General features: G+C 37.7%; 3 protein-coding genes, 2 non-coding genes and 1 pseudogene across 6 annotated transcripts in view; 2 read left to right on the top strand and 4 right to left on the bottom strand.

Moving 5' to 3' along the window:
• The window catches only part of LOC127656835 (RNA-binding protein 4.1-like), a 4,613-nt gene extending 1,369 nt beyond the window's left edge, over positions 1-3,244 (bottom strand). Inside the window, exons 1-3 of the mRNA XM_052145325.1 lie at positions 3,220-3,244; positions 1,024-1,450; positions 273-916 (exon numbers count right to left, since the gene is read on the bottom strand). Coding sequence (XP_052001285.1) covers positions 300-916; positions 1,024-1,432 — 1,026 coding nt within the window. The 5' untranslated portion in view covers positions 1,433-1,450; positions 3,220-3,244 and the 3' untranslated portion in view covers positions 273-299. The remainder of the gene's footprint in view (positions 1-272; positions 917-1,023; positions 1,451-3,219) is intronic.
• Positions 3,245-3,603: 359 nt separating this feature from the next.
• On the top strand, positions 3,604-4,198 carry LOC127655073 (TRAF-interacting protein with FHA domain-containing protein A-like; annotated as a pseudogene).
• An 11,110-nt stretch (positions 4,199-15,308) lies between these two features.
• Positions 15,309-15,381, bottom strand: trnak-cuu (transfer RNA lysine (anticodon CUU)). Its single transcript has one exon. It is a non-coding gene; the product is annotated as a tRNA-Lys (tRNA).
• Positions 15,382-16,714: 1,333 nt separating this feature from the next.
• Positions 16,715-16,788, top strand: trnan-guu (transfer RNA asparagine (anticodon GUU)). Its single transcript has one exon. It is a non-coding gene; the product is annotated as a tRNA-Asn (tRNA).
• Positions 16,789-22,773: 5,985 nt separating this feature from the next.
• ponzr6 (plac8 onzin related protein 6) lies at positions 22,774-30,029 on the bottom strand. Its single transcript, XM_052145393.1, has 4 exons — positions 29,907-30,029; positions 26,677-26,806; positions 26,433-26,593; positions 22,774-23,416 (listed from the first exon to the last, which is right to left on the bottom strand). Exons 2-4 carry the CDS (start codon positions 26,789-26,791, stop codon positions 23,207-23,209), a joined length of 486 nt encoding a protein of 161 aa, XP_052001353.1. The 5' UTR covers positions 26,792-26,806; positions 29,907-30,029; the 3' UTR covers positions 22,774-23,206.
• A 3,242-nt stretch (positions 30,030-33,271) lies between these two features.
• Positions 33,272-62,867, bottom strand: LOC127656719 (RNA-binding protein FXR1-like). Of its 2 annotated transcripts, none has more exons than XM_052145198.1 (17): positions 62,265-62,867; positions 58,044-58,096; positions 55,926-56,019; positions 55,153-55,224; positions 51,800-51,948; positions 51,563-51,656; positions 51,127-51,243; positions 49,823-49,993; positions 49,057-49,135; positions 48,764-48,921; positions 48,434-48,520; positions 46,474-46,693; positions 37,764-37,943; positions 37,444-37,647; positions 36,044-36,142; positions 34,562-34,656; positions 33,272-34,197 (listed from the first exon to the last, which is right to left on the bottom strand). In XM_052145198.1, exons 1-17 carry the CDS (start codon positions 62,400-62,402, stop codon positions 34,090-34,092), a joined length of 2,118 nt encoding a protein of 705 aa, XP_052001158.1. In that variant the 5' UTR covers positions 62,403-62,867; the 3' UTR covers positions 33,272-34,089. The 2 variants fall into 2 exon arrangements, with proteins under 2 accessions (XP_052001158.1, XP_052001166.1); XM_052145206.1 differs by having other exon boundaries at positions 48,812-48,921.
• Positions 62,868-72,089: the final 9,222 nt, after the last annotated feature.

Genomic DNA, 72,089 nt, shown 5'->3' with positions numbered 1-72,089 from the left:
AAAAAATTTTTAGCTTACTGGACCACATGGTCACTTATTTACAATTAACACTTCGATACGAAGGTCAGTGTAGCTCAAAGTGCTTAAGACTATAAAAGGTCATTCAAATTACGACCCAGACACAATTTAAATTACAGCTAATGCTATTACGGATCACTTGCACTACACGCAGTACTGGAATGAACAGCGCAGTAATTCAATTCTGGGCCCTGTAATAAAAGGATGCTTCAGAGCTCATTTGGGGGTTTTGGGACCCGAGTCTATATTCTCACCTTGGGTTACAAAAGCGCAGGGGTTCGCTAATACGCGTAACGCGCAGGAGGTGGAGGCGGCGCCCTCTCGGCATAGGGGTCTCTGGGCCGAGGCATGCTGTACATCGGGTTCCGAGACATGGAGAGAGGGGAGAGACGTGAACGCTCGTATGGGTAACCATTCCCCGCGGGTGCTGGAGGGGCAGGAGGAGCACGTCTGATAGGACTGCGGTCACGGGCAAAGAATGAGGATGGCGGAAGGGGACGTCGCTCATAGGGGTCAAGGCCATTGCCAGCCATTCGCTCTCTCATAACAGCGGATGAGGGGGGCGGAGGGGGAGGGGGGACACCGCTCGGACGTCGGTCTTCATATGCGGAAGCGCCATAAGGGCGAGCACGATACTTCTCATAATAGTCGACCACACCATAGCCATCTCGATCGTATGCAGATACAGCACGCTCTGGGTATGGGGGGCGTCTGGGGGGCGGTGGTGGAGGTGGTGGGGGGCCAGGGGGGTAGCCAAAGCGACCTCTAGGAGGACCATGGGGCTCAGGACGACCACCAGGGAAACGGGGTGGCCAATATCCTCTGTCTGGGGGGCCATAGTCATCATCTTCCTCCCCTCTTGGTCGACTCTTTGAAATCTGCACATGAATTCTTTTGCCTGCAAAATTGTTGCAATATTAATAAAGGCCATAAACACAATCGACTGAAAATTAAGCGGATGACTATTAAAGATTGTGGAACACGTAATAGAGACTAGCTTCCTACCTTGGAATTCAGTGTTGTCCAAGCCCTTGATTGCATCCTTGGCCTCATCAGAGTTGCTCATGTGAACAAAGGCAAAGTTCTTGATGATTGCACATTCACTAACTGAACCATACTCTTCGAACATTGCTCGAAGCTCTTCATCAAAGCCTTTCTCCACATTGGCCACGTGAAGCTTCACCGGGCCCTGGTTCTTGCCCCGACTCGCCTCAACGTTGATGGGCGTTCCATGCAGCTTGTATAAATGCAGGTTTCGGATGGCTTTTGTTGCACTTTTGCGATCATTCATGTGAACGAACGCAAAATTTTTGATAATGGCGCACTCACTGACACTTCCATATTGCGTGAACAGAGACTTTATTTCTTCTACTTCGGCCTGCTGAGGCAGGTTTCCAACGAAGATCTTCACCATTTTGGTTGTTACAAGAGCCTAAAACGACAGTAGCAAACACTATTCAGTTGCCAGCAACACTAAACAAAAGGACAATGTGAAGTCTAATGGGATAGAAAGAGAAATTTAGGAATAGTCTGTGTTCAATGCAAGTTTAGCTCAATTGCCAGCATGTGGCATAATGTTATTACCACAATTTTGACTTCTCCCTTCAAAACAAATAAAAGGAAATTACAACGAGGCACTTACAATAGAAGTTAATGGGGCAAATTCGTAAAAAATTACTCCGTTACAAAAGTATAATCAAGATGCAAACAATGTGTGTTAACAGGAGTGTAGTGGAATAAAAAAAATACAAAAATAAAAATCACAAACTAAACTTTTCTGTATAACGTTAGACAATTTAACTCCGTTGCCATGACCATGTAACTTTAAAATTACTGTAAAAACGTCCATTTAAAAAAAGATGTATGTTCATAATACTTTTTACTCACGTAAAATAATTAAAGTGTTTTTATAAAATAAGCTTCACATCTCTTTTTAAACCATCCAAAAATTGGCCTCACTTCCATCGTAATTGAATCACTGCCATTTCGATATTGGCTGCGTCCTCCAGTCGCATTTGTCGACCGCATACGTCATCGAGGCTGTTTAGTTTCAGAAAAGCGTGTGGGGACACTTCGAATGCAGCCTTTAACGGGATTTCGGAGTTTGCATGAGGTGTATCCTTCGTGGGCACTCACAACCTACAATTCTTTACTTCAACGAAAAATAACGCCAATTTTCCCGTAATATATATACCGTTCAAACACAAGTAATATTAAATCCCAAGTTGAAATACCCAAGTAGATGAGTGCAGAGTAAATCATATGTAAAATCATTCATATACAATTAAAATAACTTATACAAAGTACACTTGTAAAATACATTTACATCATTATAACTCCTAAATGTTACCCCATACACTCCCTTCTAAAGAGACCGTTACCGTCTCACTCAAAGGGCTCGTTAAAGAGTGGCGTGCTGTCATAGCAACCATCTGACGTTCAGTTTCCGTTTGTCCTACGAAGCCAATCTCGTTTAAACGAGATTTGTTTAAAGTAGGACACTCGGTATACAGCAGCCTTCAAAGGACGCATCCTTCCAAACGAGACACAGCCAATGCCACAAACGCTGTCGATTGAGCTTAACTTGTACTGCCCCTTTGAGCTGATGTGAAATCGAAACCGATTCATTCTAATGGGGACACTCGCATTTCCTGTAAAGACAACTTAGTGGAAACAGTTTGTCACGCAAATCATCAACATGAATACCTTTCGGTAAAAAAAAGATTTCTTCATTATATACAAGATTATATATTATTCAAACAATACGATTTATTACTAACAACATCGAGGCGTTTCGTTCTTTACATGCAAACTTAATTCCACGGCCTCGTGTGATGAATGCTAGCTAACTAGCACGCATCGTCTATTATACAAAAGGCCTACTTCCAGCAAGTATTTTATATGTTCGTAGAAACAACACTGTTCGTTTTAGGAATAAAACCACACCCAGTCACCTTTTCATATTTACAGCGACTTAAATTATTACAATTTTTCTTAAACTAACAATGTTAGCTTAGTAGCCGAGCAGCCGTACGAGATATTCACGATGCACATTTTAAACGTAACAAAAAAAACGGTTTAAATGTATAAACAGCTACTATACACGCATAGCATATACAAAATATTTTAAGACAAAGCACATTTTTAAAATGACGCTACTCTAGAAGCATTACATGTCAAAGTACAGTACACCACACTCACCGCCTGCTTCTCAACGCAATGTGGAAGTGGGTGGGTCACATAATAAATATGATTCCTTAGTCCCGCCTATATAGTTGAGGAAACCAATGAAATATGAGAATGTTGCTGAAGTGGCACGTGACATCGAATAGAATTTTAAATTTTCGAACGTTCGGAATTTCGGATTTGTGGAATGGATGAAACGACAGTCAATCAAAAACGCCCGGTCTTAAGTAATTTTTCTTATCTGTAGAGATCGTAAAATTTGATATCCATTTACACTGAAGTACTTCCAGTATGATGGCTTTTATATTTAGTTCATTAGCTTAGCTCAAAGTGACCAATTGCATTACCTAAAGTTATAATGTACACAACCTAATTGTAAAGCCCGATTTATCACACATAATGAACAAAATTAGTAAACTTGAGACAGAGGAACTGCTCACATGTCTTCATATCCAACTTTTCCACCCTGATCAAGCCTGCCATCCTGTCTTCCAAAACATGCCCCTAAATCAACCATACAAAATGAATGCTGAAGATCACTTAAGGCTTGGCCATGATGGACAAGCCTGCACCTTCAAATGACATTTGTCTCCAGAAAACAGTTCTCCATACAGGCGTATAGGAAATCCGGCAACTCTTGTTTAAGCTTTATGATTCAGAACATGAGCCAGAAGAGTAAACTCACGGTCAGTGGGTCTGAGCTGAGACACCTTGAAAGAGCAGAGCTTGATGACAAGGCCCTTTTCCGGTTTGCGAGATATGAAATACTGATTTGGCAGGAGCAAGGAGAGTCTCAGAGTAAATTTGAGGTCCTGTTTAAAACCTGCAATAGGCCCATGCACTTCAAGAAATGGGCATAGATGTGCCATGCTATTAGGCTATTCTGGATACTAGAGTACGATGGAGAAACATTCTGAATGGAGGACCTCTCAGCCAAGAGCCACTGAAATCAGATGAGACAATACTTGTGAACCTCATTCACACTGGGCTCTGATCCTGAGATATTGGCAGGATCAATGCTAGGGAGCCTTCTGTGTGAACGCAAACCAGTGCCGAAATGCCTGAAAATTAGATCCCGGGAGCAGATCCTAGTAACATTGCTGGGATCAGTCCCAATACCATGAAGGGTGTAGTAGTGATGTTGTATTTATCATGCAAAGGAGCAAGTTTGTTTGCAGAATAGAGATTCAACAGATTCACTGTGTACCGCTTTTTAAAAACGTATGACTGTCATAAACCATTGTCATTTTTTTCCATTCACGGCATTGTGTACCTCAGGATATTTTCAGATATTTTTTTTTTTTTATATTCAAGTGAATTACTTAATGTTTCCATTGTAAATATTAGTTAAATTAAAAAACAATTGTCGACATTTACTGCTTCACCAACCTAACCTGATAAAATAAATTAATTTTTCATTCAGAGCACAGCAAACCAAATGTCAGAATTATTTTGTGTTTATGGCTGATGGGGAAAAAAGTACATGCTATATTCATAAAACAAGACCACATATACCGGACATGTGTAAAATGTATGTGAATAAAGAAAAATACTTTGAACACCAAGTGTATTTACACAAACTTAAGAAAACCAAAAAGTATTAGTTTAGGTTAGTAATTCGGTAGGTAGGCTAAAGACATCCTTACATAAGAAACACAACCAGTTTTGAAATGACTCAGTAGCTTTTTAGGTGACTAATTCGCCTACACACTCTCAAGGCAAAATCGTAAGGATTCATACAAATTTTGTAAATTTGGCTAATTCGTATGATAATGTATGACTGCACTTTGTTCGACTTTTACTACAGCCAATGACGTCGCTGGACATTGTTTCCATCTAATTACTTGATTCTGTAACACACAACAGCTTCCAAGCATGTTTACACACTCTACTGATCGGTTAGGTTTAGATAAGGGTTTGGTGAGCGCATAATATTAATAAGCATGCCCTTAACACCTCGTGCACGAAACTCACGTTACTTCCTCATTAGACATCCGGGCATATGCATGTGATTAAAACATACAAATTTATACAAACAAACTCACAAAATCATATGAAATAGCCAACTCGTAATATATGTAAGAATTTTCTTGAGACTGGGTTGAATTCACACAGTGCTTGCAAACTTATGACAGACCAACTGTTTGATAATACATTTATTTTCTTAACCCTATGAAGGGCAAGAACATAATGATACTGAAAGTTAAATTATTGCCATTTTCCAATACATTGGGTTCCCAAAGGTACATTTCTTTGTTTTCTCCAAAATTAGATTTTATTTTCAATTTTACAGCTTGTAGAAATCATGATCAAAAAGATTATATTTGCCTCGATGCTTCTCAATGCTTCGTCACAGCGCAACAGCCAGCATGTGTATATTACTAATATGTTTAATTTATATAAAACGTGCTTAAGGCATAGAGAATTTTTTTTGCAGTGCTAGTCCAAAATAAGAAATGAAAAAAAAAGGCAAATGAATAGTCATTAATGATTGTAATAAATGCTTATGTCTGAAGAAAAAAATTATAGTTTTATCTTGTTGGTGTATGCTAGGAAGGTATAGGCCAGTTGAGAATCAAAATAAATTACAAACGCACAACTTAAATGTTGCAGGGCAATATCATTGTAAGTTATTATTTATCTATTATTTAATATGAATAATATTGCAATGCACCTTCATAACATGGATTTTGTGTATTTGTTTTATTTCTTGACAGTTAACACTTCCACTTTCAATCTTTAGTTGGTAGACAGCAGCCAATAACACAAAACAATTAACATAGAACAAAATAAAAATTATCTTATGAGCTATTTAAAAAAGTAGGCCTAACTGGAAATTTATAAAATCAGTAAAATTAATGAATCTCATACAGGAAACCTGGAGATACTCACAATCTGCACAGATGATTAACTTAATTGTCAGTATACATAGTTTTACCGTATGCAATTTATTTGTTTACAAAATGATGATAGATATTTCTTCTTGAGAGAAAAAATATGGATATCAGTAAACTCAAGACGCTGTACATTAGACGTTACATCATGATGTCACTTTGGTCTTTACGATTGTCCTGGGATGTGTGTGAATGCGAGAAAGAAACAATGTGTAAAAGTTTTTTTTTGTTTTGTATAAGCAAAATGTAGAGTTGAAAATTAACCTCCCATTCCCTTGTTAAAACAGAGCTCAACATTCCAAAGCACAGAGGGTGTTGATAGTGATCTAACAGCCTATTAGGTGTTAGATGGTTGTATATGTGTCTGCAAATGGCCACGACTTAAGTGTAGTGGGGTTTAAAGGTTGTCTGTGAATTGGTCAGTTTAAATGTATGAGGTTTTGTTTGCTCACATGGTCAAAAAAAGTACTGTATCTGACCTCTTCCTCTTTTTCACTGCCTCACTCTTTTCTCTGGGCTCTGCTCTTGTGCAGACTCCAGCTTTCAATGATATCTGTATCCTTTCTCTTTCTTTCTATCTTTTGGTCTTCTTACATTTCTTCAGTCATTTCGGCATTCTAACAGCTGAAGCACTTTTGTATGTTTGTTTGCTTTCAAACATGCATTGAAATGTATTACTCTGATATAAGGTATGCATCTTTGAGCATTAGTTGTTTTGTTATGAGTATGTTTACATGGGCAGTTATAATCTAGCTATCGCTGGGTTTTTGCGTAGTCTTCATCTTTCTGTCCAAGTATACCATGAGTAATCGAATAGCTGAAGGAAGGACGTCAGCTAAGAAGCCGACAAAGACAGTTTCCGGTTAACCTTTTGCATCATAATAGTGCGTCAAAAAAGTTAGCTAACTGCTCCTCAACCACTAGATGCACACAACAGGCTCAACAACATTGAAAACTTTACAGCCATGTGCATTTATTACATTCTTTATGCTTTGATTTTGGTGCAGATCAGATGTACATTATCCGTTGTGCTTATGGGGATGTCCAAAGGTAGAAGATGACACAATTTGTTCCTAGATTATTAGAACTATACAAGCTCTACATTGCCTCACTTGTCACCTTCAATAAGGATATTATTCTTATAAACTCTGTCAAGCATAAAAATAACGTTTAGACTGAGGAGAGATGTCGTGAATAAATAGATGATTAAGAAAATATAGTTTGTCTATATTTTCCAAGCATTCACTAGTATTTTTATAGGCTTATTGTCTGTATACTTCAATAGTTCTGCATCTGTCACCTGTCATTTGCTTCAGGCTGCAATACATATCAAGCTTTCTACCTCATTCTATGAATGGAATTACCACTCTATGATAATTAAATAATTTTAATTTTTTTAATTTTTAAATTAAGATATATGCTGTAGATAAAGTGTAATTTGTAATGTTTACATTCTGCATTCATGGTGCTAATGCTGATCCTTGCATGCTAATCTTGGCCATAGTATGCACCTTTTACTCTCTTTTATTTCATTTTATGATGAAATTTGTGAAAATATTCCATGTAAGGTCATGAAAAAGCTTTTTCCTACTTTTTTAAAGAAATATATTTAATGCAAATGCAAAGATGGGTGTTGGGTCATATGGGTGTTACTATGGCAGACAGATGAAGTAAAAGGATTAGTCGAAAGGCAGAATAAAGTGAAAAGAACAATAATTAGAGGCACATCAATTCCATTCAGAAGTGATTATCCCTATGCCCTATTCTAGGGATGGGCGATACCTCTTATTTTCTTTTCGATCCGATACCAAGTACTATCAAGGCCAATATTATCGTTATGATGCCAATACAGATACCTCTATTAAATAGATTTTTGTGTGTGTGTGTAAATTCTTGGGATACAATTGGTAATTTTAAGTATAATTTTTTTCATCCATATTTACATTTAATGGTTAATGGTTAATATTCGTAAGGGTATCATTTAGCAACAATTACAGTTTTTTTTCTTTTTTGTGTTTAAACAAATTTTCATTTAAATAAACTCACAAAAAATGTATGCATCTTTTTCACTTTTAAGCTTATGATAATTTTCTTTGTAACCAAGTAATAATATATATATATATATAAAAATCAATATATTTATGTGAGGTTTAATATTCTCGATACAACATCAGTATCAGAAGTATCAATACTTTAGGATCCCTATTCTCTTCAAAGACTTTATCATCCACTGTGAGCGCCTCTGAGGGGTAAAAGGTTTGGGGCTATAAAAAGAACATTTATTCGTAGATTGCCTTTTACATTTACATTTATGCATTTGGCAGACGCTTTTATCCAAAGCGACTTACAGTGCACTTATTACAGGGACAACCCCCCCGGAGCAACCTGGAGTTAAGTGCCTTGCTCAAGGACACAATGGTGGTGGTGGCTGTGGGGCTCGAACCAGCGTCCTTCTGATTACCAGATATGTACTTTAGACCACTAGACCACCACCACTCCTTTTAAGTAATTTTACTGGAAATTTTATTTGAAGTTCGATTTCACAGCATGGCAATCATAATTGTTCTCCTTTCTAAGGCTGATTTAGCCTGTCCCGTTTGGAATGCTGGGACTGTTGTTTTGTTGTATTTGTTGCTCTTCTATTTCTCTGCTTTATGTTATGTTAGACTTCCGGGTTAAATACACGTTGTGCAGCACCTCTATTTTTCAGTGCATGTGCATAACACTGTCACGGGCGATAGTAAGGCAAACAGATCCAAGAGCAGAGGAACAGTTCAAATGATTTAACAGCAAGAATGAGCAGTCACTGGGGTTGAAGAACAGATTCATAGAATCCTCCGCTGAAGCTCAGTGAGGTGCAGAACACTGCCAAGCAGAGATGGGCGATCTTAATTTCCCACCCAAAAACCCAACCCGACAAGGTGACAGATCATGACAACACCGGAGAGCTCACGGCAGTAACTCGTGCACGGCGGTACCCGTGCACTCACACAAACACGAGACAGACAAGGGACGATAATGCCAGTGACAGCAAACCCCCACCACCCAAAAGTCCTGGCATCCAACATCAAACAAAAAACAAAACAAACACTTAACAAAGAACAGGAAACACAACAGAAAGGGAGGGAAACCAGGGAGGGAGTTTAAGTAAAAGGACATGGTCCAGAGGCCTGGGAGGAGGCCTGTCAGTACAGTGTGCAGTGCAGAGTGGACAGTGAACTGCGACATTGTGGATAACCCCCTAATCAAACACACCTGATTCAAATCATCAGCTCGTTGGTAGAGACTCCAAGTCCTGAATTGAGTGTGTCAGAAAAGGGAGATATAATGTGCAGTGTTGGGGGCCTCCAGGAACAGGGTTGGGTATCACTGGAGTAGACAATATATTTTTACATTTAATATAATATTATTTATTTGTTATGTATTATTTACTTACACCAGAAGCCCTCCTGCATGACATCATATCCTGGTTTGTTGTGTTGTCCGAAAAAAGTTATGTACTCAAAGCCCAGTGTGACCGCCCCTTTATTCTGAAATTTTGGCCTTAGTAGATTAGGTTACGTCCATGTTACCTCAAATCTGCAATCAGAGTTATTACATACTAAGTCCCTGCATTTGATTGGGCACATCAACTGGGATCTTAGCTGTATAATATTTGGCTTTAGTTACGTGCATAAACTGTAGTCTGGGTAAAAAAAAAACTTTTAGTTTAAAACAATGTTAATTGACCTGTCTAATTAGAAATAGCCATTCCTTCTGATTACTGATATTGTTACTGTAGTTAAGTGAGATAATTTTGGTCAGCCTATCGAAACAGTATTAGTAATTTACCTCTGACTGTTGAAACTGTTATTTTAAAGTGTATACAGATCAACAGGACTAAGCAAAAAAAAAAAAAAAAAAGCGGGAGTGACCTATCTAAATATTATTATTCACTTATCTCTAAACACATAAAGAAATTACACCTAAAAGCTGGCCTCTTTTTTATTTGGTAAAAAGTGGTAGTCTAGTTAAAGATGTGTATTGCCAACAATGGTTGGAAGGCTAATCACAGGTGACCCAGGAACTGAAACTCACCTGAGCTCACGGTCCTTCTTTATCAACATTTTGCTCTATATCTAAAATCTTTACCCACTTCCTGTCCCTGTTCTTGCATTAAAAGCACTGAGAATCATTAGCTGAATGGCAGGTAACCACCAGAGTAGATGATTTACAGTAAATTATTGTACAGCCATGCAGATTGAAACTGATATAGACAAAATAAGAAATCAGAAAACGTGTAGAGCAATTTGATAAGAATTTGGCAAAATGGCTGAAATTAATGAAGCATGAGTTAGCTAAACATCATCAAACTCCATTGGTATATTTTGGGAATGAATAATGAAACTCAAGTTTTAAGTTGGTCAGTGGTTGGCTGCTTGCTTTTTTACTTGATTGCATGTAGACTGTTTTCATTCGCTGACTTGTTGCAGATGGTCTGTTGATGGGAGATTTGGAGAGCACTACCAGTGGCATTGCCAGCTGTCTTGCCAGATTTAAAATAGAAATAATATGGCTTTAGAATGACATGAGGATAATTTAAATTTCTTGAATATGCAATATACCTCAAACATGAGGTATATTGTAGTTAACATATTGGAACCTTTTTTTTTTACATTTATGAATGCATTGGTGTGGAAATAAATTCCCATTGACTGAAAATTGTATTTTAAAGACACTTACTACTGTTATGAAGAACTAGGTGATAAGATAATGTAGCTGTTGGTGACTTTCTATTTTAAAACAAAATACATCCGAAATGTAATGGACAAACTGAGAAGTTTTTGTAAGACCTTAATGCAGAAATAGATATCTAGAGTGTATACAAATTCTCAAAATTCAATAATACTATAACTAATTAATTAGGAGGAACCACTTTTCAATGTGTGCCATGCATTTTAAAAGATCAATCACTATGATCAAGCACATTTGATTGTGTGAAAGTACTGTAGATTATTACGGAGTGGATTTACAAAACAAAAGAATTCAAACCATCATGGAGTACTTAACTTTAATCTTTGTGTTGCATGGCAGACATGACTTTACAATGCAAAAAAAAAAAAAAAAGAATATAAATCTTGTGCATTAGGCACAGGAAAATATACACCTACCACTTAGTTTAGAGCTCACCTGTACAACTAACAATTCAGAACGATTTTGGTTTGGACACTGATTTTAAAGACTTTATAATGGCTATGAAATTAAATTGCTTTGATGTTGCTCTTTGGCTTGGCAGCAGCCTTCTTCCCTTGGTTCTGTTGGCAAAGTTTACCTGGGTTCTCATCTTTGGTTTCTTGCATTGGTTACATAGGGCCTGTGGCTGCTGGTTGACCATTTGGGAGCTTTCACGTGACCTCAGCTCTCTTGCCATTTGACACCATAGTACACATAGAAGAGCACCTCATTGTAACGCAGTCATAGTCTATCGAATCCTTAAAGGAAAAATAAATAATACCAAAGATATAAAATGTTAAATGAAGAGAAAGAGAAACAACCATTTTCTTACCTTTACTCCCAAATTTGGAATGCCCAATTCCCAATGCGCTCTAGGTCCTTGTGGTGGTGTGGTGACTCGCCTCAATCCGGTTGGACTCGGCTTGGTGAGCACGTTACCGTGGAGACCTAGTGCGTGTTGAGGTTTCACGCTATTCTCTGCAGCATCCTCACACAACTCACCATGCGCCCCACCGAGAGCGAACCACATTATAGTGACCCTGAGGAGGTTACCCCATGTGACTCTACCCACCCTAGCAACTGGGACAATTTGGTTGCTTAGGGAACCTAGCTGGAGTCACTCAGCATGCACTGGATTCAAGCTCGCGACTCCAGGGGTGGTAGTCAGCATCTTTACTCGCTGAGCTACCAGGCGTCTTTTAAAAGTGGTGTGAGATGTATGATAATGATCAAAGTTGTTCGCCTAGTGCACGTTTATGTAGAAAAACATTTAAATCCAGACAGGCACATGAAGGTGTCCTGTGTAAGTCCACTTTGGATGACTGTCCCATAACAGGACAATCTCTCACCTCTTCACCTGTGTGCCTGACTGAGCACCAGTGGGAGGGGCCAAGGGTGCAACAATGGAAAAATAGTCGTTGCTTATGCAGATGTATTTGGTGACTTCACAAGTTCCACGAATTCCAAACGAGCCGTTATCACCTTATTATTACTATAACATTACTTCAACATGATTGCAAATTAACATTACATTGCAACAACTACAATTTTACAATTACTGTAGCATAAGGGTAACAAATAGGCATACATACATACAGTATAAGCATGCATTGCTCAGACCTTGAACACATTGACATGGACTAAAACAAAGAGACTCCTACAGCACAGATAAAACCTACTGAACATTTTGATGCTATTGCAATCAAATAGGCACTTATTTTTATATACTAAAAAAACTGAAATGCAATATTGATGCTGTATTAATTCCTGATTATGATATTTTCATTATACAATGTTATTCATTTAAACATATGTTGATATATTAATTGCACTGAAAGATGGCTACTTAATATATCATGTTGTTTAACATCACAGTTTCTGTCAGTCTTTACTCCAGTTATGTAACAGGCTGCAATACATTGATCTCCCCTTTTCTTCACATCATTTTAATCTCACTTAGTTAGGCCCTTTACAGCTGGCATCAGGGCCAGGACTAGGATGCGATCTTTGGTAGGGCACTGATATGTTTTAAAGGAATATTCCGGTTTCAATACAAGTTAAGCTCAATCGAAAACATTTGTGGCTTAATGTTGATTTCCACAATAAAATAAAATCAACTTTAATTTAGCCTCGTCCTTTCTTTTGTTTAATAAAAGCAAAAATAAAGGTCACAGTGAGGCACTTACATTTGGAAGTGAAGGGGGCCAATTTTTGGAAGGTTTAAAGTCAGAAATATGAATTTAATAATTTTATAAAAGCACTTACATTAATTTTTCTGTTAAAACTCATCATTATTTGAGTTGTAAAGTTGTTGGGGCTGGGTGCCCCTTTATAATTTTGCTGTGCATCAGGGCAGGGTCATCAAAAGTGGCAGGCTCCAGTTAAATGTAGGGGGGACGATGCCCCAGTAGCCACCCCTTAGACCCAGCAATGCCTGGCATTATTATGCAGATAATATCTGGAAATTCTGTAGCTAGATTGCATTTACGCCTTGATAGAAATATTAAGCAAATGATGCCTACAGGAATTAAGAGTTAAGAAAATAAAGTTCCAAACGCCCCAGTAACATTTGGCCTGGACAGAGGGTGTGGAAAATGTCTTCCCGTACTCAATCGTTCAATCAAATCAATCAGATCATTGATTGATATAAAACTTGTTCAATCCTACAAGTTGCCACACCCATCGACCTGCCAGTAGGCGAAGAGTGGGGTTTGCCAGTCAAATGCTTGATGATGTTGTCGATACAAATTACCTGTATCGTACTGTAATGCAAAATTGGGGAAATATAGATGAAAGAGTGAAGGAATGACACTGATCTCAAGTTTATTATTTTAATACCAGCGTATATCTGTGGAGTTTTTCAATTCAATTGACACTCGTGAAACCCAATTTTCACCTGAGAGACATTTAGAGATGCTGAAGGAGACATCTTCCTATTTGCTTTTCACAGGATCTTATTTTTGTTTATACAGTTTCACAAATGTCACTTCACGAATCGAAAACGACTTCACGAAATGGGGATTAGACACAGTTCCTCTCTCAGGCCTACATGTGGACATCAGCGGCTTTCCGTCCTCACAGACACTTGTTTTCGAGTTTGACTCTTTTATGTATTTGCAAATTCACCAAACCGTATAAAGCTGTACAATTAATTCAAGTTGGAATTTGGAATGGACATGTTCAACGTAAAAAAAAAAGGTAGGTAAGATACAATCGGCTATATATGGGCAATAACAAATGCATTATGTCATGTAACTCAGTGGTTCTCAACTGTTTTTTCAGGACAGATTTTACACTGGAAAGTGGCGACCCACCATAGAAAAATGTAACCTGTATTTAATGTGTCCTGGGTCGCATTTCCTTTTGTTGCATAGTTTTGTTAATTTTCAAGTACAAGGACATGCATCAAGTTACATTATTTTTGTTGTTGACGTCAACAACAAAAGCGACAGGAAGTTTTCTCTTCCCCCTTTTCTAAATTGAAGAGCATATTTACTTATTTGAGCCCATTATTATCCCGTTTTTTCATCATTTCAAAAATAATTCAAACACATACATATTACACAGGAGGAAAAGCTCCTCATTACCATGATATTACAATAATAAATAACAAATTATAATATTTATGAAAAAATAAATACTAGCTGAAACATCTTGAAACTTTAACTACAACTGCCACCGTTGATATAAAATTATGTCTAATAGATACCTTTAGATTATTTCATGTGAAACTATCACATTTTGTCAAAATATAACAGTTACTTTTATTCACGTGAAGCAATTTTGTAAAGGTGATGATGTATAATGAAAAAACATTAGCGCATAGTACAGTGTTGCTCTTTTCCTCCTCGGTGCTGTTTGGTATGTCAGGGCAGCCTATTGAGGGGTTCAACTTGACTTCCTCCGTAATGCTTTACACTAGAGAATTGAAATTGGCCACATCAGTTTTGAGGTCTGCGCTCTGCAATATCTCCAGAGAGAAGAGTAGATCATGATCGCAAGCTGGTTCCATTACACTCGTGTAAATGTGTAGATGAGAAACCTTTAGCTGATTGCGAGATAATCATTAAATCTGCCTCAGGAGTCCTAAATAGGCTATCACTTGGGCGGCTGATCAAAAATATCTTCATTGGGAAAACCATGGCATTGTTCTTTCCCTGCTGTCCTCGACCCATTCCGAATAGACCTGCGACCCACCAGTTGAGAAACACTGATGTAACATATATACTTTAATCTTTTGGCCTCAATGCAGCATATAGCATGTTACTTTTTCTTTGTACATGTGAGAATGAAAGTTGCCATTACTGTTACATGCTAATGGCTTGTTATGTTATATGTAGATGTACTTTCTGGGCAGATTTTGAACAACCATTTGGCTAATCTGGCTACACTGTGAGAGCAGAATACAGAAAGAAACACACAAGTGATTTGATCACAAATACATCTTGGATGCATGTATGTCTTTCTTTTAAGCAAAGTTTTAGGGCCAAAAGGTGCCGCCCAACGTGGGGCTCGAACCCACGACCCTGAGATTAAGAGTCTCATGCTCTACCGACTGAGCTAGCCGGGCTGTGAGTAATTGCGCCCTCTATTGGTTATTAGTCTATGAGGTTCTTACCTAAAAAAAAAAAAAGTAAATAAGTATTCTCAAACCGTAAGTAAGATGTGACTGTGTTGCTGCAATCATGTTAACAAATACCTTGTGGGATATAGTAGTAGGTGGAGCAAGGAAGGGCAGAAATAGAGTGGCGAGCAACTGTTATCTGTCATTGGCTCATACTGAATCTCACTAAATATCAGGGATAAAGTGTGACAAACTTTAAGATTTGTTAAGCTGGCTAAGTTGAAGTCCAACTAAATATGTTGAATACCGCCCAATTAATCCCTAACATACCGCCCAATTAATCCCTGATCATATTATTTATCAAGAAAATTCACATTGTATCATAATTTCTTTTTTCTAGTAAGACCTTTGATATTAGGCCAAAAATGTTATTCTTGCTAATAATTTTTACATTGTTTTCCTGTAAAATTATCTAAAAATCCTTAAAACAAGATCAGTTTGATTGATCTTGTTTTAGAAATAACACCACATAATATATTTAGGTTTTTCAGAGAATGTATTTTTAACATGTGTATTTTGTCTTACAGTTTTTATAGTCAAAACAAGTTAAAAAAAATCTACCAGGGCTAAAGAAGTAATCCAAAGTATTTACATTACTGACCTTTAGTAATCTAACGGAATACATTACAAATTACATTTTACAGCATGTATTCTGTAATATGTAGTGGAATACATTTTAAAAGTAACCCTCCCAACCATATACGTATATATATGAACATCAAGCAAGAAATAATGTAATACATTGGATTAGAAAAACTGATATACATTTGGCAAGAATACATTGAAGGTTGGAGGACATGTTTTGTGCTTGTTGATTGTAGATGGAACTTCACAGCAGATCACAGGTCTGGATCGTGTCAGGTCTTTGAAACTGTGTGCAGAGGCGGTCAGGCAGATCCTGTAACCTGTCAACATATAGAACATAATACAACTAAATGTCACATTAATAGACAGAAATAGATAAGCAAAGAGATAGAACGACAAACATGTAACTGACGAACAGGGCTCACACAACAGACAGATGGGACGATAGATAGACAGAAAGCGATAGAGATAGACGGCCAGAACGACAGACAGAAAGAACGATAGACAGAACAGAAAAGTCTGTACAAATGATCTGTACGAAGTTATCTACAACAGATCGTCTGATTCTTCCGTCCAGTCCGCCTTCGCCTATTCCTTCTTTCTCAGCCAATGATCGTCCCATGAATTCATAATTCCACCAAGCTTGAGTCCTCCTAATAATGGATTCCACCAATCGGAATGAATCTCGCATCCTGTCTCTGTGGCGCAATCGGTTAGCGCGTCCGGCTGTTAACCGAAAGGTTGGTGGTTCGAGTCCACCCAGGGACGGTTACATTTTTGATTTTTAGTATAAAGAATCCCTGAGCACTTGCACATCAAAGATTCACTTAATATTCAAAGTGCTTATGGGACCACCAACCACATAAACTCATACAACCATAACAAATGAGTGAAGACTTCTTCATGACTTTTACATTGCATTAAACCAGAAAGTAATTTTCTGATCATTTTGTGTCTTTTGATAGCCATATTGCCCAAAGGCAGATACACTACCTACATAATCATTTAATTGGCCAAGTTCTCTGGCCATCTAAAATTGAAGCCCATTGGATACCTCGACTTTACTCCATGTTCTGTGAGTGATTCATATGCGATATGTGATTTCTTGGCGATACATGAATGCCACCTAGTGGATAATTTAAAATATTGCAGTTCACCATAAAATAAATAAATAAATAAAAATATCTGTCTTCATTTACTCCCTCTCTTGTTTTTCAAAGCCTGTATAACTTTCTTTCTTCCATTGGACTGAAAAGGAAATCCTACGGAAGTCATAGGCGTTTGGAACGACATTAGTGTGATTCAATGAAGAGAGAATTTACATTTTTGGTGAACTATTCCTTCAAGTTTGCACTTAGATATTATCTTAAATATTAAATACATTCAACACCCATTAAATCAGGGCTTTACAACCTTTTCAGACCGAGGGACCCAATACAGACAAATGAGATTTTCTTTGCAGTAACTTTCATTAGAAACATGAAATATCAGGAAAATAAAAATAATCAGAAATAATCAATCACTATTTTTTTAACACTGTCTTATTTGATTTTTACATTTATGCATTTGGCAGATGCTTTTATCCAAAGTGACTTACAGTGCACTTATTACAGGGACAATCCCCCTGGAGCAACCTGGAGTTAAGTGCCTTGCTCAAGGACACAATGGTGGTGGCTGTGGGGATCGAACCAGCGATCTTCTGATTACCAGATTTGTTTATTTATTTAAATTTGTATTTAAACAACGCCACTAAAATAAGATAAAACTAACAACGCACACACACACACATATAAAATAAACAAATAAAGGAAACTTTCACATACATGCCAGTACATAATTTAAAGGCAGTGGTGGCTCAGTGGTTGGGGCTCAGTGGTTGGGGCTCAGGGTTACTGACCAGAAGGAAGGGGATTCAAGCCCCAGCACCACCAAGATTCCACTGTTGGGCCCTTGAGCAAGGCCCTTAACCCTATCTGCTCCAGGGGTGCTGTATCATGGCTGACCCTGCACTCTGACCCCAGCTTAGCTGGGATATGTGAAAACTAATAAATTTCACTGTATATATGCAAAAAAACTGTGTATATTGTGTGACCAAAATTAAGGATTCTATTCTATAATTTACAAAAAAAACATATAATGGGTCAGTGACACAGAAAATAGACTGTTAGGATTAGATTCTGTAAATTCCATACTTTGTTTAAATTTTCACGGTTTCCCTTAGGCAAGGCAAGGCAAGTCAAGTTTATTTATATAGCACATTTCATACACAATGGTAATTCAAAGTGCTTTACATAGAAGAGATTAAAATAAGAATAATTGAAACAGTTTAGAATATAAAATAAAATAAAATACAGTACAAACAGTCGGACACACAGTGGCACAGTGCTCATTCAGTAAATGCACAGCTAAACAGATGTGTTTTGAGTCTGGATTTCAATGTGACTACTGTAGGAGCACATCTGATCTCTTCTGGAAGCTGGTTCCAGCTGCGGCTGGCATAATAGCTAAAAGCAGACTCTCCTTGCTTAGAGTGAACCCTTGGTATTTCTAGCTGATGTGATCCTAATGATCTGAGTGATCTGTTGGGTTTATATTCATTGAGCATATCTGCAATATATTGAGGTCCTAGCCCATTGAGTGATTTATATACCAGTAATAATACTTTAAAATCAATCCTAAATGTAACTGGGAGCCAGTGTAAAGACCTGAGGACTGGTGTGATATGTTCAAGTTTTCTGGTTCTGCTCAGAATCCTGGTAGCAGCGTTCTGTATGATCTGGAACTGTCTTATGGTCTTTTTGGGAAGGCCAGTGAGGAGTCCATTACAATAATCCACCCTGCTGGTGATGAAAGCATGCACAAGTTTCTCTAGGTCTTGACTGGAAACAAAGCATCTAATTCTTGCAAGATTTTTCAGATGATAGTATGCTGATTTAGTTATTGCTTTGACATGACTACTGAAACTAAGGTCTGACTCTAGAGACACACCAAGATTCCTGACTTGATTTTTAGTTGTTTGACCCCTAGCATCAAGGTGTGCATTCACCTTGAGAACTTCATCTTTGTTTCCAAACACAATGACTTCAGTTTTGTCTTTGTTTAACTGAAGAAAGTTTTGGCACATCCAACGGTTAACTTCATCAATGCATTGGCACAGGGAGTCAATGGGGCTGTAATCGTTAGGTGATAGGGCTAAGTAGATCTGTGTGTCGTCTGCATAGCTGTGGTAAGCAATTTGGTTCTTTCTCATTATTTGGCTCATTGGGAGCATATACAGGTTGAACAGGAGTGGCGCAAGGATTGAGCCTTGAGGGACTCCGCATGTCATGGACGTCCACTCAGACTTATGGTCTCCTATACTCACATAATAATCTCTCCCTTCCAAGTATGACTTGAACCATTTTAGGACCATCCCAGAAAGCCCCACCCAGTTTTCCAGCCTGTCAAGAAGTATGTTGTGATCAACAGTGTCAAATGCAGCACTGAGGTCGAGTAGTACCAGTACTGATAATTTGCCTGTATCAGTATTTAAGCGAATATTGTTTATTATCCTTAAGATAAACATGAGTTTTTCCATAGTCAAACAGTAGAGAGAACTATCCTTTGTTTAATATTAGGGCTTTCTAAGTTTTTCCATATCAAGCAATTACTGGTTTAGCTTGTAATAAACAAAAGATCAGCACTTTCTTTCCAGAGCTAGTTAAAGTACAAGTAGCAGGAAACATATTAAGAATACAAAGTTAAGGACATTTGGGGACTGTTTGTTTCACCACCAAACAGAGACAAATAATCATAACTTTTTTCCCCAAAAAGTTGTATTTGAGCACTGTTCCATAATCAATGATTTAGAGTTCCTTTCTCCAAGTCACATTTTATACACTGACCTGGAATATTGGGGTTACATTTATGAAATATTTCTGGAGTTATATATACTCTCATAATCCATTTGTGTTACAGTAGCTTAAACCTTGTATTAAAGGTACTCTGCCATTCAACTAATCTTATATCCTCATTTAAACCTTGACATCATGCCCGATGCTTAGTTTCAGTTGTTTCTTTGCTGCAAGTGGTAATTAGTCTGTAGAATAAGGAGATTTGTCCACCATCATTAAAGTGGTGTATTATGATTACCATTACTTCATGTTACAATTTTGGGTAAATGTGATGTAGGAACAGATAGTAATGGTGTACGACCCAAATGTGTATAATATTAGTAAACTTTAAAGTAGCTGTAAAGCCATTAAAATGTATAAACTCTACTAGTGATTTAAAGTGAAAGGATTATCTATAGCCAATTGTAGCAATACCCGATATGTCCTGTGACATACACATCACTGTAATTCACACAACTTTGCGATTGTCATAGCTGTTACCACACACCTGCATACAAATACTGAAGTTATAGAACATTAATGCCTGTGTAGGTAACAAGCAATAACATAGAAATAAAACATTATTTGTTGGACTAACTGAATCTTCATCGGTAATATATAACTACTGAGTTACAACAGAGTTAATGTAAAATGTAATACCTATAAACTACTATTTCGATCGATTAGCAATGAGCCCAGTAACATGACCATCTCTACAATTCTTGAAGGCATAGTTTCAGTAGCTCCTGTAGCATTTTCATTACATATAAGTGTTGCAGCATGGGTTAATGGTAATGACAATTTCCCACAATTACTAGAATTCATACACATGATGTATTGTGTAGAACCTTCTGTCTGATGCTAATTGGTGTGACCATAAATAAACTTTAGTAATGGTGTAGTTATTCAACATACAATATGCCACGGGCTGGTCAGCAACTGCCCATAGCATACCTCAGATCACCAACAAACTTTGTTGTCCAGTACAGATGCTAGTGTGTTGGGGTACATGCTGTATCCCAAAACATAAGGAAGCTAGCAACATGTTATTCAAACAAGACAGTGCCAAAGTACATGTACTATGTACCAAATTCTGGTTAAACATAACTTTCATTAACTTAATTAAAAGGACATATTTCTTCACATTAATATGTTAGTTATAATATAAAAGTATACAAAGTTTAACTGTCACAATTTACCCCCACCATATTCAGTGCAGTAACTGCAAACAATGGTACCACTCCTTCTTTGTCAACATGATGAAACAAGACATCATCAAATTTAAGAGAATAAAGTGGTTGTGTGTGATCTGTGGGTAAAAAGTTCAGCACATTTAAAGAATAAATAGGCATATAGAAATAAAAAAAAGTGTTCTTTTCTGTACAAGATTCTATAGTTCTGGGCAATTAATTTGAATTGCCGGCAGCACACAAGTTGTCATTTTTGGTTTAGCCATGCAAGACAATCACACAATCTGAAATATATGAAGATAATTGACCCTTGTGTGGTCTTCAAATTTTGATTATTCACCCAATGTTTAATGGACACACAACATTATTGGGTTTTTAAACCATTGAGTGGTATCCATTTTTATGTTATTCACCCAATGTTTGTTGGTCTGATGGAACCAAAACATTTTTGTTTTTTTTAACCCAAAGTATGCATGTAAATGAGTTTGGCCCATCTCCTTCCATCTCTCTCCAAAAACACAACTTCTCTCAACGTTTGTGCAATCCAGAAGATTTTCTGTATGGTGTTTGGGATGAAAACTTCAAAAGAAGACTTTGTGCTGCACACACGTTATAAGGATTGTTGCATCCTTATAACATTGTCAGCCATGTGGTGTGGCTCATTCCTTGGACCAGAAGACCATTTAATTTCACAAATCTTTGACATCCATATTCCTGCTCCTGCAGGCTGCTGATGAGCTTGTTGTAGACAGGCTGGTCCTGGGGCTGACTGAGATTAATCTCATCTTCTTCTTGCTACTCACTGTCAGACTCAGAATGGACAGGGACATGACACTGGTTTCATACCTCCATGTTTTTCGACAAAAAAAAGCTATTACAACAAGAAACAATTTTCTTTTGCGAGCAGTTCCCTACTCAACCACTAGGGCTAAAACGAATGGTTGTGAAAGTTGCTCACTGTCCTAAAAAAAAGCTATTACGAAAAGAAGGTTTATATTAAACATGCAGTTCACACAAGCAACTACTACAACAAAAAACATTATGAAATCTGTACACTTTGTGAATTTGGCTGACAGATGAGTGGGCTTCAAATCTTTTCACAGAGGCAATTGAAGGATCATCTTTCTGTTTGCAGAGTTACCTTAGAAAAATATGGGAGTGTTGCTATGTGGCCAGAATGGTCCGGTGGTTTCTGTGGATATATATTTTGTGTTGGTTACATATCCATTGTTTTCATTGTCTTTCCCCTCAAATTTCCTATTATTAATCTCAGCATCTTAACCACGAGTTACTTCTGTGTGGACACCATTTAACTACAATAACCCAATCACAGACACACTGAGCACAAACAAATCAGTGTTCAACACAGACCTGTGCGAGTAGTGATTGTTTTAGTACAGTATCTATGTACTGAAGTGTACATATCATCACATCCAGTTCCTTAGCAAACACAAATACACAGCAAAAACAAAATAAGTGTACACAATACACTTGCAATCATGTAATGAATATCACCATGGCTGCTTGAATAAAACAGAACTTAACAAACAAGAACTTAATGGGTAACTGATATTTGAGCCACCATGGATAGATAATTTTCTTTATTTTTGCTCCACCAATGAAAATTGTTCCAAAAGAAGACCAAGTAGTATCAAGGATTGGAATGTAGTAAAAACAGACGAGCGGAATTTGACAAATGGGGAAACGCTCCAATGTTGTTTTATGAAATATTTCAGCACTCTTGGAATGCCACTTGTCCAATCAAATTAGTGAACCGGAACAAACGTTTGAATAAATTGTATCACATTGAAAAATGTGAGACAACGTTGCTTTGAGGAAATATTTATTCAATAAAATAGAAAGTATTTACCCAATCATACATATAATTTCATTTGAATATATAAATTAAGAACTATATAAAGAACATTTTGGCAATCAGTCGATAGAGGAAAGTGCTAAAAAATGTGTTATTAAATAGTGTCGTTCAGTCAAAAGTAATGGTGTGAATACATAGAGAAGTGTACATTTAAAGATTTCTTGAGCATTATTCAACAGATTATGTAAATGAAGGTAGGTTTGCTCATTCCTGAGTTTAAATGCAGATGTGTGCATCTGTGCATGTGATTAATAGGGAGAACTGGGGTGATGAGACTGGTAGCCCATATTGACAGCTTGTATTGGCTGGTTGAAAGCTTGTGGCGGTTGGTATGCTGCATTAATAGCAGGGTTGATGACCACTAGGGAGTGCTTTCGAGCCTTTAGCTCTCTCGCCATTTGACACCATACGCACACAGTGCAACAGGTGGCCACGCAGCAATCATTTTGGATAGAACCCTTCAAGAGAGAATAGAGAGAGAGAGAGAGAGAGAGAGAGAGAGAGAGAGAGAGAGAGCGAGAGACAGTGCAGAAATGTACATTAAATGTTATGTGGAACTTGAGTCTAAAAACGGAAGCCCATGAAGACTTATCATGAGATTTGTTCTTAAAGGAATGTTGAAAAAAAAGGAGATATGAGACAGAATGACAGCCTCTCATCCACTTTCATTCTATGTAAAAAAAAAAAAGAAAAAAAAAGTGAATGGTGACTGAGGCTGTCATTTTCCCTAACATGTCCTTTGTGTTTCACAAATCACAATTTTTTTTGGCTGAAATACAGTATTTATTTAATATGCAATCTAAATCAAATACAAATTAATAATAAGATTGAGGATAAATATGTAACATTACACAATATTAAGAAGTAATGTTTTGAGAACAATCGCATAATATGCCGTTTTACAGAGTAAGGTTATAAATATAAAATTGTGCATAATATTGCATGAATAAAGAATAAATATTTTGAGGTAATCCTTTAGGATAGGATTTACCAAGAAAGACATTCTTGATCTTCTGGTGCATCAGTAATGATTTATCATTAGTATTTGGACACGGCAGTGGTTATTTAGTAAATATATAAACATGACAACCAATGCTCCACTTTGCTAATACTTTATCTTAATAATATTATGACTTTAATCTCGCATCTCTGTGACATTCTCATAATGTTGACATTATTCATAAAAAATTACTACTTTAATCTCATAATGTTACGATTTTATTCTCGTAACATTACAAATTTCTTCTCAAAATATTTCTACTTTAATCTCATAATTCTACAAATTTAATCTCATAAAATATTACCACTGTAATCTCATGATGCTACGACTTTATTCTTGTAAGATTATGGCTTTATTCTCATAAAACATTACCACTGTAAAGTAGTAGCATCATGAGATTACAGTGGAAAAGTTTTATGAGATTAAAGTCGTAGCATTATGAGATTAAAGTGGAAATGTTTTATGAGATTAAAGTTGTAGCATTATGAGATTACAGTGGAAATGTTTTATGAGATTAAAGTCGTAGCATTATGAGATTAAAGTGGAAATGTTTTATGAGATTAAATTTGTAGCATTATGAGATTAAAGTCGTAGCATTATGAGATTACAGTGGAAATGTTTTATGAAATTAAAGTCGTAGCATTATGAGATTACAGTGGAAATGTTTTATGAGATTAAAGTCGTAGCATTATGAGATTAAAGTGGAAATGTTTTATGAGATTAAATTTGTAGCATTATGAGATTAAAGTCGTAGCATTATGAGATTACAGTGGAAATGTTTTATGAGATTAAAGTCGTAGCATTATGAGATTACAGTGGAAATGTTTTATGAGATTAAAGTCGTAGCATTATGAGATTACAGTGGAAATGTTTTATGAGATTAAAGTCGTAGCATCATGAGATTACAGTGGTAATGTTTTATGAGAATAAAGTCGTAGCATCATGAGATTACAGTGGACATGTTTTATGAGATTAAAGTTGTAGCATTATGAGATTACAGTGGAAATGTTTTATGAGATTAAAGTCGTAGCATTATGAGATTACAGTGGAAATGTTTTATGAGATTAAAGTTGTAGCATTATGAGATTACAGTGGAAATGTTTTATGAGATTAAAGTTGTAGCATTATGAGATTAAAGTGGAAATGTTTTATGAGATTAAATTTGTAGCATTATGAGATTAAAGTGGTAATGTTTTATGAGAATAAAGTTGTAGAATTATGAGATTAAAGTGGAAATGTTTTATGAGATTAAATTTGTAGCATTATGAGATTAAAGTGGAAATGTTTTATGAGAATAAAGTCTTAGCATTATGAGATTACAGTGGAAATGTTTTATGAGATTAAAGTCGTAGCATTATGAGATTAAAGTGGAAATGTTTTATGAGATTAAAGTCGTAGCATTATGAGATTAAAGTGGAAATGTTTTATGAGATTGAAGTCGTAGCATTATGAGATTAAAGTTGTAGCATTATGAGATTACCGTGGAAATGTTTTATGAGATTAAAGTTGTAGCATTATGAGAATACAGTGGTAATGTTTTATGAGATTAAAGTCGTAGCATTATGAGATTACAGTGGAAATGTTTTATGAGATTAAAGTCGTAGCATTATGAGATTAAAGTTGTAGCATTATGAGATTACCGTGGAAATGTTTTATGAGATTAAAGTTGTAGCATTATGAGAATACAGTGGTAATGTTTTATGAGATTAAAGTTGTAGTATTATGAGATTAAAGTTGTAGCATTATGAGATTAAAGTGGAAATGTTTTATGAGATTAAAGTCGTAGCATTATGAGATTAAAGTTGTAGCATTATGAGATTACAGTGGAAATGTTTTATGAGATTAAAGTTGTAGTATTATGAGATTAAAGTTGTAGCATTATGAGATTAAAGTGGAAATGTTTTATGAGATTAAAGTCGTAGCATTATGAGATTAAAGTTGTAGCATTATGAGATTACAGTGGAAATGTTTTATGAGATTAAAGTTGTAGCATTATGAGAATACAGTGGTAATGTTTTATGAGATTAAAGTCGTAGCATTATGAGATTACAGTGGAAATGTTTTATGAGATTAAAGTTGTAGTATTATGAGAATACAGTGGTAATGTTTTATGAGATTAAAGTCGTAGCATTATGAGATTACAGTTGAAATGTTTTATGAGAATAATCACATGATGCTATGACTTTATTCTTAAAACATTACCACTGTAATCTCACAATGTTTTTTTTTTCTCATAACATTGTTTTTTATGTTATAACATTACGACTTTAATCTCAAAATGCTTTAACGTTATTCTCATAATTTTGACATTATTCTTAAAATATTTAAAGTAATATTACTTTAGACTAGTAATGTTATGACTTTATCCTTTATCCTTTTAACAAGGCACTAAAATGCCATCATACTTTAATATGTAGGTAACATATGTTTTTATTAACATTTGTTGTGGCACAGAAGTCTGATGCTGTACATACCCTAATGCGGTACCTTTCTCTCATAGTGCTCCTCATGGAGAGAGTAACAGGAGGCAAGATGCCCCCAAAGCACATCTCCAGGAGGGGGAGACAGAGACACTCTCCAAAATCCTCACTGGTCTTACACATTAGGCAATAAGGGCACCAGAAACCACAGCAACCTGCCAGAAACACAAGAACAAAGCTGTCAGATGTTTGACACATGGCATACTGTGTTACTTGTAAATAACAGATGCTTACTTACAGATGCTCATGTCTTCGCAACAGTCACACACTCCACTGCTCCACTGGTTTATTTTCACATTCTCAGTTGTCACCACCATGGCTGGTTGCACACTTACAGCTGCATGTGCCATCATGATCCCAAGATTGGCCTGTGAATACACATCAACCCTATTAAAATCAATTGACAGTATTGCATTAACTGTAAATGCACTTTTTCACCATCATAAAACATTTGGCCCTTCTGTCAAATTTTATTTCATTCCAGTGGCATGCACAGACCTCAGCAGGGGCAGGGTTGAAGGATAAAAAGGGCATTTATATACATATATATAACAAACACACACACACACACACACACACACACACACACACACATATTATTTTAATGAGTAGTATTTATACATAACTGCTTTCTTTGCTTTTACATAGTTATGCTTTTTTTCTTTTATTAAATAAATATCCTAATTTTTCATCACAAGTAACCTATTTTGTTATCTTTTCACAAAATACCATGGTATTACAGTGTTTTTAAGACATGGTCCATGGTAATGTCATGTTTTTTAACCATTGTAAAACCATGGTATTTTTTCAAGTACCTTAGAGAATACTATTATGAAATATGAATCATTCAGTACCATTGTAATACCACAGTGCTTTTTAGTTATAGGGTTCAACTGTTTTTCTTGTCTCATCACTTTTCTCTCATCTCTGCTGCATACACTCTTGACCTCATCATCCTCTTTATAGAACGGACACATCTTATAGTACTTTCTATATTCTCATATTAATATAATTGTATTTTACCATATTCTGACATGAACATTTAGGACCTACAGCAATTTTATGGCATTATTGTATGAATATCTATACCGAAAGCAGATTGAACACTCCCATTGTAATTCATAAAGCTGTCTAATAAGCAAGTGTGCGATGTCGGAAATGCAGTAGCAATGAAGTATAATTTTATATATTTGCAGTACAATTAACACAGTGGATGTTCCTGTTTGACCAGTTACTCGCCACTCCTCTGATGATCCGAATATGCTTTTGCATACGCTTTTAAAGACATCTCCCTCCACCTTTTTTTTCTTTAAAAGATTAGTTCACCCAAAAACCTCATCATTTACTCACCCTCATGCAATTTCAGATGTGAATGGCTTTCTTCTGCTGCACACAAATTAAGATTTTTCGAAGAATATCACAGCTTTGTTGGTCCTTACAATGCTAAACTAAATGGTGACCAGGTCTTTGAAAATACAAAAATCACTTAAAGGCAGCATAAAAGTAATCCAATAGACTCCATATCTTCAGAAGTGATATAAGTTTGGGTGAAAAAATCTATCAATATTTAAGTCCTTTTTTAATTATAAATCTCCACTTTCCCTTTCACATTTAAAATTGTGAAAGTGAAAATGGAGATTAGTGGTAAAAAAGGACTCTCTTAAAGTAAGGACTAACAGAGCTGAGATATTCTAATAAAAGTCTTTGTGTTCTGCAGAAGAAATTCATATACATCTGGGATGGTATGAAGGCGAGTAAATTATGAATTTTTGGGTGAAATATCCCTTTAAATTGCACAGCTATGAAATATTACCAGGGTTATTGATGAAATTACAGTTGACGATGATAATTTTCATTTTTGGGTGAACTATCCCTTCAATACTTCCATGATTTACAAGGAAATCTCATATTGAAACATCTTTCCAAGTATTGTGAGATTATTTACAGATATTAATTTTATTGATATTATTAGATTATTTCTGGACAACCAATAGGGGCACCTTTTGATTTGGGCATGAAAAGGTCCCCTTCTGTACACACCACTGTTTAATTCTTTCGGTTACACCATTATGATTGAAAAAGTGAACCTTGAACAGATTATAAAAACACACATCAACCCTCTTAAAGTCTTACTGACATCCAATAAGAATGTCACATCATGACTCTAAATGACAATAATGCATATAACTGTGCATTTTCACCTTTGTAAAGACTTTGACCTTTCTGTAAAATTATATTTCATTCTCTCTGATACACCATTATAAAGGCCGAATGACAAAGAGTACCTTGAACTGATTATAAAACAGTTCTGGAATTTTTAGATTTGTTCACACTGCATCACGATAAAAGAAAAAGGGACAGGAAAGAGCTACAGGGTTAGTATTGTCAACTCATTTAGACTTCAGTTCTGCTATGATCTCATATATGAACAGGTTATGTTGAAACTTGAGCTGGCCAAAAAAAAAAAAAAAAAAGAAATCCCTTCCCCACCTGCAGGGCTGGTCTGCTACTCTACCCCAGCACAGAGCAATACAAGGCATATTTCCATACCTCTTGTTCCGCTAAAGAGAAATAGACCATAGAAAATGGGAGACGGAAGAGATGGGGGGAAAAAAACAATCAAGAGAAGTTTCATTCTGTATAGTTTCGGAGAGCTACAGAGAGAGATATTAAATAAAAGCAGGTAAGTTTTCCTTCCCCCCCCAAATTTTACTTGCAAATTTGGCATTCAGCCTCTCCTAGTTCACAGATGGAGGCCATTAACCATATTGCATTTGACAATTTGGTCAGCATTGAAATAAGGACAAACAAAATGGTGATACAGGATTGGAAGAATATCATTTAAATAATAGTGAAGGTAAACCATGCACACTGCTGTCTAAATCTCAATAAAAGCTCTTGTCCCCTTTTCTTCACATGCTTCAACTAAAATGCTGATAATCAAAACACTAATTTACATTTGCGTTGCATAATGTTTTCTTGCAACCATTTTAACAGCTGATAAAGAACTTTGACTGAAAAACAAGTTGACAACAACAAACGCTTACAAAGTGATCTAATTTTTTTTATTTAAAACATCTATAATAAAGCCTGAATCTGTAAGAAAACATCAATAACAATACAAATTGTTAACACTTTACAATAAAATTCCATTCATTAATGCATTAGGTATCATGAACTAACAATGAACGATATGTTTTTACACCATTTGTTAATCTTTGTTAAAGCTAGTTAATAAAAATACAATTGTTCATTGTTAGTTTATAGTCATAACTATATTAACTAATGTAAAAATGTACAACTATTGATTTGAAAAATGCATTACCATGTTAAAATCAACCAAGATGAATAAATACTGTTAAAGTATTGTTTATTGTTAGTTCATGTTGTTAACTAATGTAAACAAATGAACCTTATTTTAAAGTGTTACCATTCAAATAATTAATTGAAACCTATAGAACAACTTACCTGCTTGGAGCTTGGTCTTCAGAGGGTGTGAAGCCGTGAGCTAATGCACTGTTGTTCACAAGGGGTGGGGAAAAAAGACACCAGATTCTAGGTGGAGTTGTAGTCAAGGTGGCCACAGGTGAGTAGAATTGAGAGGCGGCAACTTGGTATATTTGCTTTAATATGTCACTAAACCCCTACCCTTTACCTTTGTGGTTTTGAATGCATCATTATATTATATAATAAGCAGGTGCTCTTCAATTGTAATGCCAGAGCTAAATAAAATAGTTGGATATCATTATTCAAATTATATATAAAAAAGGTGAAGTTAGCATGTATAATGATACTAATTTATGATAATTCTTATTTGTACAGTAACGCCTGGAGTGCAACATCCTGAAACAGAACCAGTCTACAGGCACGGAGCAGAATAAAGCTTTGATAAACAATGCATTTAGCATGGCAATGAATCAGTAAACATGCAAGGATTAAGTCTGTTCCAGGAACAACATGCATTTTTATGAGAAGGTCTGAATGGACCATGATGTATGAACTGGGATCATGTTCTAAAGCCTTTAATATTAGTTCAGCTTTAACATATTTAAGCAAGCACAAATCACAATTCAGTGCTGTCCCCAATATCATTTGGTAAACACATTTTTCAGTATGACTCTTAGTGAAAGCAAACAATAAAAATAATAATATTCGATGGTTGAAGTCATTAAAACACATTTTTTAACCACTCCACAGATTTCATATTAGCAAATTATAGTTTTGGCAAGTCGTTTAGTACATCTACTTTGTGCATGACATGAGTAATTATTCCAACAATTGTTTACAGATTTTTATTACAAAACTGTGGACCTCCACAAATGTGGTTCATTCTTGGGAGCAATTTCCAAATGCCTGAAGGACCACATTCATCTGTACATACAATAGTAAGCAAGTATAAACACCATGGGACCACGCAGCCATCATACCAATCAGGAAGGAGATGCATTCTGTCTCCTAGAGATGAACGTAGTTTGGTACGGAAAGTGCAAATCAATCCCAGAACAACAATAAAGAACCTTGTGAAGACGCTGGAGTTAAAAGTAAGACAAAAAGGTAGACAAGTATCTATATCCACAGTAAAACAAGTCCTATATTGACATATATATATATATGGGAAGATGCCACTGCTCCTAAACTGCCATAAAAAAAATCCAGACTACAGTTTGCAAGTGCACATGGGAACACAGATCTTACCTTTTGGACAAATGTCCTCTGGTCTACTGAAAATAAAATTGAACTTTTTGGCCATAATGACCATCATTGTGTTTGGAGGAAATAGGGTGAGGCTTGCAACCCGAACAACACCATCCCAACCGTGAAGATCGGGGTTTGATTGGTGCACTTCACAAAATAGATGGCATCATGAGGAAGGAAAAAGATGTGGATATATCGATGCAATATCAAGACATCAGCCAGGAAGTTAAAGCTCTTTTGCAAATGGGTCTTCCAAATGGACAATTACCCTAAGCATACCAACATAGTTGTGGCAAAATGGCTCAAGGACAAAAAAGTCAAGGTATTTGAGTGGCCATGACAAAGCCCTGACCTCAATCGGATACAACATTTTTGGGCAGAACTGAAAAAGCATGTGCGATCAAGGAGGCCTACAAACCTGACTCAGTTACACCAAGGGTCAAAATTACAGCAACTTATTATGAGAAGCTTGAGGAAGGCTACCCAAAAGGTTTGATCCAAGTTAAACAATTTAAAGCAATGCGACTAAATACTAACAAAGTATATGTAAACTTCTGACCCACTGGGAATGTGATGAAAGAAATAAAAGCTGAAATAAATAATTATTTTTACATTTTACATTCAAGGAATTTTTTTTATGATTAAATGCAAGGAATTGTGAAAAATTGAGTTTAAATGTATTTGGCTAAGATGTATGTAAACTTATGACTTCAACTGTGTCTCTCTCTCTCTGTGTGTAAAAGCTGAAATAACAGTTACGTTTGGCAGTGGTTACCATTTTGAGAGATGTTTGTTAGGAAAAAAAAAAACACAAATAGGGCAGTGGTTCTCAACTGGTATTGCTTCAAGACTTTAAGCTGGTTTCAAGTGGCAACCAAACACATTTGTTTATTGTACAGAAGTAAACAGGAATGTTCTGAAAAACAAATGTTGAAATGTATTAATATTACACTGAAATGCATACTTACACTGCAACTGAAGTGATGTGGGGACCCTGAAGTGGTTCATTTTGGGATAACTGACAGTACGTTATATTGATTTCAGAATTGATTGTATTTTGTGAAAAGTTATCACTCTTAAATCATGTTAACATGTATATTGTCTTGTGGCTATACTTTTTAAAAGTGTGTATTTTAGCATGTTTGGACTTGCCCCACTTCCATTACAAGTGCCTTAATGTGAACCCTGATTTTTATTATATAATCAAGGGGCAAGTTAAATACTTTTTGTGGAAATCAACATTATGCACAGATACTGTTGATTGAGCTTAACTTAACTACTGAAACCGGAACATAACATACAACCATATAAGCCCAGATAGGAAACAAATTACACAAAAAGGTGTCATTCCAGAAATAATTTATTTCAATTCCATTTGAATCTTTTTTCTTTTCTATGATGTGGAAAGAACAACAACAACAAAAAAAGAAATATCTGAGAGCAGGAACCAATATGACAGTAACAAAGTAAGGTAGAGCCGTCCCTCCCTCTTTTTCAACTGTGAGAACCAGGGACACAACAAACGCCTTGATCGGTTTCTCTGCCAGAGTCATTTGCAGCTTTAGACCTCCCTGCGGAGATAGAACTATGCTGTAACAAAATAGGAGTGTATCACAATGCTCACGGGTGCGTTTCTGTATCTGTATGCACACATGTGTGTGAATGAATGCATCTGCCAAAGTGTTTCAGCTCATCTTTTGAGGTTACACAGTTCCCAGAGTGCCTTCTTTACAATCAAGACCAACTATCCACACCAAAAGGGGGTGGTCATGAGGAGTCAACCCCCTGCTGCCCTTCAGTAAGTTGAGACCAAAGGGCTGCAAGCCATCTAGTGTGTGTCTATGTGCTACCTTCCACATGCATTCATTCTGCTAGAAGTTTAGGTGGATTGTTGGGGAAAGATGTGATGAAATACTAAAAAAATGTAAACACTTTGAACATGTCAGTTTGTGGATTATTTGTCTATATCTCCGATTCTGTTTGAAAAAGGCAGCTTCTATAACAGCTAAGACCCAGGACACTGGCATTAAACGAGGTAAAGACACTCGTGTCACTATTCCTTTTTTAAAGGGACACAAAGAATCTCTTCTTGATTCTACTGGGTTGCCTCTTGGATCATGTAATTTATAATGCTTGCACTGTATCTCTCTCACACACACACACACACACACACACACACACACACACACACACACACACACACACACACACACACACACACACACACACACACACACACACACACCTTTTCCCCCAATCTAAACCCTGAACTCTTTTTCTGCATAATCCTTTCCTTGGCCAAAATAAAAAACACAGAAAAACAGGAACCACCTACTTCATCCCATGATCAATGCAAATACTAAGGAGAAAAAAGAAAACTCAAGTTTTTTTTTTTCTTTCGTAATTTAAGGCACAATGTCTATCCGCTTCCCATTTTTGCCTTTAATCACTTGTGAGAGGCTCCACCTTTATCTCATCTCCTCTCCGTTAGCTCCTCCCTCATTTTGCTAACACCGTTTCAGAGATGTATCTGTTTGGGAGAGTTTTCACAATCCCATTACCAATGAGTACAAACAAACAAAATCAAATAATGACAGCAACGACAACAACAAAAACTAAACAAATATTCTCTAAAATAAAACCCAAATAGTCACGTCCTGTTTTCTGTGTTATGTCAGATATTGAAGTCATATCCACCAGCTCATTTTTGGCAAGCTTGTCTTAAATAAGCAATAAGTACTGATAGATAGGATAAACATACACCGTTATGTGTTGTTTAAAGTAGATGCGTTCGTCATTTTTTTGTATCTTTTTCTCCTTGTAAACTTGTATGAATTCAAGGATTTTAGTCGATTTTCATTCGTCAGTTTAAAGGTTTACGTGAATGCAAGCAGGGACAGAATTCGCCATGGTGTCTTGCTCTAGATGTGGGTCTTAAGGGTGTGAGATGACTGTTTTACGACACCCCATTCACCAGGGTTAGAGCCTCCCCAGAGGATGCTACGCCGTTGCTGGGGGAACGCTTGGGAGTACGTTCTACCTTGCTTACACTAGTCCCATTTTCCTGTTGAGGAGAGAATGAAAGGGTTTAAATGAATCCTGGCCAATTTTAACATTTTGTTCAGTGCCTTATCCTGCAAAATAACTATTTAAAATACATTTTAATTCAAGAAAACTTTGTTATTTATTAACAATCAAAACCATTTTTCTTAGTTTCTGTTGCTAATCTGTTTTAGCTTTGTAGGGCATATTTATAAAAAAATAAATAAAAATAATCGTGTTATTATACAGTAGTATTTGTGCACAGAATATCATGACAATGGAAGTGGCATTCGGTGTATAACAAATATGTGATACTTTCATTACATCTATATGTTTAGGGGCACTTATCGCAGAGGAGAGGGTTTGTTATTTTAGTATTTGCTCACCTTGGGATGGGATACGTGTTGGGTCTCCTCCTCCTTCTCTGGAAGGTTCTGTCTGCTCTGGGATTCGGCACGAGAGATTAAGTCAGCAACAGTAACTAAATCAACACAGAACACAAGGAAGCAAAGTTTTAAACAGTCAGCTGGGGTGTTATATTCCGGTTATATTCCTATAACAGGGGTGGACAAAGTTTTGGCACAGGGCCCCATCGTATACTGGTAATTCACTCCAAAATGTTCCGCTTTGATAGGATCTTCTTTCTTTAACACCAAGAAATGGGTGTGTACTCATTCCAAAACAATGCGTGTCTGTGACTAATGGGACCATTCTCCAATTTTCTAAAGTATTGCTCTACAAGAGGTAGATAATTTCCCATCAGGCACTAGACAAACTTAGAAAAGGCTTTACAATTATAAATGGTTTATTTGACCTAATCTACTTTCCTTGTGAGTTTATTATTCATATTAGCACACTCCATGCATTTATGAGCAGTAAAGTGGTAAATATAAGCAAAACAATTAATTTAGCCTAATAAATAAACATTTATATTGGGGGATTGGTGGGAAGGACATGCATTTTTTTCTTAGTACTATATCATTTTGTAGATGTCTGGTGTTTATGTTGTCTAGTCCCTTTAATGTGTTGGTAACACTTTACAATAAGGTTCCTTTTGTCAACTATATTAGTTAATATGTACTAAAAATGAACAATACTTTAACAGAATTTATTAATCTTGGTTAATGTTCATTTTAACATATACTAATGCATTTGTAAAATTAAAAGTTGTATTGTACATAACCAACTTCTATAACCAAGATGAATAAATACTATAAAATATTTGGTTCATGATACCTAATGCAATAACTAATGTTAACAAAGGGAACCTTATTGTAAAGTGTTATCAATGTTTATTGTGAGATTGTCCATGTCGAAACCCACTGAAAATACAATTAAAGAGACTTCTACAACTATAAACTAAATAAAAAGACAGCAGCAAATATTTGCAGATTATGACATGATTTCCCTTTAAACACATTGTGTATTTTCACAAATACAGATTAACACAGCTAAGGTGTTGCATAACTATTTTACAGGAATCACAAAAGGGGAAAATATATAAAACTTCCATTATATTTTTTCAGTTCATTTCCTGTATAGTTCCTTTTGTTTTTTTTGCACATTATGGTTGTTCTGTGCTGAAAACCAAATTCTGCTGCACCCCTGCAGTAGTGAATAAAGAGACTGACACTTTGAAGCTTAGTCCTGGCAACCAAAGATTAAGAAGACTGAAGGCACAAACAATTAACAATTTATTTTCACTATGCTTAATAAGGAGTCAAAAAGCCCCATAAATTCTCCCATTGGAAAACAAAGGTTTGAGTACATTTGAAATTTTGTCTGATGAGAATCAGTTAAAGATTAAAGAGAGAGAAAAGCCACTTTTATTCCTAGATCTTGACTCTTTCTTTCTTGCTCTCCCTCACCTGGCTGTCTATCACGGCTGGTGGAGCCTCCCTCAGGGCGGTTGCCACGATTACGGCGGCGGCGGCTTCTATTGCGGCGCTGGGGCCTGCCCTCCTCTTCTAAGAGTCAGAGTGAGAGAACGGGGGAGAGAAATGAGATGCTCAGGGACCAATTTATATTCAGTTTATCTGCTTGAGGCGGTTCCACGAAATTCCCATCAACCCAATTTTCTTTGATTATTCTTTATGGCCCAACAGCTTTCTTAATATGGATGATCTTTTCTGGGGATTCCCTCTCAGGCATACAGGTAACCCTGTTTTACAGATGTAATTTGTTACTTAAAATGTGATCAAATGGATTGTTGTAAAAGAATATGTTTTAATTGCCATTACATTATGTTCCCATAAATTAAGACAATGGAAAAAATGACTGGGAAAAGTACTTGGAGCAAAGGGCTCTTAAACATTGCGTGGTCACTGTTCTTCTGTTGCACCCTATACAACAGAATTGTTGCACTGGTCTACTGGGTTGACAAAGGAATAGTTCAAACAAAATTGAAAATGCTCTTGAAAACGTACTCACCCTCATCCCAGATTTGTATGACTTTCTTCTGTTAAACCCAAAGATTTAGGTTCAGCAAAAGAAAGTCATACACATAGGGGAAAGTCATACAAATCTTGAAGCGATATGATAGGTGCAGGTGAAAAACAGATCAACATTTAAGTCCATGAAGAATGTGAATCACCAAAAACAAAAAGAAGAAAGTGAAAGTGGAGATTTACAGTAAATAATTAACTTCATTATTTATGTTTCTCACCCACACCTATCATCATCCTTCTGAAGATATAGATTTAACCACTGGAGTATTGTGGATTACTTTTATGCTGCCTTTTGGACCTTCAAATTTTGGTCACCATTCACTTGCATTGAATACAGAGCAGAGATATTCTTCCAAAAATCTTTGTTTCTGTTCTGCAGAAGAAAGTCATACACCATCTGGGATGGCATAAGGGTGAGTAAATGATGAGAAATTGGGTGAAATATCCCTTTAAATTGCACAGCTATGAAGTAGTTCCAGGGTTGTTGATGAAATTACAGTTGACTGGTTCACCACATTCTTTTTTAAATGTACTTTTGTTTCCTTCAAATAAGAAATGACAGTTGGAAAATACTAAATGGTACACAGTTCAGCTACAAGATACTGGGGAGTGACCACAAGAGAACAATTGAAGTGAAATGCACAGAACCTGCTATCACAGTACAATGAAGTATACACTGCGATTTGTTTTGTAAATGATATGAGGAGGAAACTGATAAAAGCAAGTTTTAATACCGCTATGCAAACACAGGGTATTATCGGTGCGCTCAAATGTTCTTAATCAACTCGTGTAGTTTATATCAAAATAAAACTTTGTTTTACCCAGTCCGTTCTCACTGGCGGCTGCCTGACTGTCTGATTCGTTAGCAGCTGCATCCATCAGGCTGGGTTCCTGGTCATTTCGGCGACGGCGGGAACGTCTCCTGCGGTCACTGCCACCCATGCTCTCACTGGCATCGGTATCTCCGCCTAGTTCACCTTCACCCTCCAGCAGAGAGTACGGGTTACTGTCTGGATCTCGGAGTACTGGAACATACACATTCAGTAGAGAAGAGTGACACTATGCAAAACTGTGACTGCCCAAACGTACAATAATGATTTAGATTTCTCTTAAAACATTCACACATTTAAGCTGCATCTACCTGAGCTGATAGTGTTAGTATTTCGGGGTACCGGTCCTCCCCGGCCCCTGCCTGCAATAGAGCCACGACCACGACCTCCACGTTTAGAGCCCCTCTCATCTCCTTCAATCCCTCTGGGCCTAGGCTCCCGGTCCACTATTTCTTCAGTCTCTGATGCATTGGACATTTCAGAGTTTGTTCCTTTGAGAAATAAAAAATCATTAAATTTATAAGTGTGTTTTTATTATATTTAAAAAACCGAAATGTTAGATGTACATTTCTGTTCAGATAGTACAGGGTATATGCAGGTATCAGCACTTCCAATTTTGTACTTTTTAATGCCTTTTTCAAGAATTTTTGAAACAAATTCAGACCTGGGCGTCAATTCAATCAGCTACAAAAATGTATTGTGTTCATGCATTTACTTCCCTACTGCTATATGCAACATCATCAAGTCATATTTAAATATGTAGCTGATGTGAAAGTAGAGTTGATTCGATACTGTATGTATTTCTATGCAAATACCTACAGTAGTTGCACATGTTTTTTCTTATGCACATGTTTATTAAGGTACCTCGACTGTACGTCATTCTCCTAAAGTGAACATCCTTTGAGTGTGCACTCATTGAGGCTAGTCAAACAGGAGCACAAATGGCCCTGCATTGTTAACACTACAATTGAGCTACACCTTAAACTGCGGGGCGTGACCAAATCAAATGAGATCTGTCGTTTTGCCACACGTGAAAAGTTTGATATATTTAAGTCAGAAGGAACATTGTTTTGAAAAAAAGTTGGCAAATATCTTTGTTCAACTCATTTGAGTGGTGCTTTACCACTATTCCGAGACACCACATAACTTTTACCTGCATAAAAGCAGTCAATTTTCAGGGCTTTTCAGCAGAACAACGGTAGTGCTAGTAACATTACTTAGGCTAGGCTTTGTAGTTAGCCTAGCACTGAAAGGGATGGCCAATATGGCTACAAAAAGTCTGTCTCTATTTTTATCAGTGTATTGATGGTATTCAAAATATATCTTGATAATTATGTATGTGCTCTGTGATTTGGTAATCAAAGGAACCATTATTTCAGCCAAATGCATGACATAATAATCTAGTAAAAAGTAGTCAAGGCATTTTTCCACTAAATAAACACAAGAATGATATTAAATATTTTTTATTCATTTGTACCAATACAACAATACAAGGGCTAATAAAAAGCATTATTTACCAACATTAATTTTTACTAAAAAAACATTTGTGAATGAACAGGATATGCAAAAAACTTCACTTATATTAATGTTATAATAATATTACCATTGTGGTTCCCAGTCAAGTTTATTATTATAATACTGAATTATTATTATATTGAGGATTAGATTTGTTTTATACAGAAGTGATACATTTCTATATCCTAGTAATACACTACTGGTCAAAAGTATGCGCGCACGCACAAAAATAATTTACAATAAAATCAAAACGGTGTTATATTTTAGCATCTTCAATGTATTCACCCTTTGCCTAGAATTTGCAGACAAGTACCCTTGATATTTTCTCAACCAACATCTTGAAGTATCACCCTGGGATGGTTTTAAACAGTATTGAAGGAGTTCCCATCTATGTTGTTGGGCATATTATTTGGTCCAATTAATCAATTTCAAAATCTTTTTTGTTTTTTAATGAAAATTAATATTGTGGCACAATTATATTTTTGTCTACAAAACTAATGTCAAACACTTAAACATACGCCTTCAGATAAAAATATTTTAAGCTCATGAGAAACTTTTCAGTCAAATGTTTAAAAACTTTTGACCGGTAGTGTATATTTATGTATTATCGTCTTCACCTTCACCTGGAGCATTTATTTTGATGGAAAGTGTAGCGTTTCATAGTGTACATTGTTCCGAATTACAAAACTGTGGTCAAGCCAGCCTCCACTTAGAAAAACAGTCAAGTTAGCCCCCACATTGTTTTGTGGTACAGGTATATAATAGGCGTTACGGTAAGAGCATGTAAGAACTGATTTAAAAATAAATCAGTTCTTACATGAACTGATTTTATTTTTAAAAGCGACTTTATTTTTAAAAGTGACCTTCCGGTGAACATGATTCACATTCATTCTCCTAAGCAACCAATTGGTCCGGTTGCTAGGGTGAGAAGAGTCACGTTGGATTAACCTCCTCGCAGTAGCTATAATGTGGTTCTCGCTTTCGTTGTAGCATGTGGTGAGTCGTGCGTGGATGCCGCGGAGAATAGCATGAAGCCTCCACACAAGTTAGATCTCCGCAGTAATGTGCTCAACCCACATAATAAAATGCGCGGATTGACACCTCGGACACAGAGGTAACTGAGATTCATCCTCCACCACCTTGAGGCGAGTCACTACGCCACCACGAGGACATACAGCGCATTGGGAATTGGGCATACCATATGGTGGAGAAAATCCCCAAAAAAGAAAAGGAAACTTCCTGTTTACACGGACCAATTTCACTTCAGAAAGATAATACACCTCCTCAGAGTGCCACTCACATAATGTCAGGACTGTATGATGTTGAATTTCAAAATTAAAGCCCTATAAAATGTCACACTGTGTTCCCTCTGAATTCTGATGGATATTAAAATGAAATTCCCTGTTTCCACAGACCAATTTCACTTCAAAATGATATGGAGGCTGAGCAGCTAGTAGTCTGGTGCAGTCAAAACAACTAGACAGTGGAGATGACAGAGGACGCACCAGGAAAAACTCTCTCATGACCTGAAGTGGGAGACTTACATCAACTCTGTTGTGAAGGCCCAGAAGAGACTGTTATTCCTATGCCAATCACCCTTATGTCCTGCTATTACAGATAGTTTTGGGGGACACAAATCTCTGATCTGTGGTGGAAACAATACTTAAATATCTTAGTTGTGCAATACAAATATAGCGGAGATATTTCAACACTTTTCAACTTCTGTATCACTGATCAATAAAACTGTGTGTACATTCAACCATAAGAATTCTTCGGTCATTGCCCATGTTGCCTCAAGGCCTGTGTGCCTATCGCAGGTTGGTTTAACTGCTGTGTAAATGTTTCTTCCTTATCAACCATCAATCCTACTTCCCATCATAGAATGCGGTCTTCTCTTTTTGACTGATCCCAGTGGGTGGGAGCTGATGTTGCTGATAATACTTGCATACTGTTGGAGCCATTTCAATTGTACTTAGGGTGGTGCTATGGGTAGCTATGGTATTCTACTTAAGTGTAGGACTAATTGACACGTCTATTGTTTTTTTGACTGAGAGGCAAAGGTAAAAGGTGGAGTTTATTTTGAGATATATACTTTGAAAATAAATGGATTGGCATATCCAACTTTATGGACAATTGTTTTGTGACAGAGGATCCAAAGAGCCTATATTGGAAGCACGCCATCTACACTAGAGCCAAGAGTACATTACTGACCGTCAACACATACTTTTACTTGCATAAGGTTTTGAATGGAAGACTTTTACCAAGTTACATAGTAGGCAACATTTGTTCAAAAATGTACCCTGATTCTTCTTGTGAAACTCTTTGTAACATCTCTTTTGAAAGGAGATTTGTAAATAGAAATTGGTTATTTATAATAAAAATTATTTCATAAAAATGTGCTCAGCACCTAGTTCAGTGTGATTCAATAGTGTCTGCTAAAAACACAATCTAAATTTCAAGTGCAAGATATCGGTACAAAATAATCACTCTTTACATGGCATTGCAAGGTTTCCTCATTGTTCCTTTTGGGCAAAAAGTTGGCAATACAGTTACAGTACACTCTATAGTGATTTCTATCACTCCGACATGTGACACATGTAGTGCATCACATTGCCATCACTGTGGTCCCAGTAATAATAAAGAATATTGTGAGAGTATAACAAACTCGGGGCTAGGTATGAAAATCAAACTGTAAATGACAATGCCATTAAAGATTTTATAGGGCTTTAATTTTGAAATTCAACACGATAATGCCCTGACATTATGGGAGTGGCACTCTGAGGTGGTTTACTATACTTTTGAAGTGAAATTGAGTTGTGGAAACAGGGAGTTTCCTTTTCATATCGATCTGAACTTGGACAGAACACAGCATATATATGACATTTTAGAGGGCTTTAATTTTTAAATTCAACATCAGACTGTCCTGATATTTTGTGAGTGGCACAATGGTATTCAATCATAATGAAGTGAAACTGGTCTGTGGAGATAGGGAGTTTCCTTTTAATGTCTACAGTTGAAGTCAGAAATCATTAAAACAATTTTTTTTACCACTCCACATATTTCATATTATAGTTTTGGTAAATCGTTTAGGACATCTACATTGTGCACGACAGGCGTCATTTTTCAACCAATTGTTTACAGACAGACATTTTTAATTGACAATTCCAATTAATTTAATCACAATTCCAGTGGGTCAGAAGTTTACATACACCAAGTTAACGGTGCCTTTAAGCAGCTTGGAAAATTCAAGAAAATTATGTCAAGCCTTTAGGCAATTAGCTTCTGATAGGCTAATTAGAGTCAACTGGAGGTGTACCTGTGGATGTATTTTAAGGCCTACCTTCAAACTCTGTGCCTCTTTGATTGAAATTATGGGAAAATCAAAAGAAATCAGCTAAGACCTCAGAAAGAAAAAAAAAAATCTGGTTCATCCTTGGGAGCAACTTCCAAATGCCTGAAGGTACCATGTTCATCTGTACAATCAATAGTATGCATGTGTAAACACCATGGGACCAAGGAGCCATCATACCGCTCAGGAAGGAGATGCATTCAGTCTCCTAGAGATGGAAACTCCTTTCACAGTCTCCTTTCGCAGTTTGGTGCGAAAAGTGTCATTCAATCCCAGAACAATAGTAAAGAACCTAAAAGGACCTTGGTGTAGGAAACAGGTAGACAAGTATCTATGTCCACAGTTAAATGAGCCCTATATCGACATAACCTGAAAGGCTGCTCAGACTACAGTTTGCAAGTGCACATGGGACAAAGTTCTTACTTTCTGGAGAAATGTCCTCTGGTCTGATGAAACAAAAATGTAACAGTTTGGCCATAAAGACCATCGTTTTGTTTGGAGGAAAAAGGTTGAGGCTTGCAAGCCGAAGAACACCATCCAAACCGTGAAGCATGGGGGTGGAAGCATCATGTTGTGGGGGTGCTCTGCTGCAGGAGGGACTGGTGCACTTCACAAAAAAGATTGCATCATGAGGAATGAAAATTGTGGATATATTGAAGTAACATCTCAAGTCATCAGACAGGAAGTTGAAGCTCAGTCGCAAACGGGTCTTTCAAATGGACAATGACCCCAAGCAAACCTCCAAACGTTGTGGCAAAATGGCTAAAGGACAACAAAGTCAAGATATTGGAGTGGCCATCACAAAGCCCTGACCTCAATCCGACGAACTGAAAAAGCATGTGAGAGTGAACAGGCCAAAATCCAGAGACTTAATGCGAGAAGCTTGTGGAAGGCTACCAAAAACGTTTGACCCAAGTTAAACAATTTAAGCAGGTAGCAATGCTACCAAATACTAACAAAGTGTATGTAAACTTCTGCCCCACTGGGAATGTGATGAAAGAAATAAAAGCGGAAATAAACAATTCTCTCTAATATTATTCTGACATTTCACATTCTTAAAATAAAGTAGTGATCCTAGCTGACACAAAACAGCAAAAGTCAGGCATTGTGGAAAAACTCAGTTTAAATGTATTTGGTTAAAGTGTACGTAAACTTATAACTTCATATGTATCTAAATTCAGATGGAACACAACATGTATGACATTTTAGAGGGCTTTGAAATTCAACATCAGACAGTTCTGACATTGTGCGAATGACACTCTGGTGAACTATCATTCTGAAGTGAAATTGGTCTGTGGCAACAGGTGGTTTCTCAATGACAGTCTGTCATTTTGGTGCTTAAAGTCAGATGGTCTTTGGAAATGGTCTTTTGGTATTCTTTATTATTATATTTATTGTTAATGTTATTATAAGTTTGCAGGTGTTATTTTTTCTTAATTATTTTTTTTCAATATTTATTCATTTTGTTTTATGCAGTTATTTATGTTTTTTCATTCATTAATTAATGACAGACTGAATTAATGAATGTGAAAACACATTCACTGGCAGGTCATTTTTATTTTGAAATCAGTTCTTGCACGCACTTACCGTAAAGCATTGTATATACACGTGTAACGCAAAAGAATGTGGGGGCTAGCTTGACCGTGTTTTTATAAGTGGAGGCTCGCTTGTATTACAAATCTTATGAACACCGTTTTCTCCTTTTCTGTGATTAAAACATTGTATTAAATAGCTTTTTAATGACCTTGTAATAAATAATTTCCAGTAATGGGCACAGACCAGGGACCATATTCACAAAAAATCTTAAGGCTAAAAGTAGCTCCTAACATGAAAATTTAGGAGCAACTCTTAAAAATTAGAGGCGTCACTCCTAATTTTATAACTCGTAAAATGTTAAGATTAATTCATTAAGCATTTTAATGCTAAAAGTAGCTCCTATATCCACGACAACTTAGAATTCCTCGGTAGGACTTCTAACTCGCTAAGTTAATCATCAATCAATAATGTATTAGAATATTATGATATTGGTCTTTAAAAAAAAAAGGTATCACCTATATCACAAAGGTGTTGATTACTGTAACCTTAGTTAGGAATGCAGTTACCTCCCACAAACTGAAACAACCCAATTTTACCATTGATAAAGATTGAGACAACTCTGTGCTTCCTGGCCACAAACTGTGTAGCTTGGATGAATTTGGAATTTCTGTCATCCATCAGCAGAATTATCTACTAAACTAAATCTATTAAACCCTCTGTTCGTTGCAAAAAAAAATCTATTCATCCATCCATCCATCTCATATATATATATATTACACATACACACACACATATGCTAGAAATAGCGGCTCCCTGTCTACCAATCACTATGGGCGATTTGAAAGAATGCACTTGTAAAATGTGCCGTCATCCAACAAGGTCAACTTTGGCTTACTCTTATCTTAGAATTTGCATTTTAAAACTTAAAACCTATTCAGAAAACTGCTAAGATTAAGCAAAAACTCCTAGCTGGGAACTCTTTGGAGAACTAGTGATAAGATCAAAATTGTGAATACGGGCCCACATAGAGGACAGGGTGGAATTTTATTTTCTGAAATAGTTTTTCCTGCCATCTCAATACATTTAGCATGGTTTTTACAAAAAGAAAACTATTTTAACCTCGATATTCGTAGTCAAACAATGAAAACTATGGTAACAAAGCATAATTTTGTGGCTATTTTGATTTGACTACAAATACCATGGTAAAAATATCACTGTAGAACCATGGTTAGGTTACTATATGGATACAATATACTGTTTCTGACAACAATTTTTTTCTTACCTTAATTACTACAATATTACTATGATAAAATATTGGTGTCCACAAAACAACAAAAAAATGGTTATGGTTACTACAATAGATAAGACATGTTTTCTGTTAAAACTATGGTTACAACAGTCTACAATAATTGGTAGAAATGTATTATAAGCTTGCATTTGTTAACATTAATAAATGCAGAAGGTATCATTAGCTAACAATGAACAATATTTGTTAATGTTAGTTAATAAAAATAAACATTTTCATTGTTAGTTTATAGTGCATTAACTAATGTTAACAAATAAAACTATTAATATACACCATTAATATACCAATTTATTAGGTACACCTGTACACCTACTTATTCATGCGATTTATATCGAAGTAGCCAATCGTGTGGCAGCAGTGCTATGCATAAAATCATTCAGATATGGGTCAGGAGCTTCAGTTAATGTTCTCATCAACCATCAGAATGAGGAAAAATATGTGAAATCTCAGTGATTTGGACCGTGGCATGGTTGTCGGTGCCAGATGGGCTGGTTTGAGTATTTCTGCAGCCTTAGCTTTCTGTTCTTGGCTGACAGAAGTGAAATCCGACATGGTCTGCTGTTGTAACCCATTTTGCTTAATGTTTGACATGTTGAGCTTTCGGAGATGCTTTTCTTCTCACCACAATGGTACAGAGTGGTTATCGGAGTTACCATATCAATCCTGTCAGCTCGAACCAGTCTGGCCATTCTCCGTTGACCTCTCTCATCAACAAGGTATTTCAGTCCGCAGAACTGTCGCCCACTGGATGTTTTTGGCACCATTCTGAGTAAACTCAAGAGACTGATGTGCATGAAAATGCCAGGATATCAGCAGTTACAGAAATACTCAAACCAGCCCATCTGGCACCAAAAATCATGCCACGATTGCGAGGGAATGCAAAACTCATTGCGAGGGAACACAAACCTTCTTGTCATGGTCTGCCCTGTCCTCTAAGGGGCTACATAGGTTTTTACCAGACATTTGACACCGTTTTTTTTCTTCTCTAAATTAATGCAAATGATCTGCCAAATGTAAAGAATATTACAGACTAAAGCCAAGCATCAAGTTTTTAAGCATGATTGAAAACATGATGAATGCATTATTATTTTAACCTGCAGCACTTGGAGTTGTATCACCACTAAATATATAGCAGATGGCTCAATTACAGAAGAAACCTTTGCAGTATTTTCACAAAAAAACATTGACATTTGAGATTAGTTGCCTTCAGCCATATGATTTTTTACAATCATAATTCAATTGGAAAAGGCTCTTGAAATGCATAACTGGTAGTCATATACAAGACAGAGGAGCATCATGGGAGTCACAGCCTCACCATAGCCAGAGAATGCATTGTTTGCTTTACGCCCACGGCCTCTTCCTCCATATGTACGTGTGGTCTGCAGGGAGTTGGAGCTCTCATCCGTGAGGTAGCCCCTGTCACGCTCACCACCGACCCCTGAACCAGAGCGGCTTGGGGGAGCACGATATCCCACCCCGATCTGCCGGAGCTGCTCATCAATCTGTAGACGCTCGAGACGCAACTGCTCCACCTCCTGTCAATCACAGGGAGTGTGTGTGCACGAGAGAAAGAAGTGTCAGACATTACAGCTATTAAGCTACTTATGTAGTCATAGGTCTATCTAACAAGATCAAACATGCTTGAATCATACATCACAGGTTTAGTCTTTTGAAATTCTTTAAGGAGAAAAATTATTCTCTTCCCAGAAAAAGACACGGAACTGGTAACAAACCCTTTTAAGAAATATTCTGGGTTAAACACAACTTAAGCTCTATTAAAAGCTCTCCATTCTTACAGAAAACTAATTTGACTCATTCCTCAGTTTTTAATGCACTTACAATGGAAATCTATGATCGATTAGCCATTTTTTCTGTAGTCATCAATATGTCACAGATTTTGTCATTAGAGTTTAAAGGGATAGTTCACCCAAAAATGAAAATTCTCTAATTTAATCACCCTTATGCTATTCCAGATGTGTTTGACTTTCTTCTACTGAACACAAACAAACATTTTAAGAAGAATATATCAGTCCTATAGGTCCATACAATGCAACTGAATGGTGACCAGAACTGCAAAAGCTCCAAAAAGGAGATAAGTAATCCATCAAACTCCACCGGTTTAATCCAGGTCTTCTGAAGCAATCCAGTTGGTTTTAGGTCAGAACAGACCAAAATATATCTCCTTTTTCACTGTTGCATATAGTCATTGCAGTCTCTAGGCACGATCGTGACTTCAAGCTTGATTACACTTCCTAGTGCTTGACGCATGGTGCTATAGTATGCTATAATGCCAAGGAGACTGCTGTCAAGATGTACAGTGAAAAATTAGTTATATTTTGTTTCTCACCCAAAACCAACTGGATTGCTTCAGAAGACATGGATTAAACCCCTGAAGCTTAATGGATTACTTATATGCTGACTTAATCTGTTTTTGGAGGTTCAAAAGACCTGATCAACATTCACTTACATTGTATGGACCTACAGAGCAGAGATATTCTTCTAAAAATGTTTGTTTGTGTTCAGCGGAAGAAAGTCATACAAATCTGGGATGGCATGAGGGTGAGTAAATGAATAAAATTCATTTTTGGGGTAACTAACCTTTTAAGTAGGAATATTCCTATAAACAATTAATGTAAAGTAAATTGTGGCAGCTTGGGTTAAGAGGTGGTAAATTGGGTCCTTCATAGTGCATCTTAAGTAGGATCAACTGCACAGACAACATTTATTGTTTTTTTTTTAGCTAGGTGCAATGTGCCTGTGAAACGTGTGAGTGAGGGTGTCAAAACAGAATGTGACAGCTGCCTGTTTGAAACAGCAGCTGAATCCTCAGGGGTGGAGGGGTAATGTGGGTAGAGCTGGGTGAGGGGGAGAGGGAAAATTACTATTTTGAGAGGCAACTGGGTAGATAGCATGTAATCCACACGTTACCCCTCCCCCACTAAATATATCTCCAATGAGGTTATTTTTAACTTCATTTGGTGGTTAAGGGTGACAAACAGTTTTCCATGGAGGAGGAAATCAGCTGACCAGACAAGAGGCAGCCATCCATTTCAAAAGCTTCTCTTTAGCACTGTGACACTTTAAAGTTAAAACACTTGTACTCTCTTTGGCACTTGCACAATATCAGAAGCAGCACTGAACATTTTAAGTCACCCTTATGTCAGACTTGAATGGCACACTAATAACATAGCATCGATCCTGGATCAGTTGAAGAGAAATACAGGGGCAGAAGTGACAAACTGTACCTGGATCAGTTATTAGAACTTGTGACTAACCTGTAGATAGGCCACGTGATATTCCAGCAAGGCCTGGGCATTACTGATGTTCTCTTTGGTTCCAACAAAGATAAAGGGAACCATTCCCTGGAAAAAGGTAGGGGGGGGGTGGTGTTGCAGTTGTGATGTTAAGCTTAAAATGTTGATGTTAGCAAAGAATTCAGACATTTTCTATTTTAAAATGGGTAAATGTGTGTAAAACTGCATGTGAAAACAGAAAGAGATGCCTATAATGATGTGTTTTCCTCACTGAGGTTTTATTTAGCTTTAATGTGTGTGTGTGTGTGTGTGAGGGGGGGGCTTGGTGTATCTGGTTGGCGGCTCATTCACCTCTTGGCTGCTGACAGTGTTGTCTCTGCCAGCCCCCTGCCTGCCTACCTCCTCCCTGGGCAGCTTTTTGTCATTGTCCCCTTCGATCCGGACCCGAACCACACCCGATTTGTCCACGATCTCTTGGATGATTTTACCATTTTTGCCAATAACTTTGCCTGTGAGGAAAGGGAAAGGTTAAAAATTGCCAGAACTTTTGTTTGGCTTATGTTTGTACACGAATGAACTTCATCCAGAAGTCTCAACAAAATTATTGATATTCTGTGATATTTCTGCCAGAGACCCAAACTCACCTACAAGACCCCTTGGCACCTGGAAGAAATCCTCTTTAAACTCCAGATATATCCTGGCCTGCTTTACTGCTTCTGGACTCTGAGTCAGACAGAAGCAACTGTCAAAATCACTGCTGTCATTCTAACATTTTGCATATTTATAAACAGTCTTTTACTGCATTTATAACATGCCATCTAAGTTCATAAGATATGCAGGAACTGGAAATGTGAACAGGAAATTGTTGTGTGATGACAAAACAAAAGCAATATCCATGTAATTTCACTGATATGGGGCCCCAAACATTCTGACCAATGAATTGCCAGAAATGTCCAGTCATTCATGATTACTATTTAATTTAAAATAAAATTTAAATCAGTTATAATCATTTTATTTTTCTGGAGCACTTTTATATTTATTAGTGTGCATGTGTTGTTGCATTGTACTTGCATTTAAAGTACCTGCATTTAATTACATATGTTGTTACATGGTTAACCCTAACCCGTATCTCAACCTCAGTAGCAGTAAATGTTCATCTCTTGTTTGTAGTTCCACAATAAATAAATTGTATTGCATGTAATTTAATGTTAGAACATAGTAGTTAAAGACACCTAATATAAAGTGGGACAAGACTATCTAGCAGATTAAATATTTTAAAGCAGAAGAAAAAAAAAAAAAGTGTATTGAATAAAAGTAATTTTATTAACTTTTCCAGGTCTGGAAAGATCCCAATTGTTTTTCATAACCGTGGGAATCCTGATCGATTCACTGAGCTTCAAACACACACACCTCTCCATAAATCCTGAAGGTGCAGCTCTCTTCCTCCAGCTCAATGGCTGTGATGCCAGCAACTTTGCGGGCCTGCTGGATGTTGGCACCATGAGAACCAATGGCCAGACCCATTAGATCCTCACGCACCCTCACTTCCTCCTGATACGCAGATGCCAGCTGCTTGCTTGTCTGTGATACACACAAATGTTGCACTGCTTGTCAATATAAGTCAGAGTGGGAATCCTGCATAACCAAGATCTTTGTTACAAGGATGCAATAGAAATGTGTGCACAATGACAAGTACAAAAGCCAACTGCTGACAGATATTAAGGACCTCCATTTTGGAAATCATCCCAGAAATGTGATGCTTCAGGGTAAAAAGTAGTTGTTTGTTTGGAATTGAGCTAATTTTTCATTATTGAAGTTTAAATCAGGCTACTTGTCTGGTCAGGAAAGTAAATTTAACTTGCCTCGTTAAAAATCCCCCCTTCCAAGACAAGCATTAATGTCGAGCCCTGTGCCAATATGTTAATGAACTGTTATGATTGCTATTATGATTGTTGAATACTCAAAAGTTAATAGTTCAACCAAAAATTATAATTCTCTCATTATTTACTTGCCTATGTGCAGTCTCAAACTAATGACTTTCTTCTGTGTAACAGAAACGGATATTTTGATGGAGATATGAGGTGTTTTACAATGCAAATCAATGGTGTCCAACACTTTCAAGTACCAGAAAGTACATAAAGGCTACATAAAGGTAATCCATATGATTGAAGTAGTCCATGTCTTCTGAAGTGATCAATCGGTTTTGGGTGAGAAACAGACAAAACGTAACTTTTTTCAATATAAATCATGACACCTGCAGTCTCCTTGACAGGCTCATGATTTGAAGCTCGATTACATATCTTGTACTTGACACATGCACAGAGCACTGTAGGCCAGAAAACAGACTCTGTTTTGTCTAGATTACCTCTATGATGCCTTTGTCATTTTTGGAGCATGAAAATGTTTGACCACATTGACTTGCATCATTGTATGGATATAAACACCTCATATATCCATCAAAATATCTTTGTGTTGCACAGAAGAAAAAAGTCATTCTAGTTTGACATGGCATAACGGAATAAATTATTAAATAATTATTTTTGGGTGAATTATTTATTTAATGCAGGCAGTTAAATGTGCTCTTTGTGGCATTACATTGCAAACTGTTTCTAAATAGTACATCAAAGCATTATTTCTAAAGAGCAAATGGAACCCTTTTTTTCATGTCCCTTTTTACGTCCAGAGTGATTCAAGCATTGTGTTTGTGTGTGTACCTCCAAGTGTTTGGTGGCCTCTTCATTACGGGACATCAGCATGAGTTTGGTGCGAATACTCCGGAAGTGCATGTCACTCAGCAGCCCTGCTCGTTTCACTGTGGACTCATTTGTGGACTGAGGGAATAACAGAAAATGAGTGTACTTACATGTACAACAATAAATCAACAACTAAATTAGCTCAAATCTAAAAACATAATGCAAGACCACATTTAATTGAGAATTAAAATGATCAGTTTTGATGTCAAATCGTAAACAGACATGCACACATTGAACACACCATCATTACATTTGTCAACTGTCATTTTTGTATATACACGTTGTTATATCTTTTATATAATTATTAAACATAATAAGTGTAAGATTGTGCATGCAATTGCATTTGATGGATATTATTGCATCATAGAGAGACAGCAAGTAAGAGTTTATTACTGACCAGGACAATAAGTTGGTGGGTGGAAGTGTCATAAAAGATACAGTTGGCTCCGATTGCTTTCCTAAAGTCTTTGTGTATGTTCTCGGTCAAACAGCTGCAATATTCACAATAGAAAAAAAAAAAAAACACCACTAAGTCTTTCACAATTAATAAACACCTTCCATCATTAGTTGTACAATGGAGTGGCGAGTGTTACTCAAACAGACTTTTTCAAAACACTGTGTGCGCATCACTCACATTTCTCTAAGGTCCTCAGGTACAGCAATGGGGACTTTGTAGAAACTGCTTTGAGAGGAGGGGCTGTTGGGATTAACTGGCCGGATTCTTTCTGATGTGACAATTTCGTTGTATGTGGCATCACAGGCTGCATACTCAATCACATAGAACTGAATGGACAAAATACAATACAGTTATCAAAATGCCAACACAGGCACTCACACACTTTGAGTGTGTGTGATGCAATTGTTCAGGTCTCATTCAGGTTCTGACTGGTCATTACTAATATTCCATGACCTTTATCTGAAATGGGTTTAAAAACATCATTTTATAAAAAAATAATAAAAAAGAAAGTGCACAAATGTGATTTTTAATAACTTTGCAATTGTATTAAAAAGAAAAAAACTGAAATATCTCTGTAACGCAGTTCGATGGCAAGGAGGAGGTGAGAACCGGCTTGGCAATATAAATTATATTTTAATTAGAAACTTAAACCGAAGACACAAACACACGACGGACATGTCCGTAAACGCTCTCTCTCTCGTCGCACCACCGTCTGCCATTGGCCTTTATCCCTCTCGGAGGCTTAATTAGCCTGATAATGGACCGCGTGTGTATAATCACAAACCGGCCCCGCAAAAGTTTTTTGGCTGCATTGAAGGTTCCCAAGAGCATAGTGGCCTTCATAATTCTCAAATGGAACTTAACAACCAGGACTGTTCCAAACTGACCAATCATGGGAGAAGGGCCTTAGTAAGAGAGTTGACCAAGAACCTGATGGTCACTCTGGTTGAGTACCAGAGATCATGTGTGGAGATGAGAGAAACTTGAAGAAAACCATCACAGCAACACACCACCAATCTGGGCTTTATGGTAGAGTTGCTAGATGGAAGCATCCTCTCAGTGCAAGAAATCAAAAAAGCACCTAAAGACTCTCAGACTGCAAGAAATCAAAAAAGCACCTAAAGGACTCTCAGACCGTGAGAAATAAGATTCTCTGGTCTAATGAAACAAAGATTGAACTGTTTTGGCCTCAATTCCAAGCATGATGTCTGGAGGAAACCAGGCACCGCTCATCACCTGCACAATACTATCAAATCAGTGAAGCATGATGGTGGTAGCATCATGATGAGGGGGTGTTTTTCAGCAACAGGGATTGGGGGACTGGTCAGGGTTGAAGGAAAGCTGAATGCAGCAAAATACAGAGATATTAATGAAAATCTGGTCTGAAGTGCTCAGGACCTCACACTGGACCGAAGATTCACCTTCCAACAGGACAATGACCCTAAGCACACAGCAAAGACAACAGGCAAGAGTGGGTTAGGGACAACTCTGTGAATATCCTTGAGTGGCCCAGTCAAAGCCCGGACTTGAACTCAATCGAACATCTCTGGAGAGACCTGAAAATGGCAGTCCACTGACGATCCCCATCCAACCTGACAGAGCTTGAGAGGATCTGCAGAGAAGAATAGCCGACAATCATCAAATCCAGGTGTGCAAAGCTTGTTGCATCATATCCAAAAGGACTTGAGGCTGTAATCACTGCCAAAGGTGCTTCTGAGTAGATCTGAATACATGTCAACGTGATATTTCAGTTTTGTCATTTTAAAAAATTTGCAAAGTTATCAAAAATAATTTTAGCTGTGTCATGAAGTACAGAGTGTAGATTGAGGTGAAAAGCATTTTAGCATTAGGCTACAACAACAAAATGTGAAAAACATGAAGGGTTCTGAATACAATGTATATTCAATGTTCACAATATATTCATTATGGTTTTGCTGGTGATATAAAATTAAGAAATCCTGTAAAGCATCACAAGATGTACACTTGTTTTGTAGTTCTTGCTTGTCACAAGTATGACACAATATCATAATGGCTTCTTTCAAAGCTTCACTGCTTCAAAGATCCAGTCAAAAGACGGAAGCTAATCAAAATATTTTTTATTGAGCTAGACCACCAGCTCAAAATGACAGTAATTAGTCACTGTGATGAAGTGTTAGCACAGCACATGCTCAGAGCAAGACTGAAACCATCTTTCTGGCAGAAGCATTGAAATGAGCCAGCATATTACTACTGCCTGGAATACAGTCAAAGCTAGGGGAAGAAAATCAATTTGAAGAGAATCTGGCTCCAGTCCCTCCTAACTAAAAACAAACCCCATAATAAAACAACAGCCACATGCCCACATCAGCGGTAACACGCGACTACACTCACTGACCTAGAATCTAGTCAAAAGTCAAGTCTAAATTTGTCCTATTAATCAACTGCCCCAGAGAGAGAGAGAGAGATCCCCTGATCTTCATGTAGCACTATGAGAGGTCTTCCCATCAATGCATGTGCTCTTAACCTGATTAGCCAAACTGTGTTGAGGCATGTTTGACCAGAAGTCCAGGACCATGTGTCAGCAAACTCTGGACAGCAGACACAAGCCCTAAGAAGTAGGTGGCATTAGCAAGTGTAGTTTGTCTAATAAACAGTTAAAACATTTTCAGAACTATTGTTTTGCTATGGAAATGTTTTCCATACCAAAACTTGAGACCTAAAATAATGGGCAAATCTCTTTAAAACATGCCCAGACTCCATTTTACCCAAATTGTGTTTGTTGTTTTTGCATTGTGATAATTTTATAACATTGCTGTAATACAGTAATTATTTGAAAATTTGATTCCCAGGAGATCAGCAGTTACAGATACACTCAAACCAGCCTGTCTGGCACCAACAATCATGCCACTGTCAAAATCACTGAGATCAAATTTTTTCCCCATTCTGATAGTTGATGTGAACATTAAATGAAGCTCCTGACCAATATCTCACTGATTTTACGCACTGCTGACACACGATTGGCTGATTAGATAAATCGCATGAATAAGTCGGGGTGCAGGGGTTCCTAATTAAATGCTCAGTGAGTGTGTGTGTATGTATATATATAAATAAATAATTTACATTTCTATATTCTAATTTTGTGTTGAAAATGACCCCGACATGTTTGTGAAATTCACCTTAGTACTGTGTGGGTTCCAACTAGTGGAAATGGATTCGATAGACCTGTATTACATGTTGTTGGTTCTCTTGTATACAGAATGCATATCTGATAGCTGATCACCTAAAACTGAATGAGCAGGGGGTTCAGTCTGATACTATAAATGAGATATCTCCAATGTTTATGGGTAACTGGGTCAGTGCTGCAGATGTGTGTGTTAATGGCCTACTGGAGCGGCGAGTACCTAAAAGACCAGAAACCTCCACCATCAATATTCATATATTCTCTTTGGACTGGAGGCCGACGGAATGAATAATGAAAGAGAATTCTTAAAATGTAACCCACATCCGACCAAACACGAGTCGGTCCCCTCGTACACCTGGCCCTGACTCACCTCTCCCTTCATCATCCGCACCCTCGCCAGCCACCAGCCGCATGGCTCCTGCTCATTGGCTCTGGAGTAAACCTGCAGGAGAAAGACCAGGTCAGCGAGCTTTAGCGCAGATGTGTGTGTGTGTGTGTGTGAGAAGAGTACTGGAAGAAATGGCCAGCTGTGTTTGTGTACAAGAAAGCATAATCAGTCAGGTATGTTTGTAACTATGAAAGTTGCACGGTTATAGGCTAAATAAACAACATTGTATAGGCAATGAAATGAAAAGGCACCACTCTTAATGACATGATGTTCAAAACTGACAATCAGTCCATGCTATTCTACATAACAAAATTCTGGTTTTCATCTTATCAAAATGTACTAACTTGATGCAAAAAAAAAATAATAAATCTCATCCGAAATGACCTCTGAAATGAACACTACGGAGTTCTATGGATGAAAAAAAAAATACATAAAGAAAAATTATATTATCTAATAATTTCTTAGCTAATTTTTCAAAACCCAATTAAATATGGATAAAATCATGTTCTAATTATTCAAGTATAAAAGCAAATGCCCCATGTCTTTAAAGAGGGACCAGTTTAATGTACAACAACACATTAAGCAACGTAGTAATGTAAGATGATGAGTATTTTAAATTGTAGATGTTTTTAAAGCACTTCAAAGAGGCAATTTGAGGCATTTTCATGGATGAAGATTTAGATGTGATGTTGGAGTTTTCAGGGGTGATGATTTCAGGTGTGTTCTGGGTATTTCAGAGGTGCATATGCCCCTACCTCCACCTCATCTCCCTCACAAATGTCCTTTTGGTAATCGGGTGGGGGCGGCAACCTCACGTCACTGAACGGCAGCTGTCTCTCCGGTTGCCAGCTTTGGGAAAGAAGCCACACACATACACAAACGGAGCCGTCAGTTAGCTTTCAAACAACTAGGGATATAACTAGTCACAAGTTTGTCAACAAATCCTTGACTTTCTTTAGTCTGTTGGACTAACACACCCAAGGCAGAGAGTAGCAAACAAAATACATTTCTCTCAGCAGGACTGACGGATGTCACTGTCAATACATTCAAATCGCTCTAGAGGAGCGTGTGTGAGGTGCCAACATCGGGATATTAGTACTTACTGTGACTCAAATTAATTCCTTTGAGAAATATATGCTCAAACACAGTTTGAATGAGTCATTCTTAAATTAAATAGAGGGCTAAATATAATAGTCAAGTCATTATTATTTGTATAGTGCTATTTACAACACGCATGACGCATCATTTCAAAAGCAGCTTTACAGAAAATTATGCTGGAATGTCTTTACTGTTTAAAAGTCCTCATTGAGAGTTTAAATGAAAACCTGATTGAAACTCACGCTTTAAAAATGATGTGTCTTTGAGCCCCGAATGCGCAAGCCAAATGCGATTGTGGCAAGAAACCTTTAAAATCCATAAGATGTTAGTTAATGGAGAAACCAGGATCCCCTCTGGCTATACAGTATGAATACAATACCAATATAAGTTATCTATGAGTAAAACAAGTAATGTATTAATTGAGCAAACCGAGTAGATGTTGGTGGGCAATGCTTATAACTAAAGGATAATGATTTTAAATGTAAGATGAATGATTAGGGTGTCTTTGAAGTCCATCCCGAATTGACTGTGAATGTGCCAGAAGATGTAGTGTCCTTTTTCTTTTTTTCTTTTGCTGATGAAGGCAATACATTTGGCATTAATTTATTTATTAATTTATGTATTCCTTTTTTTTTTTTTTTAACACATAATAGTTTTCACTTTGCTAAAAACTTTAGTTAAATCTCGAAGTTTCTTAATATGTTTGACCATATCAACTGCTGCTCAAAGTATTTGCAAGGATTTATTATACACAAATCCATTAAAATAATATTCCGGGTTGAATACAAGTTAAGCTCAATCAACAAGTGCCATAATGTTAATTACCACAAAAAATCATTTTGTCTCATCCCTCCTTTTCTTTAAAACAAGCAATCATCGAGGTCACAGTGGCACTTACAATGGAAATTAATGGGGCCAATTTTTAGAGGGTTTAAAAAAGGCAGAAATGTGAAGCTTATAAAATAACTTGCATTAACTCTTGTGAAAACTCATGTATTATTTAAACTGTAGAGTTGTTTAAATTATATCTTTTACAGTCATTTTAGGGGTTATTAACATTACATAGTCATGCCAACACGGTTTATAAAATTTGCTACAACTTTACACAGAAAAGGTTAACGAGTGATTTTATCACACTAAAATCATGTTAACACGCATACATTGTTTACGTCTTGTGGGTAAACTTTTGAAAAATTTAGTATTTTAAAGTTTACTTCCATTGTAAGTGCCACACTGTAACCTCGATTTTTGCTTCTTTATGTTTTTAAAGGAGGGGAAACTCAAAATCATTTTTTGTGCCAATCAACATTATGCCACAAATACTGTTGATTGAGCTTAGCTTGTATTGAACAATTGTCAGTGGGTCAGCAGAACCATCCCAAGAATGGCAGGGCGACTGTCCCACACTAACCTTGCTGCATTCCTCATTGGGCTATTTACAGACCTCCCTCGGCTCAAAACAGGGATTGAAGGAGGGAGAGAAAGTTATAAAAAAACTGGAGGGGAGGTACAGGATTTATGAAAAAGGAGAACCATAAAAGGGCAGGACAAACAGCTGCTTGGGAGAGCTTGCACAGGTGCCGAGATGGGCGAGAGCAAAAGAGTGAGGGAAGTGATCAATCAGTTCAGTCTAAAAGAAAACAAGCTGATTGAATGCAAGGTGACGAGCACAAACAGATAATTTTATTGCTTTTAGAGACGTAAAAGTCACTATTCTTAGTCAGACAGAGAGGGATTAAGAAAGAACATGGACAGGAAATGCTCAGAAAACTTACTTGTTTTCAAAGACTATTGTGAGTGAGTCTTCATGTACATCTTTGATAAAACCCTAAAAAAGAAAGAGAAAACATGTTCAGTTCCAAGGAAAACAATTATGCTAAATGAGCATCTGTTGTTAATGTAGCCAACATAATGTGTTTACAGAACGTGTCAAGAGACACATTGTGATCCAAAACGCAGCTACACATTCATGACACTTTCCCTAATGAGAGAACGGAAATGTTCATTCTTAAAGTTCTAAGCCAGTCCAGCAAGTTCTCGCACACATCACGCATATGTAACGGCTGTACGTGCCACAAATATGGTCACAAGTACGTCACAGGTGTAGCATGTGATAGCGAGATGTAATTGGAGGGGTTGGGAGGCACCAAAGACCCCTCCTCAAAATCTGTTCCTCATCAATCATTCCTCCTCCCTACACAAATCTATCAGAGCCACCATTAAAACTATTACCCCAGTTGCCAGCCACTTTATAGTGAGTGATCTTAGCTACTTACAGACATTGCCTAATATGGGACAGAGAAACTGAGATGAGAAAAAGAGAGAAAATTAGATAAAATTAATTCCAGTGTGTAACTTGCATGGCTGCTCCCTGGAAAACTAGCATATGTCTGACTTGGTGGATCTGCAGGCTTATTTAGTCACAAGATACATTAATTCCTTTTAGAAGTTGGCAAAAGAGCTTTTTAGGATCAACAATCTGGCTCACCTTTTAACATCGTCTTTAACACCATTCCAACTTACTACACAGTAAATTTACATTTTCCTCTGATTATGTTAGCATGGCAGTTGTGAGAATGTGACATTATCAAAGGGCAGGACTCAACAAGCTGAGTGGCAGATGATGCTCAGTGACATAGATCCCTGACCATGGGAGGTCTCAAATTGCTTCCTCCATAGATTGCTTTCCATGTGGCTAAAGAATGCACTGATACCACTTTCTCTTCAGCTCCAATTCCGATATCAGAAATCTCAGTATCTGCCAATACCGGTGTTGTTTTTTTGCAGTTTAGAGTATATTTACATTTTTGTGTGGAACTAATTGGAAGAACTCTTTAATATGTAAAGAAACACAAACCTCTAACTACACATCATTTCAATATAAATGTAAAGCTTATTAAGAAAATCTTTATTATTAACTAGCATACAATAAATTAACAGTAATTCCAGTCTTCAAGTCTTCAGTAGAAAAGAAACCAGTGTTTTATTTTTTTAAAAGAAATTGTTTTTTCAACTTGCATCTGGACTTTAAATGATTCAGATCTCTTCTATGTTCAATTTAGTTGTTAGTCGTCAGTCCAATTTTCTTTCACGCGGTTATTTTTTGGAACCCATTCAACTTAAATATTGTTATAATTTGTAAACAAATACTAATGATGACAATAATAATACATTGTTATTAATATTATTATTTACTTAAATTTAAAAAGTAATATATTTAAGTTGTGCACTTTTTAAACTCACGATTAAATTTTTTCATTCTAAACTCTCCAGGAAGTCCTGTATGTGTCTGTTTGTTCACAGTACTTGAATTAGCTTCTTATTCAAACTCTTATTCAAACATATTCGTAAAATGCACCTCAGGTGCCGTTCTAAATGCATATTTTAAGTGAACAGAACTGTTGAGCATCTACATCTGAGATGCTGTTCTTTTGTTAGCGCTCAAATATTGCTCACTGCTGTCAAGGCTAAAAATAGCCACGAGTGTGTGTGCAAAGAGAGCAGCGTCATTCACGAACGCGCTGGCGCTGCGCATATTACATATTTACTTGTGATTCACAGAGCGATCGCACGTCTTCAAGTGGCTTTGAATAAAATACACAAGTCATATGAACTGTTCTAATGGTGTTTTTATGGTTCTTTCATGTCATTTTTGGAGCTTGACAGTAACGAACATGAACAACACTCAGTATCGGATTTGGATCGGGCTTGTCGGACCAATACCTGATCCGTCTAAAAGCTTCAGTATCGGAGCCAATACCGATCAAGGTATCAGATCGGTGCATCCCTAGGCTGAAGTGAGGTTCCTTCATTTCATTTTCCACTTGGAAGTGAGGTTGATTTTAAGAACGAGAACCTATTGAAAACTGTCATACTCTTGAGCCAGATTGTTTAATTCACATAACATCACAAAATTCGGTATAGAATTTTTTTAATGCCTTGTTGTGTAACTGAAACTTAAAGGGATCTCTCACCAACAAATAAAAGTTCTCATAATTTACTCACCCTCATGCCATCCCAGATGTGTTTGACTTTCATTCTATGGCAGAACACAAATTAACATTTTAAGAAGAATGTCTCCGCTCTGTAGGTCCATATAATGCAAGGGAATGGTGACCAAAACTTTTAAGTTCCAAAAAGGTCACAGTCATGATTTCAAGGCATCAAGCTTAAATCGAACTTGCAATCAAGCTTGAAATAATGATCGCCAAGGAGACTGCAGATGTCAAGGTTTATAGTGAAAAAGTTCAATTTTGTTCTGTTCTCAACCAAAACTGATTAGAAAGCTTAAGAAAACATTGATTAAACAACTGGAGTCATATGGATTACTTTACTGCTGCCTTTATGTGCTTTTTGAAACTTAAGTCACAGAGCTGAGATATTCTTCTATAAATCTTTGTATGGCTGAAAGCAAGTGAGGGCGAATAAATCAGCATTTTCATTCTTGTGTGAACAATCCTTTTTAATGGCCATTCTGAGAACATACCTGCAGTGGGTTTATAGTATCAAACACTCCCATGTAAACAACTGAAAAATAAATTTGCCTTCAGCTGCATGCATGAGTGTGAAAACCAGAGATGGAAGTATACATATTCCTATAAACATAACCAGTTACAAATCAATAATTTAGGAACATTCAGTTACACTACTTGGTAGCACCTCAATACTCCACATGTAGTGTGAAAGGAAAAGAAATGTGGGAATTAAAGCAAATGTTGCTACACTTCCAGCAGGCAACAAGAGCTTAAATATCTAGAGTAACATGTGTGACAATGCTAGAAGCAAATAAACTGAAAGAACTTTAAAAACAGAGGTATAATGGAAAGGCGTGAAATTATGAGACTAAATTGGTAAGAATTAATCTTTTACATGTACACTGCAACATAAAAGCTATGGAAGAAAAGTGAAAAGAGAGCAAAAGATAAGGACAGAGAGGAGGTAGTAATAGTATTGGTGGGGGTTGCGGAGTGTCAGGAAATAGATCACCTGTTCATCTCCCACCTGCTTTTGCCCCTCAGAGTTTTACAGCTCGACACAGCCGTCACTGTCACCTCACAGCAAAAAAGTACACCACAACAACATAAGAAATCACAACCCATGACATAATATGCCAAAAGGTACACAACATTTTTTAGGCTATATCACAAAGCCAAACACTGACTAAGATGAATCCTTTATAAAGTGGTTCGCCCTTCTAGAGCATTTGAATAAAATCATTTAAAACTTGTTACTTGTTTAACCAAATGGGTACACATGTTAGTGACTGTGTGGTACAGTTATGTGACATAGCTGTTGCATTTGGACAATGGCTTTGTTATTGCTGGAGGGTGACCCTAAAAGCCAATTGAAGGCTCATATCAATTAGGACCTTGATTAGCAACACCGGTTCTTAAAAGGACAAAGAAATGAGTCATGGGTCCAAACAGCATATCTATTAATCTAACACAGAAGCATCATGTTTTCTAATCTAAAAAGACAGACTGAGGTGTTCCCCACGGTCTAACCTGAACTCGAGCTGACCAAACAAAGAGAACAGCCACGTGAAAACAGAAGCATGGCTAGCTGATATGCCAGACATCACACACAATATAACCCTGACGTCTTTCATAAGCTTCAAAAATACAAGTACAGGGCCTTGAGTCCTGTCTTGTAGACATGTGCCACTGGTTTCTTCCCTACAGACCTCCCTTAGCTAACCTGCTAACAGGAATCAATGGTTCTCTGGCTTACCTGATAATAAATACATTAAATAGACCCAAACATGGCTTTAAACAGCAACTACGACCAGGATCGACACTACCCCAAAACACCAGACTCGGTACCACCGATCCAAAGCGCCCTTCCGTCTCGGGCCTCTTTGAAAGTGACACTACTCTCAGCAGACTGAGATCAGTTTTGCATCACACTTAAACCGACCTGAGCTGGAGATGCATGCCTAATCTGGACCACTCTCAAGTGCATGTGGCTTTTTATTCCATCTTGGTTTTAAAAGTTACCTTGTAGAAGGCCCCGTTAGAGCCGCGCACCTCCACCGCCAGTCCGTCCATGCTCGTCGGGGCGTCCCCACGACTGTGCCTCTCTTTGGGCGCTCCGACAGCATGAGAGTCCGGAACCACCCCCAGCTTCACAGGCATCTCGCCGTTCTCCGGCCGCTTGTGTGTGTCCAGTGTTTCGGATGAGAGAGGGGGGCAAAGGTGACAAGAGGCCACGGGAGCCACAGGAACGGTCTTAGCTCCGACACCCTCTCCAGCTGGGCGGGTGACCTCAATAATGGTTGCCTGGAGTGCGAGAGCTCGCAGGAGTCCCGTCAGTAGCGAATGTGAAACGGATCGGCTGGATCTGGGGAGTACAGGCTAGTGCTGCCTGATGACGGTGAATGTAAACGAGGTGTTAGCACAATAACAGCTAGCGCCGCCGCTAATCTACGGTCACCGACACTTAAAACTCACGGTTACTGCATATGTTTAATTATTTCGTGATGGTCTATTCGAGGACCCTTTCTGGCGCTTCTCGGAACTCTTTTGATAAGGACGTTTCTTCTTTATAAAGACTGTAGTGCTGTGATATTTCACCCTTCCCCTCGAACACACGCCGTGAGAGTGGAGAAGCAAGACTGTGAATGACCCCAAAATCACCACCCCTCTCCACTCTACGCCCCGCCCATCATGGCATTCTATATCGTGAATGGTCTATTGACCTGACAATCAAGCGCAGCCGTGTGCTATGACTGGTGGAACTGTCGAGGGCCGGTCGACGCGGAGCCAGTGCACGCGTCTTCTGGTTCTCTGGTGTTGTTAGTTGTGTTGCTAAATTTGGGTTGCACTCTGGTTTATTTTTTTTTCCGAGACTGATTCACAAAAATGCTACGTATCAGTACCGCCGCTCCCTACACGCATCCTACGCAGACTGCGTAGGGCACCTCCCTAGTGGGTCACCATCTTACACTAGAAAGTCCACCGGCTGCCCTTACTCGCACGTTATACAATATTCAAGGACCCGAAAGCATTTGCGGAAAACAGACGATGGCTTCACGCTCATATCACGCGAACCCCTAACCCGTCCACCTGGAACTCTGCGTAGAGCAATTTGGTCAGCTGCCTCCCTGCTACGTAGCCTACGTTATTGTCAGGGGCGGATTATGACTAGCAAGGGCCAATTTTATTTTAGGGCCCACCGGTCCAATTATCTTTTAATTTAAAAACACAGCACGGATGTGGTAAAGAAACTGATCAACCGAAACACGTTCGCTGAATAGCCACTATTCTTAAAGCTGAAAACAGTGTAGTTTAAAAAATAGTGTAATAATTTTTGGGGAAATTCTGTTTGGAATAACAACCCTACAGCTTGGCTACCAATCTTATTCCAACGTAAAAAAAAAAAAAAAAAAAAAATGTTAAACGTTATTGTTAATTTTACTTGATCAAAATCAGCAAAGATTTCACATCAAAAAGATGAGAGCATCAAAACATGAAGATAGCTATTTTGGAAAATGATATAACAAGGTCTTCTGCTTCTAGTACAGCATGAAAACTTTCACCAGGAGACAGAAGACATCTATTACATCGTAATGATGTAGAGGCTTCAGAAAGTCAAGTATCAGATATGATACATGTGGCAGTATATGTTTAAAGAGTTGCTAAAATTTTTTATTTAGAAACAGGAAGGCAAAAGGTTCTTATATGATGGCTGGGGGCCCTCATAGTCAATGGGACCTGTTGAGGGGCCTTGATAAGCTGTTGGGCCCACATGTTTAAGCATATATAAACATTTATTTTCAAAGTTGATGGGCCACGAAACCTTGCAGATCAAAAATACTGCCAAAATCATTAATTACAAATTATTATTACAGTTTGAAATAAGTTGTAATTAAGTTGTATTTATAAAAAAATATATTTACGTGATTGAAAACATATACTGTGTCATCTATTCCTTACAAAAACATTCTAAAGTGATGTAACAAGGTTAACATGGGAAAGGAGGAGCGGGAGCTGGCTGAACCATCAAAATAATGGTTTAATGAAAACCTAAACAAAAATATACGGAACACAAACGCACACACTGCAGCTGCATGTGGCTCTCTTTCTCTCTCTCGAACTGACGCATTCTGCTGCACTTATTACTCTCATCTCCTGATTAGCCCGATTGGGGGCCGAGCGTGCATTGTCACAGCCCGCCCCCACCCTCCTCCTTATCACAAGTGCTAATTTGTTACTCAAGAAAATTGTCTTCTTATTAAAACAATTGAAAATGGTTGCGAATTCACAACACAGTGGGGATATTTTCCCATTTGCTGAGGTATTGAGTTGCTTTACACATGCAGGTCAAATTGTGGTTTTAAAAATAGGCAAGAAGAAACCCATTTCTCTTGAAATTTTATTTTCTTCTAAAGCCTATCATTTTATTCTAATAAGGCTATTCCATGCATTATTGTTTTGCAAAAAAAATCTCTATTCAGGATATAGGGGGAAGTTGAAAACCCAGATGTACAACAAAAATACAAGTAAATCAGTCTCTAGTTTGAGAAATAGACTCCTCAAAAGTCCTAAACTATACATGGTAAATTATCTGGACATACAGTGCCTTTTTAACCTTAGCAGAATTCAAAGTGCTTTACACTGTGTCTCATTCACCCATTCACACACCAATGATGGCAGAGCTGCCATGCAAGGCGCTAGCCTGACATTGGAAGCAACTTGGGGTTCAGTGTCTTGCCCAAGGACACTTCAGCATGTGGAGTTGTGTGGGCCAGGAATCAAACCGCCAACCCTGCGATTAGTGGCCAACACGCTCAACCACCTGAACCACAGACAAACTATAGCAGCTTCTAAATGACAAAGACCTGCATTGCCACAAGGGGTTTCTTGGACAAACAGAAAAATGTAAGAATGCAACGTTCATTTCAAAAGTAATAGCCAGTTGTAACATTCTAAATGTCTCTAAATCGTCTCTAAACTACATAATGCGCATTGTGACTGAAACACATTCCTACCTCTGATCATAAAGTATCAAATTAAAAAACACACTGCTTTCTTTGTGAAGGCTTTGGTGCATTAGGCACAATGGTTGTGAAATAATTTTAATGATTAAAATCATTTTAAAGACTAATCTAAAACGATGTACTCGGTTTGTATGCTGCATTGTACATATATATATACTGTATATATATATATATATATAGCCAACCCAGTAAAAAGTACCAGACAATTGTATAAGGAAATGGTTATCAAACAGTAGATAAATGGTATTATCTGAATACCATGACATTAGGTCTACCAGTATTATTATTGACCTATGGCACTGCCATAGTCCTTTTTTTTAAGGGATTTCAAAAAGCCTTATGTTAAAAAAAGCCACAACCCATTTAATTCCACCAGGTACAGTTGTGACCAAAATTAAGTTTGAAATGTGAAGGGCCAAAAAAAGTTGTTTATGTATTTTACACAGAGTTGTCAATTACAAATCATAGTGCCGATTGTTTTTATTTCATTTGAACATATTTACATGAGTCTTGCAAAAAGTCACATGACCAGAGCCCTTTAATTCTGCTGTGTTCCTCTGAAAGATGATGTCTGTATCAAAGCTCCATAAAAGGAAGCCACATAATACACTTACAACCATATTTTGTACATATACATTTAAAAGAGCCTATTATAGATTTATTACTAAGATTGCTCTTGCTCATACACTCAATGAGCACTATGTTAGGAACACCTCTACACCTACATGCTATTATCTAATCAGCCAATCGTGTGGTAGCAGTGATTAAATGATAAAATTATGCAGATATGGTTCAAAAGTTTCAGTTAATATTCACATTAACCATCTGAATAGGGAAATCTCAGTGATTTCAACCGTGGCATGATTGTTGGTGCAAGACGGGCTGGTTTGAGTATTTCTGTAACTGCTAATCCTGGGATTTTCACGTACAACAATCTCTAGAGTTTATTCAGAATGCTGCCTGTAACAGTATAAGGGTTGGCTGGTCAGTAAATGTAAAATGTTATGATATAAAATAACTTAAAATGACAAAACATAAATGGACATATACACACATGCAGCACATCCACGTGCATCTCTCTCTCTCTCGAACTGGCATCTCCGGCTCCCATTTATCTTGCTCTCCCGCTGAATCATCACAGCCCAGCCATGCCTTCCTCCTTGCCACCCGGAAGGGAGACGTTGCCCTTCTGGCCTTTCCGTCAGCCGCGGTCCAACCTGCCTCCTGTGAACCTGGGGTAGAGACAAGGGGAGGCATGGGGAGAGGGAAGGGGTGAACAGAGACACAGAGAGAGAGAGTGAGAGAGAGAGGAGAGAGAGCTCCCAGACACACTGTCACCCGGTCCTCAACCGCTCCTCCACCCTTTGGCGGACGCCAGCTCGCTCCTCCCCTGGTGGATGGCAACGAGTCCTTCGGCACCTGGTGGACGGAACCACTCTTCCCCTTCTTCGGTGGATGGCAGCAGTTCCTCCGGCTCTCGGCAGCTGGCAGTGACCTCCGTCCCCAGTCAGACGGCTGCGGCTGCTCCTTTGGGTGGATGGCAGTGCGCCCAAAGGACGGCCATGCCCTCCTCCTTGTCATAGTGCCAAAACAAAAAAAAACATCCAGTGAGTGGCAGTTCTGTGGACAGAAATGCCTTGTTAATGAGAGAGGTCAACGGAGAATGGCCAGACTGGTTCGAGCTGACAGAAAGGCTACGGTAAATCAGATAAACACTCTGTACAATTGTGGTGAGCAGAACAGCATCTCAGAATGCACAACACATTGAACCTTGAGGTGGATGGGCTACAACAGCAGAAGACCCCATTGGGCACTTTATTAGGACCATATTGTTCCTAATAAAGTGCTCAGTGAGTGTACATCATGCTCACAGGATGAGTAAATATGTAAGCGGTCACATTTGTGACCAGTGGGAAAACACAGAGCCTCGTTTTTGAATAGGTGACTGACTCATTTTCTCCCATTATAAAATTGTATAGTGTTTTGAATTTTGTGATCTTTCCAGCAAACTTTGTCATCCTGCTTGAATTTATTTCTATTGTATTTTTTTTTGTTTCTTTGCACATATGCTGTTCATATTCTGTATAGAATATGGGAGAAATGTTTGTTTTTTGTTTTAAAATAGTGTATTGAGTTTTATGGCTGAGTGACGTCATTTCCACTTGCTGAGTCGTCCAATAGTGGTGGGAAGTTCGGATCATTTTACTGACTCGGATCTTTGAGTCTCGTTCAGCAAAATGAACGAATCTTTTTTCGAGTCATTTCGTTCATTTCAGCAGAATATAATTAAATGTCATGTTAAATAGCCCAAAACATCAAGTAGTCTACTTACGAAAATGTTGATTCAATTTGAAATAAATAAATAAAAATAAACTATAGGGTAATGCAGCCAAAGCCAATTTATAAGAAACCGAAATGTTAATTTATTAATTGGGTCTTAAGTTTAAGCTATTGCAGTTAGTTCACCTCACCTCCTTTTTCTCCGCCTCTTGTGTCATCGGGTTCGAACTTCAAAACGTTAAAAATACTTAGTTGTCGATGTCGACTCGTCAGTGTCTGTGTGTGGGCCGTGTGGTGTGACACAGCAGCCAATGCACTCACTGACTGCATGCACATGCAGCATACCGGTCCGGATCCGGAAAGATAAATGATTAGTTCAAGTCTCGACTCTCGAGTCTTCGGGTTTGGGTTCGGCCGGGTTCGAGTCTTTCGTTCTTCCTGTCAGTCCCATAGAGACTATGCTGTCAGTACCGGAAAGAGAAATGATTAGTTCGTCTCTTCGGTTCGAGTCGTTCGTTCTTCAAGTCAGACTCACAAACCCATAGCACAGCACTAAGTGCTATGAGGGTTTCTACAGTTGTATAATTCTTAAATATAGTTAAAGAGGGTGGATTATGTTTTTAGAATATCTTGCAGTTAACCTTGTCAATGTATATCGTCTTTATCCATCGAAAAATGTGTATTTGTAGTTAAGTGTGTACTTGAAATAGTGATGGCAGATGCAGTTACGGTGTTAATGGGGGCAGGGGTTAATTTTTTTTATCTTTTCGCACTTCTCACAGAGACTACAGAACGTCTCTGTTACGTACGTAACCTCGGTTCCCTGAGACAAAGGGAACGAGACATTGCGTTACTAACGCATATGGGGAGTGCCTTCATACACAACCTATTTGAAACCTCTCTACAATAACGACAATATTCTAATATTGGCTATGGTGTTTGAGCCAGCCTGTTTTGGCGCGAAACTGACCGCTCGTTTCGGCGCGAACTGACCGCTATAAAACAGGTGCACAGACACCATTTCCTCAGAATTTCTGACTGAGAACAAGGAGTGCATTGCTCGTGCCTCAAGAACTCTGAGTCTTGTGGTGCGGCTAGCGTTCGCAATGTCTCGTTCCCTTCGTCTCAGGGAACCGAGGTTACGTACGTAACCGAGACGTTCCCTTACGATTTCAGTCCACTTGACATTGCGTTACTAATGCATATGGGGAACAGAATCCCATCACGCCGCACTACACGACATAACTTCCTAGAGAGGAAACATGGTGGCGCAGTCTTATGGGATGGCGACCGACATGTGTATGCCGCAGTGAGTGATCCTCATGATGGCCAGGAGGAGAGCACTCATAATGAATATATGAGCTATAGCCATATAGTATGAATTACTCCTTATGAACCCGGCCTGGAAGGGAGTTTATTTATAATGAAGTGCTTGTGATTTATGGCATTATAACAGCCTGAATGCAGGCGGCTGTGTAAATGATGTGGAGCCCGTACTTAAAAGGGGGCATAAGTGTATATATATATATATATATATATATATATATATATATATATATATATATATATGGCCAATGAATAGCAAGGACTTGTGAAGAAAGAGATGTTACTTCTAGGTTGTAAAACCTTGCGAACGTGTTTTGCGAGGACCATCCTGCTGCAAAACATATGTCTTGTAAGGACACACCATTCACCCATGCCCATGAGGAGGCCATGCCTCTATTTGAGTGTGCTTAACACCAATTGAACAAGTCTGAACCTGCAATTCATAAGCCAGGGTAAGAAAGTCTTTGCTTGGAGAAGGACATCCCTTTTGCACATCCTCCATAGCATACAAAGATCTGATCAGACAGTCTGCAGTGGCAAGTATGCTCAACGTATGTATGTAGCGCCCGCACAGGACATAACAAATGCAATGATTTTTCCTCATCTGAATTAAATAGAGGAGGGGAGAAGGCCTGAAGATGAACCACCTGCGCTTTGAAGGGTGTGGTCAGGACTAGGGATGCACCGAAATGAAAATTCTGGGCCGAAATCGAAACCGAAAATCCAGGATGCACTTGGCCGAAAACCGAAACCGAAATTTTTACCTATTTAAAAAAAAAAAAAATGTTGTCTATAATTGTATTAATTTTATACTTTTTCATTAATTTCATGAATTTAATTAATCTGAATTGAAAAACTACAAACCAATAAAAGAAATCACACTTTTATTGAAAGTAGCACAACAAAATTGTACAAAAAAATATATTAAAACTATATTAAATATTATTCTTCTTTCAGTTCTGTAAAAATCAAATTTTACAGATTTTATTTACAATTATCCAAATTATGTAAAGTTTTAGAAAACTATTATATGCACAACAACAGTCAAGTAATGAACTTAGCTAGCATCTTTCAAAAAGTTTAAATATGCAACAGTAATTTTAATTAAAACAACAGGCAGAACACAGAATGGCAGAGGGCCTCTATTCCACTGATCTATATAAAACTATAATATATAATTATATATATAGATCAGTGCTCTATTCTGTTTATCTAAACGTATGTACACTTTAAGTGAAAATTATTGTGCAAAACAGCAGTAATTGAACTAAATCCAACCTCAACTGTAAATGACAGATGTATCCTCAAGTGAAGAACAAGTGTAATGTAATTGCTATTCACATCATATTGGACCGCTTTCTGTTTAACTACAAGTGACAGGTTTCTCTTCAAGAACAAAAGTTGCTAAACTTTCTGACAGTCTCTCCTGTCAGAAAGCTCATCAAGAACATGAGATGCTGCACTGAACAGTTTCTCACTCTCTGTGCTTGGGCAGATAAATACCTGTGCGCAATCCGTGCAAGCAAAGGAAAGCGGTCTTTGTTTATGCGACCGTAGTCAAGGGGATTGTCGCTTCTGGCGTAGTTCAGATAAATACGTCTCAAGTTGTGGTGTAGCTGCGCTAGTTGTGACATTTTCCTGTAGAATCTCTTGCTGTATTCTCTCTATATATATCTTGAAAGTTCTGCTGAATAAACACGGCAGATCGCAAATTTGATGTCCTTATCAGAAACTTTGAAGAATTTCCACACCGCTGACATGATCGGCCTTTGTTTGGTAGCGCCGTTGTGGAATTATCTAACAGCTGTGATAAGGGCTACATCGATCCAGATTGAAATCTGAGCACTGAGGGGCGGGGCGAGGAGGTATATATTTTCGGCTTTTTTCTCTTTCGGCCGAAAACCGAAAGTGCCGAAAGTGCCATTTTCGGCCGAAAATTTTCGGCGGCCGAAATTTCGGTGCATCCCTAGTCAGGACCTTGGGTAAATAGCCTTTCCTGGGTTTGACAGTGGCTCTTAAAAGACCAGGCCAAACTCCAGACATGAATTGTCGACTGATAATGCATGTAGGTCAACGACCCGTTTTTCTGAATCCAGAGCCAGCAGTAGTGTGGTCTTAATAGAGAGCATACGCAAATCAACAGAGTCCAAGCATTTAGGACTAAAGTTAAATCCCATGTCGGGACTGTAGCCTGCCGAGATGGGTTTAATCGTCTTGCTCCTTTAAGGAACTTTATGATTAAATCATACTTGCCTATAGAGGAGCCGGTTTCATGTGCGTGATACGCAGATCTAGTTTCCACATACACTTTGAGCTTTGACGGGGTGAGTCCTGCGTCTAATCGCTCTTGAAGAAAACTGCCTCATGTATGGGGCAGTTTACCGGGTCCTTGCTGTGTGAGAGACACCAATCAGCGAACACCTTCCATTTTAGTGCATAAAGGCGTCTAGTGGACGGTGCTCTGGCTTGTAAAATGGTGTTTATGACTGAACACGTCAGTTCTGGTGCATTTAGTATGCTCCATTCAGCAGCCACACATGCAGGTTCCACAGCTGGGTCTGGGGATGCTAAATTGTGTGCCTGAGAGAGGAGATCCCTCCTCAGTGGTATTTCCTATGGTGAGCTGTACAGCATCTCCATCATTTCCAGAAACCATGGCTGGTTGGCCATTTCGTTTCCTTGTCCTCTCAGACTTTGCATATGGCAGAGTGGATCAGGTATACTGGAGGAAACGCATATTTGTTTTTCACCGGCCATTTGTGTGCCATTGCATCCCTTCCCAGCGGGGCTTGGGACTTCGAAGAACAGAGGGGATAGTGGGCATTCTCCACTAAGGCAAATAGATTGATTTCTGCTTTGCTGAATATTTCCCAAATCCTCAGTATAGTTTGAGGATGAAGTCTCCATTCGCCCGGTATCGCCCCTTAGCGTAACAGTAGACGTGCACAGTAATTCAGGCAGCCTGGGACATATGTCACTCTCAGGGAGAGATGATGCTCGCTCCATAGGAGGGGGTGACGCGTCATTCTCGACAGTGGCGGTGAATGAATTCCGCCTTGGCTGTTTGTATATACCACAACTGTCATGTTGACTGAGCAAACCAGGACATGACAGCTCACTATTTCAGACTGAAAAAATTAATTACAGCCAATAGCTCTAAGCGGTTGATGTGCCACGCCCTCCACACACCTGTCCAGGTGCCAAAAGTTGGGTGTCC

Source organism: Xyrauchen texanus, chromosome 2, assembly GCF_025860055.1.
Source record: "Xyrauchen texanus isolate HMW12.3.18 chromosome 2, RBS_HiC_50CHRs, whole genome shotgun sequence".
Classification (NCBI taxonomy): Eukaryota; Metazoa; Chordata; class Actinopteri; order Cypriniformes; family Catostomidae; genus Xyrauchen; species Xyrauchen texanus.
Note: the sequence above shows the minus strand (reverse complement) of the source record. Positions and strands in the feature narration are given on the sequence as shown.

What these genes read in the sequence shown, in the direction of transcription:
- ponzr6 (XM_052145393.1), bottom strand. Translation starts at nt 26,791, where the DNA reads ATGATGGCACATGCAGCTGTAAGTGTGCAACCAGCCATGGTGGTGACA. An exon ending in TTGCGAAGACATGAGCATCT is followed by an intron (nt 26,594 to 26,676) that starts GTAAGTAAGCAT and finishes TGTTTCTGGCAG; the next exon opens with GTTGCTGTGGTTTCTGGTGC. An exon ending in GAGAAAGGTACCGCATTAGG is followed by an intron (nt 23,417 to 26,432) that starts GTATGTACAGCA and finishes TCTCTCTTGAAG; the next exon opens with GGTTCTATCCAAAATGATTG.
- LOC127656719 (XM_052145198.1), bottom strand. Translation starts at nt 62,402, where the DNA reads ATGCCTGTGAAGCTGGGGGTGGTTCCGGACTCTCATGCTGTCGGAGCG. An exon ending in CTAACGGGGCCTTCTACAAG is followed by an intron (nt 58,097 to 62,264) that starts GTAACTTTTAAA and finishes TTTCTTTTTTAG; the next exon opens with GGTTTTATCAAAGATGTACA. An exon ending in CCCACCAACTTATTGTCCTG is followed by an intron (nt 51,244 to 51,562) that starts GTCAGTAATAAA and finishes TTATTCCCTCAG; the next exon opens with TCCACAAATGAGTCCACAGT.